The sequence below is a fragment of the Gymnogyps californianus genome, chromosome 1 (genome assembly GCF_018139145.2).
Source record: "Gymnogyps californianus isolate 813 chromosome 1, ASM1813914v2, whole genome shotgun sequence".
NCBI lineage: Eukaryota > Metazoa > Chordata > Aves > Accipitriformes > Cathartidae > Gymnogyps > Gymnogyps californianus.
Window position 1 is genome coordinate 130,086,793 of NC_059471.1, and position 71,585 is coordinate 130,158,377.

Sequence of the window (71,585 nt, forward strand, 5' to 3'; positions counted from 1 at the left end):
TGCTGTAGTGGGTGGGAATGAAAAGGTCACCTTCTGTTGGACTTGTTTCATTTGTTTTACAAGTCTCTATGGATTCACAGATGCAACCCCTGATGTGAACCCAGAGACAGCTGCATAAGAGCAGACACTGTACCAGTATAGTTATTTCAATATAATTTTGCCCACTCTATAAAAGTTGTGCTGTTTCAGCTGGATCAGGATAGTTTGTGGGAGGGTTTATGTAAGCGTAAGAGTAAGGTCATCTGGATTTTGCTCGTCTCCTGCAGTGCTTTAAGCCTGTGCTCTCCCAAAGTCGTGTCCTGTGAACTGGTTCAGTTTTTTTCAGGAACTGAGTCTTATGACAGATTAGTTTGTTCCCATCTTCAGAATTAAAGTTAACAAATACCTTACAAGTGCAGTTCAGGGTCTTGATCAACCACTTAAATAGCATATTTCTCAGTCTGAAGCTTAACAGTGCTGGAGAATTGTGAAGTGACTAAGTACATGTAGTTACACAGTGCAGCAACTCGTCAATACTCAGACGTGCTTAACTCCGTGAACAGACAGGTCAGAGTTTTTGCCAAGCCTCTGCTAGAGGTGGGCAACAGCCTTCCTGCTCTTCCTCTCTCCCACCCCAAAATCATTTCGCCTCAGTAAGTATGCATGATGCGCAAGGCAAAGTATTTATAGTGCCATCTAGCTAAATTCGTGGCTGACACTTCCTTTCATTCCTTCTTAAAATCCTGGGAAATTCTAGCAGTAGAAGTTAAAGTAAGAAAGCAGACCCACTTTACAGTTGAGCAGTGAATGGGCAGGGAATGCCACAGTTAAGACTGCTTACGCAGCAGCTGGTGCATGCTAAAGAGGCCATTTGGTGTGAAAAATGACACGTAAGAGGCAATGTTAATTTTTTTTAAACGGCTTTGGAAGGAGCATACCAAGTGAAACAAAGTAACGCAGCCTTCTCTTCTGTTGGACTGTCATTTGCACAGAAGAGCTCACAGTAGCAGAAGTCACTAAGTCCATTACAGTTATGGGGGAGATGAATGGTAAGACATTATCCTCCTGTTATATGACACCGTTAAAGGCCATTTCATCCTTCAGTTCAGCAAAGGTGACATTAGCCATTCAGCCCTGTCTTCATAAGGTCATATCAGAAGCAGAAAGGACCTCAGGAGGGTCACCAGCCTGTTCTCCCATCTTAGGGTAGGATCAGCTGTACTTGGTCTGTTCTTAAAATCCATACAGGGAGGAAGTCTGTGAAGTATCAAGGAAGCATCTTCCAGTTCTTTGCTCACCTTGACATTCAAAAGTGTTCCCTGATGTCTCATCTAGATCTGCCTTGACTGGTGCAACTGAAGCTAGTGTCCCATCCACCACAGCGAGATGGGCATGTTCATCTTGGCAGCAGTCTCCACCTGACGACAAACATTGAGAGCTTTCCTTCTTAACTATGCCTAAGGCTTCTGATCTGTCCTTGTAAGTCACGTTTTCAAGGCCTTTAGTTATTATTTTTACTTGCCCCTGGGTTCTTTCTACCTGATCCACCTGTTTCGTGAAAGGCACTGCCCAAACCAGAAGGTACTCAGCTGAGGCTCCCTCGATGCCACACGGGACAGAGCGACTGCCCCGTACTTCACTGCCTGTGTCCCTCTGGATTCTTCCCATTCTACAATGGTTTGCTTCTCTATCGGCAGCATGACCCTAACTCACGTTCATCTTGTGATCACATCACACATGGAGAGCGGCTAGGTTTTTCTTTCCCGGTGGCACAGGTGGAACACGTGCTGGGGGAAGCAAACGGGGAATACTGAAGGGATTGTGGAGCAATCTCATCATTAAGAGTGCGTGGCTGGGAGGCAGGAGTCGTGGCTGCCGCCTGCATCTCTGCCGCTGGCTCACCACACGATCGCAACTTTCCACTTCTCTCTGCTGTACCTCAGTCTCCCCAGCTATAGAACAGAGACAGTCGCGTCTCACATTTGTCAAGCGCGTTGAGATCTGTGTATAAATGTGCAAAAAGACAGCTAATTTTTTTTTTTTTTGGAAGAGGAAAACAAGGAATGCGGCTTGTGAGAAGTAAAACAAAACGTGTTATTTTTTAAAATTTTGTTTCATTTATTTGGCAGTAATATCCAAACCCCCCTGCTTCAAAAAAATTACAAAAATCAAGTAAAATAAGTGCACTAAGGAAACCTACAGAATACTGATAAATTTCACACACGTACAGGAGGGAATATAGAGGGAGGAGTGGGACTTTTTTGTTTGTTGCTTAAATTTGGCTTTTTGGAAAAAAAAAATGCCTTCCCTGCCCCTTGCAGTCTGTACAGCAATTGCCCCAGAGGGCAATGGCTGGAATTCAGCACTTCCTTCCCCAGCAGCCAAGTCACCCTGCAGAAGTTAGCGACCAGCCAGCCTGCTGCGGGGTACAGTCTGGGCATCGCTCACCGAATGGTTGCCCTTCCCCTCGGTGTGGGGAGGCGAGATGTTTCGGTCCCCTTTAGGTACCGTAGCCCTTAGAACCAGCATCGCTCTCCACAGTTGTGTTTCCTTTGAGGGCCCAAGGAGGAAAAGGCTCCACCTGCGGCAGCCCTTTCTGTGGAGGCATGTTCACTGGACTCCTACCCTGCTGCCCCAGGCTATCCTAGGATACGCTGTATGGCTTGTCAGAGAGCTCAGCTTGCCTTGCCTGAGATAGCAGCCCATCCCTCTGCCTTCAGTGCAAGCGCAAGCTCTGTAAACCTCAACTGCCAGCACCGACCTCTCCAGCTGTCCCCAGCAGCCACCCTCATGGACCGCAGCTCCGCAGGAGACAGGAAGGGGACCAGAGAACACATCGCATAATGCAGCCTACAGAAGCCCTTCAGCCATGGATTAGCCTCCCCTTCCTGCACATGCTCTGCTTCTCCCAGTTGGAGATTTTCCTAACTGGACAATAAGATGTTATCTCCATCCAGGGAAAGCCTTTAAGGCAAGCTGTTGTGTTTTCTCTAAGGCACTTTAATGATCCAAGCTGGAAGGAATTGAGCTGGGAGGCACGAACTACCTTTCAGAGCAGGGTCAGAATAAAGCAGAACATTTATTAACAATGTTCCTGTGACTCCAGATCCAGCACATGAAGCTGTTTCGCTCATACTGTTGGGCAGGAGCCAAGGGTATGTCTAATGGGTGCTCCTAATTCCACCAACCACTTCATCCAGTGCCACCAGAACACAAACAATGACTCCGTCCCAGTGTAGCACTGTCCACATTACCCTCAGCTCCTATGGACTCATTCCCCTCACCTTCACAGGTGACAGCTTCTCAAATCCAGACCCTTATGGGAGAAGAACCAGCCTCCTTCTGTATGTATTATGCCAAAACCTCCAAGCATGGCAAGGTAGAGTATGATTCTCACTGGAAATGTGGCACTGTGCCAAAGTCAATGGAAGTCCTCTGGGTTCACATCAGGAAAACAGCTCAAAGACCAGACAGCCTTTAACAAATCTGGCTCATGGGTGCGACCACAGGAGGGACCAAGCTTTCTTCTTTTCCTACACTTGCTAGGTATCAGCTCATTCTTCCTCTCCAAGGAAAGCACTGCGCAAAAGGGGGAAGGTCGGGACAAAAGTCCTGCTGATCTTCACTCAAGCAGAACATTCTTTTGCAGATGCATGTGGAGTTTCGCTTGAGTAAGCACTAGGGACTGCAAGACACCTGGCAACAACTGCTGACGTTGCTCACAAAGAGGAAGATGGAAGTCACAAGCAGTCATCTCAGGGTACGTGCAACTGCTTGGGATGCGCAGCAGGGGCAGGAAGGGAACATGGAAACTGGATCTTCAGATGTGTGAGTATATGAAGTACATTTGACAACTGCAGGAGGAAAATCAGCTGGGCTTGAGGCTACAGAGGTGATTGTCAACAAAACAACATTTCATTTATATCTAGGACCAATGCTCTGAGAAACGGGTCAAAGACGAAAATGACCCATGAAGGGGTGTGAGGGTGGTCAAAGATGGTCTATCTGATCAAAGACATTGTGAAATGCGTCAGTAATGAGGCTTCCAGCCCTGACTCTAAACTCAGACCTGGAATCAAAGAATAATGCTGCTGCCTCACCCCAGAGGGAGATGGAAAGCCCAAGATCATGGCTAACAGCCCAGACTCCAACTAAACAGTTTTCTATGTAGTTAAGCCTTTTAAGATACCCTACTAATGGGATTGCCTGGTCCCTCTGTCTCTAGACTACTTGGCACTTCCCCCTGGGCAACTCAGAAAGGCATGAGCATGGACTTTGAGCACATGGTCAATGCTAGCTAAGGGAGCAAGAGCTAGAGAGCTGCAGTGCCAATCTGTGCCTGGTCAAACTAATTACATCCAGCCCTGTCTCTTCTTCCCATGAGGGACATTGCTATCCCCAGTTGAGAAATACCCTGTAGTGCAGGGCTCACAAGTTGCTTGTGGTGTTTGCGGTGGCTGAGTGCAGTGCGATACAAACTGTGCATGGGCATTACAGCACTGTCAATAACAAAAACCCACAGGCTGGGTTTTCTTGAAAGATCTAGAGCTACGAAACATACAAAAGCTGAATTACTACCATAGGAAATAAAGTAATAAAAAAACCAAAACAAAAGGGGGAGTCAGCATGTGAATGTGATAGGAAAAAAATATGATAGCACCTCTAAGGAGGGGGCAAGGAGAGTAAGAGTGAGATGAGGTCAAAAGGAACCATGTTGTGTTGGAGCCCACAATGTACTGGAGGAGCTGCTGGGGACAGTCTGGTGGAAAGCAAGGAGGAACGTGCTGGACTCATGCCAGCAGCATGGCACCACGACTTCCAGGTGTCACACCAGGCTGACCAGCTTTGAGGAGCTCAAACCAAAGGGGAGGGTAAGCAGGGCAAGGTCCTTGGCTAATGATGCCCTGCAGCACATGTGCTCAGCCACAAAACTGCCGGGCCTGTATTTCTGCAGCCAAGGCTGGTGCTGACAATTGTGTCGATTGAAGACCCCCTTTTCGATCCAGCACTGACCTCCGTCCTTTCCCCAAATCCAGGGGAACAAGAAATCCCTGTTAGCTCTTGGAGGGAGCAGCTGTCTGCTCTGGGAAAGGGTCCCAGAGGCTGCTGTAAGTCCCTCCCAGCCTTCCAAGGCCCCAGCAATGAAGCTCCCTGAACAGGTGGGCTCTGCTCCCCTTTCCTGGCCCCATTCTCTGTGTATTACAAAACAAATAACCCATCGCTATACAATGTAAATATCTGTGACTGGGCAACTGTAGCAGACACTTGTGCATACTGAGATCAGCACTGGAGGACAGGGCGGCAGGTTGGGCCCATCCTCCTGGCCTCCTCCGGTGTGGAGGCCCCTTACATCTCCTTGGTGCTCATTCTCTTGGTCTTCTCGGCCGTCTCCTAGAGAAAGAGAGCACAAAAGTGAGGCTCTGCACTGACACAGGAACTGGCAGTGCCCTGAAGCCTTTGGTCCATCCACAAGCAGCGCCAACACTGGCTTATACTCAAAGCCCCACACCTGTATTTGTCCCCATGGGCAACAGGGATTCCCCTTTACTGTGCTCCCCCTTCTACCAGAAGTCTCCAAGTGACAGAAGCAGAAGGAACTCCTCTAGCAAGGAGAGGCTTAGCGCAAGCAGACCTTCCCAGCCTCATGCTAACCTGATGCTTCTGCAGTTCCTGAACGTATCTAGCCAGCTCCTCCTCAGTCAAGTCTTGATTAGGTCGCTGTCTGTGAGCAGGCACCTTCTCATTCTTCCCTGCAAACAGAAATGGAGTTCAGCATTATCACAAATAGGGAATGCAAATTTCAGAGGCTGAACCACATAGAACAAAAAGAGGCAGGTCGGCCACAGCATACCTCAAGCTTAGGAAGGCTTTGCTGGAGGAAGGTATGGGTTGGCTTCTTAGAAAGAGAATGGGCCTTGTGGCTGCCTGGGACTTCAGAACCTGGGTATCCAGTCTGTCCCTGTCTCTCCCTCCCATGTGATAAATAATAAAACCACAAGGAAGAGGCTGCATATTATTTAAAAGAAGCACCTACGATTAGTTCAAACATCTTGGCCTCTTGTAGGGAATAAATGGAAGCTCAGTGCTATCCAAGTACAATAACCGATGCCTAATGAAGAGGTAATTTAGCTCAGTGGAGATGCAACTTGCTGATGTATCTGATCTGATTCTTTGGTTTCATTATCCCTCTAACAATAGCCTCTAACCCCTCTGCTGCTCTGACATGGGCAGAAAGTCAAGGAATTGTTCTCCCATTGCATGCTTCTGCCATGGACGCAGGGAACAAAGTAGGCAGCAAGACCGGGTGTTGCATAGCAACTTTCAAGGTTGTTTCTGGGGAGGCAACAAAAAGAGCCTCTCATTCGGTTGCTTAACCTCTGAGACCTACCCACAGCTCCTCTGGCAGCTCTATTAGTATTACAGTTATCTTTTCTGAGGTGAGTTCCTGCTGCCATAGCCAAGTCTGGGCTGAGGTGATCCCAAAGCCTCTGCTGCAGAAGGCCAGATGAACATCAAAGAAACTCTGTACATACTTGTTGCTGTTCCCCTCTCTCCTACTCTGCCCAAGCTACTGGCTATAGATCTGAACTACTGTACTGCTGACAGCTCCTGCACAGCACTGAAAACAAAGCTCACGCAAAGGCCTGTTTTCTAGGGAAGAAGGCCAGAAAAACGCAGCGCAGTGCTGGGAAGGTGGATGCGGCTCCTTGAAAAGGACCCATACATTTCCCAAGGCAGGGGAAAGCTGGCTTTCCACTGGCCCTGGACCATCTGTGAGAAGGCAAAACAGAGCGCCGTTGTTCACAACCCCACCACGACTTCTCACAATTGTAACATGGCTGTGAAAGTTTAAGAAGGGCCTTCCAAAGGAAGAACAGACAGACTGACAACCCTGCCTTACTATGAACACCATCTCCCTTCATCTCCATCGCCATTATTTTCCTCTACAACTTTTACAGCAAGAAGCTAAAGTGCTTTCTTGGCATTACTGGATGAGGACTCCTGTCTCCCCTCTGGGGCAAGACAGGGCCCTAGCTCCTGCTTTACAGATACCGTAAACACAGATACAGTGAGAATACTGACACGTGTACAGGAAAGCTGACTCGCTCACACCTACGCGTATGGTTGCAGACAGTGACCTATTTGGTCTGTGCATGCCCCAAGCCAGCTGGATGCAGAGTAGCTCTGGTCTGGAAGATGTGGTGCTGAATTTTCATGACACCAAATCCAAACTACAAACCCCAGCAGCATTGCCCCCAACCCAGTTACATGCTTTCTGACCTCTAGAACAGAACCAGCTTCGGGTTGGCCAACATGGAGCATGGGAGGGTGATGCAGAAGCCACCCATAGAGAAGTTGAGGAAAAGCTGGAGAGAGAAGAAATCTGGATAGCTGGTGCCCTCAGAAAGACAGAAAGCAAAAATCCCTTTTGAACAAAACCAAATACAGTAATTGTCTGGAGAGCATACGGACCCTCGCATGTCATTGCAGTGCACACCCAGTTCCCACAGGCACAGACGCAGCGGTTGCACTCCACCTGGGTCTCTGCTCCGTCCTCATAGGTTTCATCTTCCAGGGCACACTCTAGAGAGACACAAAACAAGGGCACTGGTTGTGAGATAGCGAGCAGGCTAAAGAAAACATACTTTGGAGATGCCTTGAGAGAGAAGAGGTACACAGTTTTGGAGGAGGCCTTCCTTCCCCTAACCACCAGAAGTTTCATAATGACCAAAACATTCATGCTGAATTTGGTGTGTGACACCAGCCAAAAAATAATTTGGGAAAGTCAAGCACTTCATTTTGCTTCCTCAAAGGAACACATTTCAATTTCTCAATTCCAAATGAAAACTCAATATTGGATTTGATGGAATTTCCTAATCTGTTATACATAGAAGAGAACCCCCAAAGTGAAAGTTTTGGTTACTGTGAAACAATTCCTTTTCCAGGTGGGGAGAAGTTGGGGAAATGATTTGTGTATTCGCTGTTGCCCTGAGAAAGAAAGGAAAAAAAAAAAAAAAGGTTTCTTATTCCAGCTCACATTTCTTCTCACAGCTCCATTATACATTTAAGTCGAGGCCCCCAAAGCACTCAAGGGCCTGTATGGTGTTAAGTGAAAACCAGCTGATCATGTTTTCTGGGGGAGCTGCAGCATCCCTAGCTTCCCACTGAAACAGGCAACAGAGTTCAACTTAATATTCCCTAAGCAGCATAGCCTTTGTCTGCTCCTTGGTGCCACTGCAGAGGGATGTAAATCCGGCACCTTTGGACTGGCACCCCCTGAGGAGACAGATGAATGGCTAGGCATGCCTGGTCAGCAGAACACTAAGCTGCTTCCACATGAACTGTAGCACTAAGCAGGACGTGGAAGGATAGTGAACTTTGAGATGTTCATCAGGGAGGCTCTCTGTGTGAAAGGCAGAGCATAGCAGGACTTCAGTCTGGTCTGACTTTCCAAAGTTACCCAGACATGACCTCCTCACATGATTTATCTCCGCACTGTGAACTACATGCCTTGACCTTCCAAGCATACCATATCCATTTGACCTATGCCCTTGCTTCTAAAATCCAAACCTGTTTCATCACAAGAGCTGTGGGAGCTCTGAGACAGAAAAAGTAGTACTTCTGACAATGCAGGGACAAGGGGTGCTGTTAGATGGGAGGTAGGCCTATATCAACATTAACTCTGGGAGTGGAGCTACAGCATCTGATGTGTGGCCCAAAGCCGGTCTCTTTTCTTTCCTCCCTTCCCAGGACCCCTCTGGTTCCCCAATACAAGTGAGGAGTTCTTACTTTTCTCTGGTGGTTTGAAGGATGGGCTGAGGCACTTGAGAAATTCATTGAAGCTGAGCTTCCAGTCAGCATTTTCATCTGACAGCTCGATGAGGGCATCTATGCAGAGTCCCCTGAAAGGAAACACAGAGGCATGTTCTGCACAGGGCTGTACTAGGCTGGTCCCTGCTCTACTGGCTTCAGAGTACAGATAAGTAAAACCAGTAATGACTAGGAAGGCTCTGAGATGCCTGGCAGAAGTGGCTTCTGTAAGGAAACCTCACTGGATACAGACAAAAGAAAAATAGTCACAAAATACTCCCTGTCTGGCAAAGGCTGGGAAGTGGGGGGATATTCAGAACAGCAGGAACAGGACCCTGTTGACATCTACACGCTGTCACACAAGTAGAGATGCAAGCACAGCCTAACCACAAGCAGCCTCTTCTCCTCATTGTCTCACACACAGTGGCACACACACAGAAAAAGGGAAACCTCCTAAACTACATTTTCATGCAATGCTTGCACCAGTTCTAACTGCAGGCTGCCCGTGATCTGTGTTTTCCCACCATCTTCCTTGCACTGGATCTAGCTATCAGGCAAAAGGCAAGTAAGGTCCACTGGAAAGCTAATTTATTAGGAAATAAAAAAGACGACAAATGTTCTGTCATCCAACTCACCTTCTGGCTGCACATCTACTAGATTTAAGGCAAAAGAGGGTTGGAATACATGCCTAACGTGAAGGGTAGGGGTCGGACCGCTCCTTTTGGTGGTATTCACACCTAATTAAGTGAGAAGCCACTTCATACACAGTTATCTTTGTTAGTGCAAGCCCTAGCTGATATTTTCCATGAGTGGATTTTCACGCCCCCTTCTACCACATCTGGCCCCCTGGCCCTCCTTCTGGCATCCTGTCCACTGCCCACCTGAGCAGCTTGTTGGTCTCCTGGTCCATGTAGGTGGTGATGTTGACAGCAGTCTCATTCTGCTCCACAAACTTCAGGAATTCAGTAGAGTCCAAGCGAGAATCGCCATCGTCAAAGCTCTGTAGGGAAAGATGGGAGGATGTGAGAGGGTCTGATTTATCGGTTCAGGGTACCCCTTCCTTCTCCCTCTTCCATATATACTTAGCATTTTTGAAGCTTTAGTGAAACAGGTGGCATCATTCCTGTTTTGCACAAAGAACAGAGGCTCAGAGAAAAGCAGCAACATATCCATACTAGCATCAAAACTGGGAGACATGATCCTAGCCTTGTTCTCACAGACAAGCTACACTGCCTCTCATTCACCTCCTGCTGCTTGATTTATGGCTCTAACCCCATTTCTTCTTTGTTCCAGCCAGCTCTTAGCCTTCTTCTGTACCTCCTGCCTTAAAGCAGACCAGTTGCATTCAAGGAGGTGTCAGCTTTCCAGTACTGGAAATCCAAAGCTGTGCCTGGACTGTGACAGTGACAAAAGGGAAAATCACAGGAAGCAATTTTCTGCTGATCCCAAAGAAGGAACAATTTAATGCAACAGCACAACACATCGCTACCAGCTTCTTAAGGTCTTGACAGGACTCCTGGCACTGAAGAGCAGGATTTTTAGCCCCGAAATCCTGGCTGTACTCCCAAAGAAGTAATTGCATTTTGCCTTCCTGTTTGGAGTTGTCATATCACAGCACTGGGCACTCAGCAGGAACTGCTGGGCCCCCTCAGAGACAGCTGCATTGCAGTGAGGGGAAAATGAATTCTGCACACAGACTGCTGCCGGCTAATTTTTGCTGTGTGACTTGGGGCAGGTCACTGTGTCTCCTCGTTGCAGTGCTTCCAGGAATGCTGGAAGAGACACTGCCTGGTGTTACCTCTGTGTGGTTCAGGAGAAACCTGCAGGGCTCGGAAAGTTACTCTGCACGCTGTAGCCTGCATATAACTGCTCCACTAACATGTTTCAACTTCTACTAGACTTTGAAGCCTCTCATCCTGCTATTTCTTGTGAAAGTGGCCACAGTTCCCTTAATGACCCAGACTCAGTTCAGCTAGTTTTCTTGCCTTTCAATGCTATGGTCTGCATCTACGTGTTCCCCCAGAGACCCTCCAAAACAGAGCAGCTTGACACTACTGGCTTCACTCCTCTTGAAATAATATGTCCTTCGAGGTCATGGTCTGCCTGACATACAACCCACATCCCAGTGATCCATACAAGTCAGGCTTCCAGGAGGGAAACAGCTTAATGATACATCTACAAACCTCCCCATTAAGGAGAAAAGGGAAAAGCTTCATGTCATCTTTGTCTCCAGTGCTTATTACCTGCAGGGCAGGAATCAGGCCATTTGCAGGGCGGGCGGGCGAAGTCCTGGGGCTGGGCACGGCAGAATTCCTCCAGTGACAGTGGGCCCTCATTGGTGACACAAATTTGCGTGTGTTTGAACCCATTTAGTTTGCTTTGTTTGGATTTGTCCCAAGTTGTTCCAAGCTCTGAATTCTGCTTTAAAAGTATTTCAAAGCTTTAAGGGCTGTTGATGTGGTGGACTACCACCTGACAGAGAAGGAAACTCCCCCTTAGGTGCGAGAAAAGGTATGGCTTTGTCATGGAAGCTTTCACCCACTTGTGCCTGGGATCAGTACTCCAGAAAAAGGGGGACAGTAAAGAGAACATGAGGCTGTCTGCCTCTAAGCTGCAGCCACGGGATTTTACCAGTGCCCCAACAGGCGTGGGGCTGGCAGGGGTGACCGGGCTGTGCCACGGCGGTGGAGAAAGCCCATGGCTGGCTCATGTGTTTCAGCAAAGCCCATGGCCTGGGGAGGCTCGCTGTGAAGGTGGCTGGGGACAGCACGTTGGCAGGGGGAGGGACTGAGCAGCTCCGCTCCGCAGGATGCTGCAGCTTTTGGGTGCTGGCAGGTGCTGGTGGGGGTGCCTGAGGCAGTGGGCCACAACTGGGTCTCCACAGATGGAGCAGCATTAATGGCTACAAAGGCAAAGATGCTCTCTGGCGGGCGGGGACCAGCTCCTCTGTCTCACCACGGGGTGCCATTGCCATGGCAAATTTGCTTGCAGCGCTAACTCCTGTCAGGCACCATTAATCTCTCGCTGTCAACAGCTTATGATTTAAACACTCTCCCCCTTTCCCCACCTGCTCCTCCAGCTCCATCCTGAATGCTTTGAAGTCTTTATCAGGAGCTGGGCGTGAGGGGAAGGGACGCAGCAGCGCATGTGGCAGGAGCATGGAAGAAGCACGTGATCTGCTGGTTACAAAAGGGGGTGGGGATGGGCTGAGGGACAGACTGACAGGGAGGAGGAAGAGGATTATTGCAGGGCCTGAGGCGCACGGGCAGCTCCTCTCTCTCTGCAGAGCACTAGGGAACCGCCAGCTCTTGGCCACAACTGGGCCATATTCCTTGCAAGCAAATATTCTGCCTGAAGGCCCCAGGTTTCCCCTATCCCCACCTCAACATGGCCTTGGGACTGTCTGGAACAAAGGATCAGCAGCCCCTGCCCTGGCTTCCTGCTCCTTCTATCTGCATTTCCAGCGCTTTCACCATCTTTTCTCATCTGGCTATCTTTTGTCCCCTGAGATCAGTTCTTCTCTCCCCTGATACAGGCACACCTGGCCTGCCCTTCTCCTTTTCCGCAGGGCAGGTCAGATCCCCAAGGATGTTCCAGGTCTGGGCTGTCCTGTAGCCATATCAGTGGCTCCATCAGCAGCTGCTGCAGGCAGCCCGTAACACATCATGCTGTAGGACATACCAGACCTCTCTGGCCCCCAGCTTGACAGGCCCATCACACACTGGAGCTTCTTGGGTGGGGACATGGCAGCTGCTTTGCAGTGACAGGGCAAGAAATGTTCTCTGGCCTCTGAGGCAGGCACTGCTCTACTTGCCTTGAAATACTTATCCAGGACTTCGCTGTAGTTGCTGCCCTTGGAAAACCAGCCGTCTGGAATAATCTCAGCTTCCAGCCACTGGATGACGCGGCGACGAAGCTCGTCCCTGTCTGACTGGTAGCAGACGACTGTCACGGGAGAAGGTGTAGCGGAAGAAAAAGCAAGGATGAGAGAAATGAAGTTGGCAGGGAGACCACAGAGAGACGACTGGAAATAAAAACCAGCGAGCCAGCCCTGATGGCAGGTTGCAGGCCCCTCCATCCTTGGAGATGCGCCACGGCCAGATCAAAGCAGAGGTGCCATGTGCTGAACAGTGGATGGGCTGTGGGTGACACCATGTGGCAAGGCCAGAAAATGACACTCCTGCCAAACGCTTTCTGCCTTCCCGTCCTCAAAGCTTGTGGAATAGCAACCCGGGGCTGACTCATCTTGGTGTGAGGAGTCTCCAGGCTGAGGGAGGAAGGCGACTGACTGGCCCTGGACAGTGTCCCCAGGCTTCCCGATGGCGTGCAGAACAGGCACTCAGCTGTTAACCCTCAAGTACCAAAACCTCCATCCTCTGCAAGGGCGAAGACTAGACTGAGCAAGCTGCTGTCCCCAGGACTTGAATTTTAGAGCCTACTATCTCAGGAGATTTTGTTTCTTCGAAGCCCTGACTTGCCCACTCTGATTGGAAATGAGGGGGGTCAAGTTGGGCTTGTTCACAGTGCTCTCCACAGTCACAGGTTTCTCTAGGTGGATATCACTTTGTGTGCTAATACCAAACCATATACTTAGAAGCAAAACTGAAAGCCTAGATCTTCTGGCTTCTGTGAGTTGTCACACCCGCCCAGAGGTCAATGGAGCCAGAAGGGGAATCAGTGTGCATTTGTGTCGCTTACACACACTAAGGATCTCCTTCTGAATCCAGTGACTACAATCACAACCGGACGGACAGATGAAAGAAAAACCCACAAGGATTCTGCATGTTCAATGTCGAACTTCCTTGACACTGCTTTGAGATGGTGGCCATGCCCTGACATGGTCCTCTCCCTTAAGCCTGTACGAGGGTTTTCTCTTATCTGTCCTAGGAAGCTGAAGTTGACAATTATACAGCTCCAGCAGTTAGAGGCCATGGATGGGAAAAGGGTCCCCTGATGAAGCACAGGCCATGGCCCGCAAATCCGTAGTCTAAGTACACAAGGCAATGCATAAGGGGAGAAACCAGGCACAGGGAATCAAAGAGACTTGTTGGCTGATGGGAGAGGTGGTTCAGCTACACCTCCTGACTCCCCAGACAATGCCCACTCATTACATAGTGCTGCCTCTCTGCCCCTGCGCCCATCACTTAATCCCTCCTGAACCAAAGTCTCCTTTCAGAAGAGTGCTCTTGGAGTTGGGGACATAGCTCCACAGTTATTGTGTCTTAGATCCCCAATGAACTATGCAAAAGAGTGTCTCTTCCCTCAGTCTGTGTGATGAACACAGCTTGCGTCCCTAGGGGCAAACTGGGTTTCATTGTACCTTGTCCATGCTCAGAGTCCCTGAGAGATCACAGCACAGTGAAGAGCCCAGGAGATGTATGAGCTCTGAAAGGTTACCCAGGAGTAAAGAGCTGGGCAATCATATTTCAGCTGATTTATCAACTCAGACTCTGCTACAGCCAGTGCAGAGGTATGACTTTTACACAGAGCTGTGCAACTCCCCCAGCAGACCTTCCTCCCCATCTCTTTTCCCAAACGCATACAGAGGCCCCAGCCATGCAATGAGATGGCTTCTCACCTGGACTTGCAGCTGGATTCTCAGACTTCTTCTCTGTTAATGAAAGACAGAAGAGGACATTTCTGATGCAACATGAAGCAATACAAAACTCTTCCCACCCTGGGTGCCGCTTGGACAAGAGCAGAGGAACCTAGGAGTCTTTGGAAACACGAGGGCTGCATATATGGTTAAGGGACTGGAACATCTGTCACTTTGAGGGGAGACTGAGGACTCTTTAGCCTGAAGAAGAGAAGGCTCAGGGCCAATCTCATCAATGTTTATAAATCTGATGGGAGAGAATGAAGAAGACTGAGCCAGACTCTTCTCCATGGTGTCCAGTGACAGGGCAAGAGGCAGCAGGCACATATTTAAACACATGAAACTGTCTGAACATAAGGAAACACTTTTTCACTGTGCGGCTGCTCTGGAGGGGAGTTAAACAGCCCCATCGTTGAGGCAAAATCCTTGCTCCTAAAGTTCTTGAGGTTCCTCACAAACACGGATAGTAGTCTGGGCTTTGGGGGTTTATCCTGAGAGTCTGACCTTTCCTCAGCAGGTAGAGCGAGACACCTGCCTGGCTGAATCCACGAGCTCAGAGAGAGGCAGGCAGGAACAAGAAGTTGCCCTGCTCTCCTGAGTGTCCCCCTCCCAGCAACCCAGGGAGACAATAGCTCGAAGATCCCACCACAGCCAAGGTGTCAGGGTTCTGAGTGCACTAATGAGGACCTTAATGGCCCTGCCAACCTCACCTAGGGCCTCCATCCACACTCTCTACCCATGAGCCCAGGGGCTCCATTTCAGCTGATGTCCCAGTCCCTAGTCCTTGCCTGGGATTATGTTGTAGGTATGCCTGTCTCTAGCTCTGTTGCGACCATTCCCGTACCTGCCATAGACCCTGTTGATCTAGGCCCTGACCTGGTGACTGTCTTCCCACCTTGATCTCAGACCTGCTATAGACTGCATCACTATGGACCTGTCTGGCAATTACTGGCCTGTGCCTGATGCTGGTTACCATCACCAGGCCTGATTTCATGGCTTGACTTCAGGCCTACTTCATCACCACAAACCTGCCTGGTGATCCGGACTCTTGGTTGAACGTGGCTATCGTTCCCAGGCTTGCCCTGTTTACCCCGCTCAGCAACTGTGGGACAAGGTCCTGGCTGATGAGGCCTCTGCCTTGCCTTGTTATCATGCTTGGCTTCCGGCTCTCCCTCCCTTAGAGCATAGCCAGCCCTCATTGCCAGGGTTACCTTTACAGTGGCCATCATAATCCACCTGGATCTTGGAGCCAGTGAGGCAGGCATCACGGTGCAACTCACAGTGGTTCAGGTATGTCTTGCCATTGCTACCGCACACAGGCCTCTTGTGAGGTTTGCATTGCTGTGAGAGAGCCAGAGAAGACAGCATTTTACCTGCCTCTTCAGGACAGCTAGAGGGAGGCAGGTGAGTCCCAGCATCAGCCCAACTCAACAGAAGCCCTGGGCAGAGCCCCCTTGGCCCAAAAGGTGTTTGGAACAGGCTGAACCCACCCATCATCACCCCAGAAAAACCTGCACAGGGAAGTCTGTGGGTGTGGGTTCAAAGGTTTCACTTTATCCCAGCCTTTGTCACCACCACCACGACAGAAGCCTTCCTGAAAGCAGAACCCAGCAGAGAAATCAGTGCCCAGCATGAATACTGAGCATAATCCTGCAACTGCTGCTCTGTGTGCCATGGACATGCCTGCCCTGAGGTGTTTCTGTAAATCTGTTCTGTGCACCTCCGCTTGCTCAGCTCTGTTGCATCTCTTTGTAGACTCTGCTCCACCTTTCTGCAACTGAATGCAGAATAAGCCATCAGCCACGAGCAAAAAGCACAGCCTACAGCAGAGGGAGAGTTCACCAGTGCCGCTGTTCAGGCTGTGGGGTTCTTTCTCCCATCCCTTTCAGTCTGGCCAAGCCTACCCAGAGTGACAGACACTCTTCCTGCTAACAGGGCATTTCACTCTCCAGTGCCCAGGCTGGCTGCGTCAGAGCTGCAGGCTCTGAGGGAAGTAGGAACAAAGACCCACATGCCCATTCCCAGGGAGCCAGGCAGGAATGGTCTGAAAACATGGGGCAGAGTAGAGTAGGGAGACACTGTGTCTCTACAGCTGGGAAAGACTCTTCTAATCATCTCTGGCTCCCTGCTGGATGAAGCTATTCATCCTCACAGCACTCTACCACAATTATTTCCATTTTACAAAAGCTGATTTTTAGTAGGGTGCTTGTAACCTCCTCAAACAAGACGCCAGTGAGGACAGGCTGTCTTGGAGCTTGCAGACCACTCCCTAGAGTGCCCTCGAAAGCCAGCTGCATATCAATACCCTACTGCGCTTTCCCAGCAAAAGACCTCCAGCCAAGTCTCCCGTGCGTGTAAAGACCCTAGGCAGTTGTGCGAGCAGCACAGCTGCAAGCCCCAGACAACATCTACCCTACAGGGCTCTTCCCCCACACCACACTGGGAAAGGCCCTGCTGTTTGAAGAGCCACTGTGAATTTGCAGCTGCTCCAAACCAGCCGTAGCCTCCACCCATCATGGGTTCCTTCCAGCGACCAAAACCCAGCCGGGGGGTGACGGTGGTGACACCTGTCCCAGACGCAGAACCTGTGCTGCCCCCGTACCTCAATACAGAGGCAGGTTGGCTCTCCCTTCTCAGTCACTGCACACTCCCGCCCAGCTCCGCAGAAAACATTGGCACAGATCTTGGATTTGCTCCTCGGCTCTTCCTGCAAGATACAAAGTAAGAGACACAAAACACATGAAGTTACCCAGAAGAGCAGCAACACAGCTTTAAAAAAATAACAGATTTAACTTGTAGACTGGACCAAAGAGCACCAAGGTGGTAAGGCACAGATTACAGAACAAGAGAGACATGACTGCAATGGATGGACAGCTCAGACAATAACCAGGAGCAGACACAAGAGCTAGGGCTACAGCCCCAGCAATAGAGGGCTTCCTTGAGGTCATTCCCAGACAGTCACCTAGGAGAACTTTAGCAAACATGAGCAAGAGAAAGTCCAGCACGAATGGCAAGAATAATTTGCTCATGTCAAGGACTGGTGTCTTCAAAATTTTTTTCATGGAGGGTAGGGAGCAGAAATGTCTTTGCTTGAGACATTTAAGAAGGTGAACATAACCCTGGAGAAAGGTGTGATACCAAACAGGCGGAAGAAATCACCATCAGGCACCAGATAATGCCCCTGTCACAAAAAAACGTCACAAAACTACATGACCCATTATCTTGCCTCCACTGGTCAAGATTAAACACTTCAAAGGAAGAAACACTGTCATAGATAATTATACAGTAACCTTCTCACAGAGAAAATTTCTTCCTGGTCCCTGATAGCCCGCAGTTGACTTATGCCCTGCAGCACAATTTATACGCTTTACAGTTTTCTCCTAGCCAAAGTCATCACAAGTATTCTTGTTGTTCATGTAACTGTCAAATCCTTTTTTTTCAGTCCCACTGCATTCCCAAACTGGTGACACCTAGCAGGGAAGATTTCCACAGGTTAATCATGTTTTCAATAACACCACCGTTTACTTTTATCAGTTTAATGCTTTTTTTTTCTTAGACTTTTAACAGAGAAGACGGTTCCAGGGGTTCAGACTTTGGAGACCCTGGTTTAATTCTTTGCTTTGTCATTAATTTCCTTTGTGACTCTCATTTCATCTAACATTTTCCACCTGAATGTTAAGTATCTGGTTCAGGCTAGACAACTGGTTTCCTCAACAGTTTTGTATCAGAGATAGAAGATTGAGGAATGTAAAATAATCAGTGGGATAGGTCAATCACATCTGCTGTGACTCTTCTCTCTAATACACAAAGATTTTTTCACCTTCTCATCTGAGTATTATTCTTAACATCTGCTCATTTGTATCTCCATCAAATACTTCTGAAAGTAGGTGATCAAAAAGGAGCAGAACTTGCCTGAGGAGCAAGCATTATTGATACATATAATGACAAATGCTGAGCCCATTTTTTCTCCTGTTGCTTCTTTATCCTTATTTTCTTTTTTTTGTTTTGCTTTTAAACCACAATTTCACAGTGAGTTGCTGTCTTTACTGAACAGCCCACAGTGACAGCCAGATCATTTTCTGAATGACCTCGCCCTGGTCTTCAGAACATTTTGTCTGCTGGCCTACTGCACAGTCATCAAGCCCAAGAAGGTCTTTCCAAGCACTGCAGGATTCCCTCCAGGTTCACATAGTGACAAACACCCTTCCTACTCTCTGCAAATGTTCCTATCTTGCTGCTTACCCTGTAAAATAAAAATATAGTATTCAGACACACCAGTCTTAGCTCAGAAACGTACACCGTGTCCCAGGCCTGCTCACCCCATGAAGACAGTCTTGTTATCCTCCCTCTGCCCCTTCGTCCTCCTTTCACATGTCATTTCTGAGCTATGAAAGACACTCTGCCCCTTCTGCTGCATCCACCTCTCTTTAGTTGCCTTCTGGTGGAGGACTGGGGTAAATGATCTAGGCGCTTCTGGGGTGGGATGGAGCAACGAGTGCTTCACTGCACAAAGCAACCTCACACAACTTAGGGCAGGAAAGGAAGAATAACTCATTTTGCAAAAAGCACAAAGAAAAAACAAATTCTCCCAGGCTGGAGTCTGACTACGGCACTCACACACCTAAAACGCACTGTAGACACCTAAGTGCTGATCCATTTAAAGGGTTTCGAACAATCCCTTCACGGAGCCAAAGACCAGAAAAAAAAGAGCTAGACATGGCTTTGAATGGCCACCCACCAAGGTCTGTAATCCAGGTGCCTGGCAATAGATGGCAGTACTCTGCCTGTCCTTACCCTTGGCCAGGCAGGACTGCCAGCAGCAAGCGCCCAGCTGTGCCCACTGATGCCAAACCTGGCTCTTGCCTCCTGGCCTGAGACTTACGGCACTGCTACAACCGCAGCTGGCCTCGGCAGGCATCCGCAGGGACCGAGCTCGGGTTGCAAGACTCCTCTCCCCTTGACAGCTTGCTGGAAACCAGGCCTGCGACACGGCCATCCTGGCCACAGCTCTCTCCCTGTACCGCTGGAGCCCAGGAGCCGTCCCGCAGCTCTCCCGCTGGGACCCGGGGTGGGGATGCTGGCAGGGTGACACCGCCAGAACAGTCTCCTGCTAGGCTAGAGGCCCATGTTACTCTGATTTTTGTTATTAATCAAAACAATACTGTTTGCCAGTTGCTTCTTTTTGTTGTTTTAAGCTGTCCTAGGCTGGCAGTGGGTTGGAGCTGGTTGCCACGTCCCGGCACAGCTGTCTCCACCCCAGGGGTTTGCCAGAGAAAGAAAGGAAGCAAGCTGCTCTGCCTGCCTGCCCTCTCACTCTGATGCAGAGTTGCTCAGACTTAGCTTGCTCATCCTCCCTCCTGGCAGCAGCAGCCGTGGCAGGAGTTACCAGGCTGGCTGCTGGCTCCACCTTTAGTGAAAGCAGCTCTCAGCTTCCACCCCAGTTCCCAGAGCAGTAACTCAGCCCCCTGTGCCCCCCATCCTTGCAATGCCCACCCCACAAACCATACTTTCTCCACTACAACCTACAAACCATAGCCCCTTCTACTCGTATGCCCCCCTCCCAAAATCCCCAAGACCCTCACCTCCTTCCTTCACCAGACATCACCTCTGCTACCCTACATCTACCCCACCCTGCACCTGCAACCTGACCCATTGCGGCTGCTTTGCAGGTCGACGTGTGCTCCTCTGCCAGGCACTAGCAGCCGCTGCTGCAGGTCCTGCCTTCACCTCCTGCAACAGACAGAAACATTTTCCTCCGCCAGCCTGCACACAGATGAAGTTAGCAGTTGCCACCGCTACCACCTGGTACAGCCACACAGCTCTAAGGTGCTTCATGGCATACCACAGGGTGGGAACTCTTTCTAGCAGCTCCTGGCCGCCTTCCCAGCAAATGCCCGCATCTCCTGTGCGTAATTGGGAGTGTAACGGAGATGGCAGTGGATGAATGGATGAGTATGGTGGGGGTCTGTGAATGAGGCTTTATCATCTTCACTCCTGATTCTTTGGTGACCTCCCAGATGCTACCAGCCAAACTAGTTTCTTGTGACAGATATTCTGATCTTACCTTGGACCTTGCCATGGTTGCTCTTTATAAAGCTCCATCTGCTGGAGTCATGTGAGTAAGCAGGGATGGCAGCTGCCACTTCAATATTAAATAGCTCGTCCTCACATGTACCACGTAAAAGCTTGAAAGTATGAACGGCAAAGGTTTAAATGCAAGGTCATACACACAAAAAGACTCCACAGTGTTTCAGTGTCATTGCCCTTAAATTAATTTCAGGATTTGGGGGCTGCAATTGCGGTTTTCACACTGCTTCCTCTCTGCAAGCTGCCATTGCCTTTTCTGTCACCATGGGCTTGGGAAGTGTCACTTGTCCCTGTGCACAGTGCGCTCAGGCAGGCGGAAGGGAAAGGGCAGAGAGTTGTTATTAATCACTGTGTGGTGGCATTTACACCGCAAGCCATGACAAGGCAGTTCCTCTCTTCTGCCTTGGGTGAGATGCCCAAGCTCTCTCTGGGCAATGGTTTTAATTACTCCTCTGTTGCCCAGAGAGCAAGTGGGAAGGTGTAAAAGCAGTGAGCACGAAGCCAGGGCAGGAGCGCCTGGACTCCGGAGCATCTGCCACAGCACAGGGGCACTCCTGACTCTTCACCCCGTGGCCTCCACAGGGACACAACTCCCCTGACATCTTCTCAGGCAAAGACCGTGAAGAAAGCTGTTTGTCACAGCTCACGGGCCAGAAACTCAGTGCAGCTGGGCAGCGGCAGCGTCACGTATGCATAGCCCACACTGTCTGCCGAATGGGGATGGGAACGCGCACCGCTTTCAGGGGGCTGGGAAGTGTAACTCCATGGATGAAGGGTTCTTGCACGCAAACGGGCAAGCGCCAAGCACAAGACCTGAACTGACAGTGCAGTGAGCCGCATGCACTGCTTCTGCCTCAGCTGTTGCTTCCCAGGGAGCAAGGAGGAAAAAGAGACATTTCCAAGGCACCCGCAGGCGAGAAAGCGGGCAGTGAGGGATCACCATGGCAACCAGCAATGCGGGGCCTCAAGGTGGAAAGCTAAAATTAGGCAGCGGGAAGGGCTGTTTCTCATATCTAGCAGCAACTGGCACTGAGGAGTCAGACCCCCAACACAGTGTAAGCACAGATGTTGGGAGCATTACTCAGTCCCTGCCTGTGCCTGGATGTCCGGGACCGAGCATGGCTTGACGCGCCGACACACGGTGCCACGTGCGGGTCTGCATGGGGTCCCAAGGTCCTGCGAGCTGCCGTGCCTGCTCCACGCTGGTGGGACTGCATGAAAACAGTGTGGTGCCTGCAGCAAGATATATGAGTGACTGCATGCATGAAGGAAAAGGGGCATCGTGGCCCCTTGGCTTTGCAAGGGAGCTGCTCACTGCAGCTCTCCCTTGGCCGCTCCCTCCCCTGGTCCCTGCTGAGCCACAGCCGCCTGGTCTCACTTGGTGGAAATGGGGACTTTCCCAACCAGCCTGTGAAAGCTGAAACCATTAACAGTTCACCAACAAAACACCTCTGTAAGGAAGAACAAGCTTCCACCTGCAGAGAAGGGCTGTGCAAGCAGCTGCTTGTCCACGGTGCCCCACTGCCCGAAGGGAGCAGCAGGGATTTCTGCCATTATGCGTGCTCTGGGAAACGAGCAGAGAGACCGCCCTGCTATGAGGTGGGGAGTTAACATGCTTGAAAACAACCCCTCAGATTGCTTTTTGCTTTCTGCACATCGTTCCATATAAAATCTCCTCTTGGAGATCTCAAAAGTTTTTTTCTCAGCAGCCCACGCTGCACTGGAGAAATACTACCTGCCCTCCTCCTTCTACTGACATGAGTAAAAAGCTTTTCTGCTATCAGCAGCAACTGTAGGTCTTTTTCCTCTTTTGGTATCAGTTTGTGGAAATGACTTGACCCCTCACATAATGCTCTGTGCTGTTTGCTGTAAAATCAAGGCTTTGCATTTTTGTCCCGCCTGATGTGCAAGGGTATCAAAGTGCTCTAGAGCTGCAGCACTGAAAGATGCTCTGGGAGGCAATCCCAGGTATTATACAAACTTGAGTACTACACAGATAAGGCAAAACTAAAGGGCACCAAAATGATGTCCGGGGTTGCAAGACTTGCACAGATTCTCATGCCTCTGGGAAGGCGGCAGCAAAAGCTGGGAGGAAGTTTTCAGATGTAACCAGTACAGACTCCCTCCACCCAGACAGGGAGAAACAAGCTTTGCAGCTACGTATTTCAGCCAGTCCTCCCTTCATCTTCCCGTCCACATCCCTTTTGCCTATTCCCTGCCATGACTGACACAGGAGTAGGGATATAAGGGGTCTCCGAACGCACCGAGGTGCCACCTGTAAACAGCGCTGCCTGCACAATTTCTAAACCAACTCAACATCCAGCCACGAAACCTAGCGCTTCATTCAGCTGTTGTCTTGGCAATGTTTCCTCCTCAACGCAGAAAGATTTGGAGACACAAGGTGCTAGGTCAATGATGCAGAAAGCTAAGATGAGAAGCCACGTCTCCTGACTCCGAAATCTCCCTTCTCCCATCATGGGGCTGGGAGGGAGAAGTGCTGCGTTGTGCTGTGATATCCAAAAAGAGGGCTGGGCAGCAGAGCAGCTCAGGGGGATCAGGAAAACTTAGCAACTCCTGTGCAGCGATTACACTGAGAAAGCATTTAGCTTGTGCATTTCATCCCATTACCCAAGCTTGCCTCCGGGCAAAACAGCTCTTTCGGCAGCATGCCCTCCTCCGGAGGTCCAGGGAGAACAGATCCCACGTTCACTGGAGGGCACGCACAGGCAGGGAGCCTGTCACCTCCGGCCATTTGTGCCGCCGGCTCTGGCAGCACGTTTGTCCCGTTGTTCTGGTTTGTGACTAACAAGCAAAGCGCTTGTCTGTCCCCGCAAACCTGACCTAATTCCTGTGGCAGCTCCCTGGATCCTCTCACATGCTGGTGTGACGGGGCGGAAATTTGGCAGTAGCATAAACTGAGCAGATTAGCATGAAACAAGCAGGCACCCCTGACGCTGGGTTTGCCATAAATAGATACGTAAGGCGAACACTGCAATTTCTGTTCCTTAGGGCTGTTGCCTCAGGACATCTGCAGACTCTGGAAGAAACCCCACACAAATTACCTTTAAGTCTGACGCGGAAGGTTTGATTTTCAGTTGTCAAAGATAAGATGGAGATAAGCCCAGCATGTGGGGATTGAACCACATCTGATTCCCAGTTCAGCTCTCCGACAAAAACTACCTCCCAGGACATTATCGTTATTAGGATGGCACAGTGGGCTGGGAAGTGATCCATATGCTCTACTCTGGAAGGAAACCTGCCATCAGAGGCTGCTGAACCCATGGTGCAGGGTCACATCAGGATCCAGCTGCACCCTTCCTCAGGTTTGGTGTTATCCAGTCCCAAAGTGGCACCCTCTGGAGCCATCCCCCCCCCCCAAGAGCTCCCCCTCCCCTTGCCTCTGAGAGGCACATAGTACATGTCCTGCAGCTCAGAGCAGCAAAGGTGTCCATGGGCAGCTCAGAAGGCCCGAAAACAGGCTGCCCCCAAGCTAGTTAAAAAGGAAAAGATGTTTGTCAGGCAAAGTTTGGACCAGTGCTGGATTCCCCAGGGCACTGTGACCAGACACATTTGACAATGTCCCCAATGCTAACAATATCCTATTTGAAGGGTGTCAGCATGAGGTCTACACTGGATGCAAAGGGGTCCAGCGCCATTAAAACTTCAGGATTCCTCCTCCCCCAAATCCTAAAGCTGTCCTGCAAGCAGAACTAATGAAGCCCAGTTTCCAACAGCTCTCTCTCTACGGCCTGTCTGTCAGCTAGTTACAGGGCAGCGTATGGACTCCTTCCTCGAGGGGGGGGTGTCTTTGCAGGCCCCTCTCATTAAGCCAGTCACCTAGAGTCACAAAACCAGCTGGATCCCATTATCTCGGAGGCCTCCACCACTTTATCAGCTGTGGCAGAAACACGCTGATAGATTCAAGACTCACTGGAGGCGAGAGACAGACAGGCAGGCAGGCACACACAGACAGCCTGCTGACATAGCTTTGCTTCCTTAGGGAACCAGGCTGCAATTCCTTTGCAGAGCCCCATGAAACATCCCTCTAGCTCAACCTGTTGTCTCAGCAGACTCAGCACCACTGCTGCTCACAGCCCTGGGGGCATGTCCTCACCCCAGCCCCCCTGCTGCGACTCCAGCCCCCCTCCAGTCTCCCCCACACTGACCCTTATGCTCCCTCCCCAATGTTTTCCTTGCATTAGAGGACAGATCCCATCTCTCTTCTGCTTTCATCCATCCCTTGGAGCTTCCACTGCTGAGGTATTTCAGCCAGCTGCAATCCAGGGCTGCGAACAGCCATCCAGACACAGTGCTGGGAGCTGCTGCACTCCCTGCAGGATGCCTGCCACAGCAGAGCACATGCCCCAATCCAGTCCCCAGTCACCATCCCCCTTCCCAAATCTTTCCCTGTATCTCTTCTTGTTCTCAGCAGACATCCAGGACTGGCTCACTAAATACATCACACAACAAAATGCAACCCCTTAAAGGCTTTTGAATACTTAATAGATGAATATTTAATGGCAGCTGACTTTTGCTGATGGGAAAGAAGCCAGAGCATACATCTCTGCCCATGCTAGGAATCAGGGTGTGTTCCCAGAAAACCTGGATGCAGAGAGAAGCAAGCAAGAGAGGAAGGGACCTGCAACTCCAGGAGGTCAGAGGAGGTTCCCTCTCTGCAAAACCCATACCTCACCCGTTTGTGTGTGACCCTTCCTGCCTTGCTGGCTGCTCAGTCCGTGATCCATGAACCGGCCATGTCCATCATATCAGAGCATTGAGCAGGAGAGTGGTGAGGCTCTAACTGACCTCTGTGATGAGAGGGGCCCATCAGGTCGGTGACCTCTGCATGAGGCCGTGGAAAAACAACATTGCCCATGGCAGCCTGCTTGTGGGTATTTGTCCGTGGCTCTGTCAGGGAGATGAAGACGTCTGATGCTACTACTGCTACAAAAAAAGACTGCCTTGGCAGTACTGCCTTGCAGAGATTGGTGGGGTGGATACAGAGAGCTCTGTCTCCCCACTGACCCCAGTGGGTATATGGTCTGGCCCCCTGACAGGGACTGCAGCCCTAACACCAGCCATGGCTTTCTTGTGTCCCACAGCAAGCAGGCAGGAGCTGGTGCCTGCAAGGAAAAGGAAGCAGGAACTGGGAGGAAGGAGGCTTTTCTCCCCACAACCTAATCAAGAGGAGAAAGGCATCTGCCAAACAGCTGATTTCTCTTACAGCACGATACTGCTAACAGTTATGGAGCCAGGCACACCTCTCTCGGGGTCTCCACTGTGCGAGGACTCTGTTTTCCCTTTTAAGCTGGAAGGAATGTCTGTGCTCTGGCCCCCACAACCTCATAGTTTCCACCACAAGGCAATGACCGGTGAGGCCCCATAAGGGGAACAATGACACAAGAGTCTGGGGAAGAGGAAATCTCTACTGCAAACAAGTCTGGAAAATGGCTGCTAGAAGGAAGGGAGCTTGCGTCTGGCAGCGCTCTCCCTGCTGCAGCCTCACTCTGCTGCTCATCCTAAAACCCTCCTCGCACTCACAGTCTGAAAAATGTAATGGCCCAAAACTGCACTGTCTCTTAGCACTCTTCCCTCCACCCATCCCTGCAGTGCTTCTGGAAGAAGGGGCTGGATTCCCTCCTGCTGCATCATGTGGTGAAAATGCCAGCTCCTCCACAGCCACCAGGAACTTTCTTGCTAGCACTGGCTCCTGGCAAGGCACAGAGGCAGGAGTTCAGAGACTGATTTGCACATGCCAAGCCAGCTGGAGAGGCTTCAGCTGTGAGCCGGGCAGAGTCAATCCCACGGGAGGAGAGGAGGTGGTGCTGCTGCTCATCACAGTTCTCAGGGGGAGGAATCCAGTTAATCACTTTGTATTTGGCTAAGAAAATAACCCTCGCACACAGGGAAGGATCTCAGTGCGCATGAAAGGTCCTAAATGATGTTAGTCCCACAGGACCTGCGGGATGAGATTGGCATCATCCTCCTCATGTGACACATTGAAAAAGAAAGGCCCAAGGGAGGGGATTTGCTCAAGAACTACCAGAAGACAGCAGCTCAGCTCCCTTTGCTTCCTGGTCTGGAGCCAGGACCACTTTGCAGTCTGATACACAAGTCATACTCTTTGTTGGGGCATGACTCTCCTTCCCAGACCCCAAGTGCCCTGGGCCAGGCTCTTGTTTTGCCATGGCTGGGCTTCTGGGAACCGCAATTCTCCATCCTGTTTTGTTTAAAACATAAAAATAAAAACAAGACCGGCATTGACTCCTGAATTTCAACAGGAGGGGGCCATTCTGTATGCGGGTAGCACGTGAGACAAGTCACAGCACCTTAGGAGTGGTCAGAGGAAGCCCTTGCCAACAGGATGGTGTGAAGGAAGAGGATGAGGAGGAGTTCCTCCTCAGGGCAGGCAGGCAGAGGTGGAGCACCGTCCCTGGCCTCCAGACCGGAGCAGACCTGTGGAGCAGACTCCTCCCAGCAACTAAAACACAGACGCCATCACCTCTCTCCTCCAAGGACACCCAGGCTCAGTGGTAAAAGGAACGTTTCTCTGCCAGCCGCCATTTTCCCAAAGGCATGCTCCTTGCCCTGCAGGACACAAGAAGTCCAAGTCCACAGAGCCCCACGCCAGAGCCCTGAGATCATCTGACCCATTTTGGGGTGCACTCACTCAGCAGGCCCCCCTTATTTCCCAATCTGAGGTGGTTTGTGCCACATACAACCTCAAATGTTCCCTTTCAACCCCTAAATCTGTGGTGACACAGCTCTTTCTGTGTCATGGCAGTCCCTCTTTTTCCATCCTTCGTCCCCCTAATTTCCCACACTCAGAAGTCCTGCAGATTTTACTGGTCCTGCCAGTAAGTTTTGTTGCCTTTTTTTCCGGCCAGCTGGGATGATTTATTTCTGAATGGGATCCAAATCTGGCACATTTCTTAGCCATCACCTGGCTCCAACGGAGCGAAGGGAAGAGCAAGCTGAGCAGTTGGAGGCAAGTTAGGATTTACAACCCTATGGCATCACCTCACCTCTTCCGGTAACTGGATACACAAGAGGAACATAGAATGCAGGAAATGCTGAGGTTTACCAGCAGCCTCCAGCTTCTTGCGCAAGAGACCTCAGTAGTTTTGTTCCCATCACTAATGCAATAGATTTGATGATCCCTCTTCCCAGCTCTGCACCTTGGTCCTTCTTTACCCGCCTTCTACCACAGCACATCGCAAAAAAGCAATGGAAATCGCTATGCGATTGGAGGGAAGCACTGAGTCAGCCTCAGTGTAGGAGGGAGAGTGAGAACAGAATTGGACATAAGCCAGTTTTGCACTTCCCATCTTCTAGCCTTGGTCAAGGACTTGATCAGCTCCTCGTTAATGCCGAGCAGCTTCAGGGCTGCTCCACCCAATGGCTCTGCTGGAGATGGCTCTGCAAGAGCAAATCCCCAGGGGACAGTGCTCTCTTGTCACAGTCATTCCTCTCCTTTGAAGCTTCTTCACTACATGAAAAGTCATGAGAACCCCTTTACACAGTGGGAACAGTGAAGAAGGGTCAGAATAAACCCCATCATTAGGCATTATTTTGTCTAGACAACTTTTCTTGGCCCACAGTATTGACAGAGCATCCCCTTCCTGAAACCATATAGTCAGAAATGGTTATCAGACTAATGGGAAAATCTGAAAGTAGAAGTGAGGTAAAACAAACTTGCAAGAGGGGAGATGTTTGGGAAGGCTGAGGAACTAACCTGGAGTCTGCTTATCAGTGGTACATCTGCCAAAAAGGCACAGCTCCATCAAAGGTTAAACTGTGTCCCCATAGCCAGAGGGAGCTGAAGCCAAGTCTGCCAAAGCTCTGTCATACTACAACCTTCAAAATGCAAACTAGGATTTCAGGAGGTGGGCACATGCAAAGAAAGCTCTCTAGGTTCTTGTAACCTCAGCTTTTACTACTGAAGACCTGACAACTGGCAGAAGGGTGTGTGCGCCTACTCATTTGTATTGGAAAGAGGAGAGGAAAAACACTGCTGTAAAAACTAAGTGAAAATGCTTGCTGCGAGAGAACATGGGGAGGGCTGCACAAGCCTACAAACTACAAGGAGAGATGTACATCTGTTTTTCTCTGCTCTCAGGAACATCACATCAGCAACAAGCAAATCCCATTAAACTGCAAGGGCAGTCACCCCGCAGCCCCACACCGGGACCAGAGAGTAGCAGTGTTGGGCCATCCAGGACCCAGCACAAGGGGAACCGTGACCCCTCAGTTATGACCAGCTACTTCTTTTCCACTCCTGCTGCCCCTATTATCCCCCAGAAAGCCTCCAGCCCAGGCACCAGCACCTGAAACCGTCCCTGTGCAGAGCTAACACCATTTCACACCTATCCTGAAGAGGCTTCCCTCTGTGACAGGGAAAGCGCTGTAAGTCTCTCTGACTTTTGCTTAATGGCTGACCTCTCTACTGAGACAGCAAAGAGGAAGCTCTGATAAGGTGAGAAGGCCACGAGAAAATTGGTAGCAGAACTATGAAATACGCTATAAAATCCAGTCACTATGGTAACTGCCACAGCTGGGAGGAAAGAAAAAAACTTCCGAAGTTCGAGGGTTTCCAGCCTTCCCATGGATGCCCCAAGGATGAGTATTGCCCTGGGCTATCAGCACCACAGCCACCCGCAGCCCCTTTGCCCCTGCACTGCTCCCTGCAGCTCATGCTGAACCCGCTCTCGCTCAAGATGCTTGGCCAAACACCGAGGCTTTTTCTTAGGCAAGCTGCTTGTGCTTACACTGCTGTGTCCTTGTGGGTCCCCTGTCTCGTTCCTGATTTAACCCAGCATAAACAGAAGGGGAACAGGAGATAAAACTATGCTGTGTGGGCTATCAGTGAGGAAGATGGATGGTATTTCCTCAACACCCCCCCGACCTGTTAGCTTACAATCTGTTGCTCTCACGATATACCTGTTACAACTATGTTCCCTCTCACAGCAGCGGAGCAGTATATAAAATGAAGGGTAAACGTAACTGAGTAGCAAATAACCTCTGCTGCGCTCATTAGAAGTGGCATGCCCCATACCCACACGTGTGGTCTCAGGGAAGCAGACTCAGTCAGCCCCACTTCTCCCAGAGCAGAGCTCCCCTTATCACCCTATGGACTCTGTGCCAGGCTGACAGCACAGACTCGCCAGCATTTGCAGCCCAAAGGCAATTCTGTGATTAAGAAACAAGAGAAGTGATTATTGATTTCCTATAATTCCTAAATAAGGCTGGGTAACATTTTTCAGACAGAGAGCTAATTCACTAGAAAATGCAATTTGAGGTTGACCAAAACTATTTGGAAATTTGTGCCTAGTTCAGGGAACAGCTTTGATTCCAAAATTATTTCTAAGATGAAGTGAACTATTTTCCCTTTTTTATTTTGAAATACATTTCATGAAGTGTTGTATGTAAACTTAAAGGCCAAAGAGAACAAAATAAAAACATGTTTTGATAAGCTTAGCAACTTTTTGTTTGGTCAGTCTTTTTTTCTGTTGAGAGTAAAAAATGAATTTCAGCTGATCTGAAATGAAATTTTTGGTTTGACTCTCTGATTCAGCTAGGGAATTAAAAAAAAAAGTATTCCCATGGCTTTATTCCTAAAACATCGTTATATGGTGTCTAAAGCAACCTATTCTTCTCATTCTTTCATCTCCTTCCATCTGGCTCTTCGTGACCATGTCTGGAAATAACAAAGAACTGTTGCAGACATCTCTCTCCTCCTCTCTCTGCAATCATGGAATTTTTTCCTGTCTAGTTGGGAAGACTGTTGACGCTGACTCCCATGGCTTGACTTTAAAAAACAAAGAAACAGAAAAATAAAAGCTGCAGCTCCATTTGGTGGTTATGATAACCCAGATAGCTGTTGCTTCAGGGAAAGCATCCTCTCCTCTGAGTCACTCCGGCAAAGCAAACAACACTGATTTAACAAGGCAGCTCCCAGTCCAAATCGTACTGGGGCTGCAAACACCCTTCACCATCCCTGCTCTGCTCTGGTCCTCTCTCAAGCGCTCAGTCCCGTCCCATCGCTTCCCATCCCTCAGACCCCGAGGAGCCTGCGCCCGCCTCCTGGCTGAGACACCCAGGGAGTGTTGCAGTTCTCAGCAGAGGAGAGTATCATTCCCCCTGCTAGCACCAGACAAACCCAGCTGGCAAGCTAATGGGCGTCAGGAGGTTTGCATGCAGAAGCTCAAATGGGAGGCTGATACCCACGCTACGGAGCAGTACAGAGATACTCAGGCTCGCCTTAAGAAGCAGAGAGTGCCCAGCACTCATGCTGAGACAACATGGCACTGCCTGCGGCTGGGGAGCGGGTGCCTGGGTTCTCTTCCCAGCTCTCATTCCCTGATGGGAGATTTCAAGAGACTAGCTGTCATTGCCTATACGTGCACCCAAAGGTGACTCAACTTGCAGAGATGTAAAGGACCTGAGTGCATCACTGCAGTCACTTAAAAATGGGGCTTTTGAACTTCAGTAGCCTATCTGGCCCCAAACCAGTAAGGGCAGGCAACCGGTGCCAGCGAGGTGCAATGACAATGACCCAAGCGCTTGCCTGTCTCTCTTTCCTCACTGCTCTGGAGACAGCGACCAGGCATTAGGGACTTGCTATGAACTTCGGTACTGCCCTGGGCTAGAAGGAGAGGGCTCCGAGCCCTGCTAGTGACCCTGAGGCTCTCCACGCCTCCTGCAGCCTGCATTCCTAGAAGAAAGATCACTGCTTGAATCACCTCCAAAAGCACGAACTATTCTCTAATACTTCTTGAGCTCTTCCCAGGATGTTTTGCTTTCTGCCCTGTGGCCTGGCTGGGCCACGTTTCGGAGATGAAAGGCCGTGAGCGCGCGCGCACAGACGCCGGCATCCTTACGCATTCCTGGCTTGCAGGCTTTCCTCGAAGCAGCTGCGGGCGCACTGCCGGGGAGGAGGAGCTGCCTCCCAGCCCAGAGAGAGGGCTGCCACTCTGCTGGCTGGCAAACCCGTGCTTGCCAGGTATGCTGCAAGGTCCCTGCACAAACCCCTCTGCTTTGGGGCCAGCAGCGACCTGCCGGGGGCCCCAACCAGCCCAGCAGAAAGCAAGGCAGCTCCCCTGCTTCCCCTAAGGGCTACGACGGCCTGAAGGAGACACGGTGCAAAATGTAGAGGGCATGATATTATCAGCACGCAAACCTGCTTAATAACAACATGTGTTTCTCATCTCTTTTGTCCCCACGGCTCCCAGAGCACGTCACAGACCGAGCACAGGAAACATCACTGCCCACCGCTGGGAAACGTGTGCTATAGGGAGGAAACCCAAAGAGCACTTGAGGTCTTGGGCAGAAACTTCAGGATTTGCGCAACACCGGAGCGGCCAGCAGGAGCTTGGGGGGCTGCAATGCAGACATCTGCATGCACCCCATCTCCCCTGCCCAGCTCTGGCACAAGCCAAACCAAATTCCCAACCCCAAACACTGGAGGGAAGCTTGCTTGCAGTCTCAGCATGCAGCTCAGCCCCATCGCAGTGTTTAAGGGAGAGTCTGTCAGTGGTCTGGCAGGATTTCAGCCCAACATACTGTCCCGACCAGTGGTTCCCACTTAAATTCTGGCACTGGTGCAGGACCTCAGCCTTAACCCTCACAACCAGCAAGAGAATGGGCCTCCCTGTGCCTCTCCAAACCCACCCCTTCCCTCTGGCAGGGCAAAGCTGGCACAGCTCAGGAGGGCCGAAGGCAGCTCACAAGGATCACACCGGCCTGCGGCACAGGCTGCTGGCAGAGATAAGCTCAGAGCCTGGCTGGCGGCTGCAGCCCTCACTTCCTCACACACCAAGACAAGGAATTATAAACACTTCCCCATTAAAAAAAAAAACCAATCACCAGAGAGCGTGGAAGAGAAACCACCAAACCAGCTAGATCCAAAGAGAAAAATCTCGGCCTTATTGAAATGAGAGGTGAAACTCCCCGTCTTGGGGGAATCTTGATGCCCTCATTGCTTCGTGCCAGCAAACCAGAGACACATCAACAGACTCCAGGCAGGAACCGCTTAGAAAACCGTGGGACTCCCTTAGCTGGCCACTATGCCTGTTTCTTTGTGCAAGGGAGCCCCTGTTGCTGGGGCTGGCCTGTTCCTGTTGTGAATGCTCTGAAAAGCAATGTCCTTTGTGTGTATCATACCGTTTGAGGCAAGTTCTCCCCTATTTCCCTGCACTGTCATGACTCAGAGGTGGGCTGAATTAATTGCATGTGCTTTCCCTGTAAGTATATAAACTGCACCACTGCCACATGCACACAAGACAGACTATAGCCAGTAAAAGAAGACAGGGTAAAGAAGTGGCTCTTTCTGGGTGTCCTCTTTAGACGGGTCCTTTTTCCCCATACCTCCCCAAGACAATTATCATTCTTGTTTCACACCACACGAGCAGTCAAACGGCCCCTTTCCACACCACCTCACAGAAATCGCAGTGCAAGAAAAGGTGGCTTTGGGTCACCTGCCTGATCACCAACACAACTCATGGCTGCTGCTGGAGCTGTGGCTGGCACAGCTCTGTCCCTGCATCCCAGCGCTGCTGAGCCTCGGGTCCCCCTGGCACCGTCCTTCCCACCCACAGCCTTGCCCTGGACGAGGGAGTCCCAAGCAAGAGCAAAGACACCAGCCCAGAGGGGAAATTTGTTGCGTTCCCTTCACACCACCACTGCGGCATGGATTTTGCAGCAAAGATGCTCCTGGTAATAAACTGTCCTCTGGGGTGTCTCTCTCTGCTACACAACCTTTCCTGCTGTCTGCTGGCTGTTTAATTTCTCTCGAGTGCCAGACCTTCTGTTCGTTAGCACTGAAGTTCCTCCAGCTGCCGGCAGTTCTCATTGCTCTGTGTTGTCAAACTGCAGACTGTTTTTTCCCCCCTTGATTGATTTTTACTCCTGTAACTTTGTACTGGTAGAGCCTTCAGTTTTCTCAAGGTGTTTGGGCAGTCACAGTCTTTGAATCCTTTCTAATGCTTTGGAGTAAGAATTTGGGTTTTGGCTCTTTTGGTCAAAAGGAAACTTAAACTGGATCTCCTTTTTTTTTTTAGTAACGATCACTTGGACATCATGCCCGCATTCTCTCAAAGAGGTCAGAAATAAAAGCTTTAATCTTGTTTGTTGTTCAGGAGTTGTTGTTCACTGAGAAAAGATCTTTACAAGACCTGAGTGGCAGGACTCACTGGTGAAACACAAGCCACAGAGACAGGTCTGATCGTGTCCTGCCTCGCTGCCAAGCTCTGGCTCCCCGCTCCCTGCCTGCCCAGGTGACTTTCCTTGCCCACTTTCCCAACACACTGGTCCTACTGCCCTCCAGCAACACTCTCCATCACCAACACTTGCCTTTGAGTGACACTGCAAAGCTCCCAATGGGATCACACACACGTAGGAAGCACACAGGGCTGGGAGGCACCTCCTGAGTCACCAAGTCCATCTCCATGCTACCAGTGCCCCCTCTGCATACAACTCCATTTACATGATACTGATTAAAGGATGTTATTTTTTGCCTGTCTCACACCCATTGAAAGCCCAGACTCAAAACCCTCTTACAGTTATGAGCCTTCCCCTAATGTCAAGGCTGACTGTATTCATGGCCAATTCATACCTATTTATTCATACTGGCATATGAATAAATTCTATGCTTTAACTTAACTTAAAGCATATGAATTCTATATTTTAACTTAAACACCACATTTCCCTCCCTGACATTCACTCCCTCGTCCTGCCCAGCATACGGGACGAAAACAGATAGCAATAACAGATGTCTGTCTTAATAAGTAATGCTCCTTTATAAAAGTAATCTCTGTTTTGATTATTATCAACAACACTTTTAAAGAAGCATGGCATCCAAAAATCTTACATTGCAGTGGAAATCTGGGGGACAGGCCAAATCAGGGGTGAAAATATGCAGTTTAACACCATTTTATGGCCAGAAGAGGGCAAAGAAAAGTTTCAAAACTGAATTTAATGTTTTTGCTACAGTGTAAGCGTAGCCAAGATTATAATCAGGACAATAAGTCATGACCGCCAAATTCCTGTTCCTTCCAGGAAAAAAGAATCCTCTGTACAACAAGACGTGACATGCAAGATTAGGGATGGAGACAGAAAGTAGAAGGGATTTGCTCTTGATTGCATTAGCCTAGGAACGAACAGAACAACAGCTCCTAACGTGAGGCAGCTTTAGTTGTGTTTCAGAGAGGGAGTAGCCCCCTCCAGAATTAAGTCCCCTACTGTTTTGGAGCTGATATCCATTATTAGCCATGCTGTTACTTCAATGGGCAGCTGAAAGACAAAAGGCAGCATTTTCCCCACACTGTAAACCCTCTCCAATAAACCAGGGCTACGTATCCTGCAATTAAAAACGCCATGCTACAGGCAACATTTTCCGCGGAGGCTTGGGATCTCTTCATGTATCTAAGTGCCCATGCCCCCACAGATGAAGCATGTGGAGGGCTCAGGAACAATTCCTGGGAGAGAGGGAGGAGGAGGAGGTCAGGGACGCTGCCACAGACCAGCTCACATCTGGCTCTCCCACTCTGTTCCTCTAGCTTTAACTCCCATGGAAAGAAACAATTCTTTTTGTGCAGCCTTTTGCAAAATCTCTTCAGTGGGACCACACGTTCATCCCCCTCCTCGTTTCTCAAACAGCCCTTGTGATCCCCCTTCCCAGAAGGCTGGTTAAGCGCAGACGGGTTCAGAAACCCACGCCAGCCCTTTGCCTCCCGCAGTCCGGGGAGGCATCCCGCGCTCCTCCCCAGCACGGGGATCTGACCCTGAGGAGCTGGAGGCCTCCAGCAAATCCTCTGCCTCTGCTGGCATCTCCGACAGAAGACCACACAGACTTAGTTGTCCTCTCCCCGATGAAGAATGATCCCTTCAGGACAAACTTGAAGCTCATTTTGGGAATGCAGGAGGGATGCAGAGGATGGAGGAGAGAGAAAGGGAGGGAGGCAGGCTGCATTGTTGTCTCTCCACTCTTGGCTGCTCTTTGGGTAAATAATGGACTTCTGTCTCCAGGGCTGCTAATCAGCTCTAAATGCCCTCAAAGAAAGCAAACAACAGCACAATAGGAAAGCCCAGAAATAAATCCATTTCATTATAAATTCATTTTGTTTTCATTCCATTTTTCTTGCTAGTAAAAAATATAGGTTAAGCTAAGCACTTTCTTTTCCCAGCAATCTCTGCTGGCTGTCAGCTAATGCAACAGAAAGTTAAGCTTTTGACAGTATAATGGCTTTGTTACGAAAAAAATACAATTACATTATTTCCCAAGACAAATTCTACAGTATTAAATGTCTGAGCAATGCAGCATTGTCCTTGAAGCTGTTGGTGAAGGAATTTTACACAGAGAGGTAGGAAGACAAGAGCAGCTTTCACGGGAGATGTATTTTACTGCATAGATCTCCATTGCTCAGAAACACAGAAAAGATTTTGTAGCAGTGATGCAACCCGTACGCCGAATAACTGAGTTACGCAAGCTTTTGCCTCTATGCTACTTGCAGTTGTCTCACCCATAACTAGAAATCGTAACCATCTCAAGACTCTTCCGTGGCATGCATCAAACTATGTCAATTCATCAGCGTCAGTTCATCTCCATGCTACTAATCCAGGAGTAAGGAGAAAGAGTTGAGAGTACTAAATGGAGTGAATTCATAACAGCTATCTCAGATACTTCAGTAATCCTCCACATCTAGGCTAATCCCAGCAAAGCTGCCTGAAGTTCAGCCGTTGACAGGAATACCCCCAGGCAGCAGCAGAAGCCATGAATGGCTGACTGAGAGCAACCCCCTCCTGAACACCACGCAGAAAGGGAAAATCGAGGGAACTGGGTGGTTCTGGGATGGGCACAGAGCGCCGAGGCTCAGAGCCTACACTTACCCTGGGAAATTCAAGACGGCCAGGCACTAGCAGGAAAATCCGAGGCACCCAAGCACAAAAGTCTGTGCTGTCAAAGCGGGAGCAGGGCCACTGGTGTGGTCTGCAAGTTCTCAGACACAGTTTAAGGGTTAGCACAGACCACCAGTAACCAAGAAGTAATTCACACGCAGCCACCCTAATTAGGAGATAAGACAGTTTAACAGCGTAGACATGGGACATTCTGTCTCACGTGGCCTCACGGTCAGCAAACAACCCTGTGTGTGTTTGATTTCTTAATGCAGACATTGCCAAAGCCATGGCAGAATCTCAGCCACAACCCACGAGGAGTCAAGCACCATGATGGGAAATCTAGTAACGGCCAAGACAAAGGCATCGTTTTCCATGCATCTGGTATTTGCAAGACATCCTTGTGGCTGGAAAAGACCAAGGCACACCGAGCTGTGTATCTGAAACAGCAGCTCTGATCCACCTTCAGCTTCGCTTGGGTTTGTACTTCACGGCCTGACCTCCTCTGAAGGTCCTCAGAGGAATGGAGAGCAGTCGAGCCGGCTGATTCACAGAAGTCAAGGTGTCACCCCATGTTATGGGTGGAACAGGTAGCACCCCAATGCTTAAAAGCAGCCTGACACTTCCCCTTATGAAACCATCTTTTCTGTTGCTGAGAACTTTGCCAGCACTGAACTGCTCAGGTTGAAATTTTCCACACCAGGTGTTTGCCTCAGGCTGACTTTTCCTTTTTAAAGTGTCAACAGAAAAAGGTCAGTGGTTTCTGAGAACAAGATTAAGTAAGTTGTTTTGTCTGTGTTCAAGGAATTGTTAAAGTTGTTGTGCTCAGAACGCAGAACAGTCCTCAGTACCTCTGCAAGAACCTGAATTCGGTGGGAGAGTCACCCTGGTGCCTCTTGCTTGTAGGGAGCTATCCACATCTCTCAAAGACTGTAGCAAGTATGTGTGAATGTGTGTTTGTGGAAATCACCAGGTTACATACAGTCAGTGACCTTTCTAGTATCTGATTACTTCTAAAACTTCAGTCCCTGCTAAGAACAATCCTTCCCCTTACGGCTCACAGATCCTGATTACGTTGCCCAAACACTAGCTGAACATGATGACCAAACAAGTTCTCTTCTGGGATTGCAGGACTTCACAAGCAGCTGCTGCTTGGGGTACAGCACAGAGCAACGAAATGAAAGGCAGGGGACTACCTCTCCCTTGCAGGTCACCAGTCATTACAGCCAGCAGGCCTGACGCCAGAAGAAAACAGTAATTTAAGACAAATAGTACAAGGGTGGAGAACTGAATCAGAGATGTTTTGCATAGAAGAGGCAGGCTCAGGACATGACTGAGACTAGAGAGAAGAGGACAGGGCAGGGAGGACATGACCATCCCCTGGAGCTAGAGCCCAATGTGGGACCTGGATCCTGTGGCAGCAGGTCCCAGTGTGTGTTTTACGTTCCCTCATCAAGGCAGCCACATGGTGGCATCCAGCTCAGAGCCTGAATGAGTACCAGCACCAGTCTGAATGCGCAGGTACTACAAACCCTTTACCTGTGAAGGTGGCTCAGCTACTACTGCTCCACTGATGAAACCGCTATCCCTCTCAGTCACTCAGTAAGCAGTGCTGTGGATCCAAGAGACAAACACACGGGCGGCTTACACCTCATCTCTGACCTTCAACTGTTTTCTTCTTTATATTTTCTTGAAAGAGAAGCATAGCCCTGTGCTCTTAGCGGTATGGAGTCAACGGTTGCCACCACATCTCTAGACAGAGCATGAAGACCACCTGAGGTGATGGCTTCATTTGCTTGTTTTTGTCTGCAGCAAGAGAGATGTAGTAACAGCCTACCTTACAGAGGTTTGATGGCAGCTTAAGTAATTAACCAGCAAATGCTCTAATGGGCTGAGATAGATGATGCAGCAGATGGCAAAATATAATTACAAATGCTCTGTACCACAGAGGCAAACAATGTTGAGGAATGCCAAACCAACTGCAGCCAGAGCTCAGCACTATGGGTCCCAGGTCTCTTCCTCCCTGTCCTGGTTTCGGCTGGCATAGAGTTAACGTTCTTCCTAGCAGCTGGTATAGTGTTGTGTTTTGGATTTAGTAGGAAAATAATGTTGATAACACACTGATGTTTTTAGTTGTTGCTAAGTAGTGTTTATACTAAGTCAAGGATTTTTCAGCTTCTCATGCCCAGCCAGCAAGAAGGCTGGAGGGGCACAAGAAGCTGGGAGGAGACACAGCCAGGACAGCTGACCCAAACTGGCCAAAGGAATATTCCATACCATATGACATCATGCCCAGTATATGAACTGGGGGGAGTTGGCCGGGAGGGGCAGATTGCTGCTTGTGAACTAACTGGGCATTGGTCAGCGAGTGGTAAGCAATTGCATTGTGCCTTACTTGTTCTGTATATTCTAATTCTTTTAGTATTATTATTGTCATTTTATTATCATTATTTTCCTTCCTTTCTGTCCTATTAAACTGTCTTTATCTCAACCCATGAGTTTGGGTTATTTTCTCAATTCTGTCCCCCATCCCACTGGGTGGGGGGAGTGAGTGAGCGGCTGCATGGCGCTTAGTTGCTGGCTGGGGTTAAATGACGACAACCCCCACAGCAGAGCAGCACCCCCCTACAGTACTCACTCCTAGAAGGGCCAGGGTCCTTCTGGGCAGCCAGGTCTCGCCAACACAAGGCAGTACCTCCAAGTGCCATTTGCCCTGATCACACAAGCAGCAGCCACCCAAGCAGCACATATCTCCCAACAGAAATGAACTTTTCATGGCAGCTGGAGCTGCAGCTCAGCAGATTTACGCGCTGGAGCTCAGGAACACGGGATGGGGGGCATCCAAGGCAAAACAAAGGTGGTGGAGCAAGATAAATGACAAGGCAGTGGCTCATGCAGAAGTAAATGGTACCTGCACAGCAGCCATTCCTCCCTGAGCAGTGAAGGTGATTGTGCCAGACCTTGGGAAACGTCCCAGAAACCTGAGAGTTTATAGCGGCAGTAGAAGCCAAGATCTCTGCACAGACAACAGATCTCCAATTACCAAAGCCAGCTCAGTTGGCTTAGGGACAGGTTATTTCCACGGGGTTTTTTTGCTTGCTCATTTAATGATTACATTTTTTGTGTGTATCTGTTTTCCCATATAACAGCAAGAAGCCAGACATCAGGAATTTTTGCTAGGCCTCCCTAATCAGAGGGAATATCTGTGATGCAACTTGCAAACACAACCCTACCAATGCTTTCAACCACTGGGGTTCCCATCTGCCACTCCTTGAATCAGAGGTGACCCCGCTGATCATCTGAGGTTGGCCTTCCTGTCCTCCTGGGAACCATGCTACAGAAGACTGACATTCTCCTGTTTACCTTTGGTATCCACCCCGGCATGCCTCCCTCTAACCTCCCTCCCTTGAAGAGAGAATCATCCAATCTGCTTTAGTTCTTCTGCCAGGGCAGAATGTTCCCCCAAACAGCCTGATGTTCATGGATGCTGGAAAAGCTTAGTGATACGGAAGGGAAACAAAAGCCTTCAGCCTCGCTGGAAAGCCAGCCCACAGCACCAGCCTAACACTGCCTGAAAATATCCTCTCTGATCTGAGGTGCTCAGCTCTGCAAAGTGAGGGCAGTGGCCATGCTCTCCCTTTGCTAGCAACGACGTAGAAATGGCTGAGTTAATGTTTCTCTACAAATCCCCTTGTTTGTGGAACTGTATAGATGCCACAGAGACATCTGCGGCAGGCTGAAACTTGGTGTTTTACATGCTTTATGTCAAAATCAAATCAAAGACAGGGGGAGCACATTGAGTTTGGACATATTTTAAGTTAAACAAGCGTAGAATACTTGGCAAATTTCCCTTGCTTAATGCAGTATAAACAATTTTGGTATTTGATGGAGAAAATTTCCCAGTTAATGAATGTGGCAAGTAACTGAAAAGAAGGTCACGCTATTTTTGCAGTTTCAATTAAGCACAGGACAGCCCCAGCTTCTGCTGCACCATTAGCAAAGTCCACGTGCGAAGTTAAGCTGCTCTTTTGCAGCCGGGGCTGCACCGGGGAGGTGAGAGGAGATACTCTTGTGGGATGGTAGGTTCTCCTGCAGCATGCAGTGAAAACAAGAAGGTTTTTGCCATTACTTTCGGAGGGGAAAAAATGAACTCCAATAGACATAAAACTGAGGCAGACTAAGGGTTTCAGAAGGCAGCCTCTGGCAAATCCAACCGCAGCAGTTTAAGACATTAGCTTGCACAGCTGTCTGCCAGCCTTGGCTGTCCACCTTGTCGGCCAGCCAGAATTTATTGCTCCTCTAATAAAGTCAGCAGAAAGAAACACATGCTTGTGCCTCAGCCACTACAGTTTGCAGCCCAGAGTATTAGACTGAACTGCTGACGATCATTGGTTTTCAGTAAGATCGCAGACTCGTGGCTGTATATCCAAGGAGGGGAAGAGCAGACAAGAGGAGGACAAAATGTCTTCCTCTCTGTGAAAAGCTTAGAAAAGACTTGAAAGAAAATGGGCAAATAAAGGAGCTGAAGAACTTATGAAAGATGTTTATTCTACAGAAATTGCTGCAGCACCTCTCTTCTGCGTCCTTTGCTGTTGGAAAGGCTGGTTTGGCTATCTACTGCTTGCCCCGGGGGAAGGGAGCTGTAGGCGCAAAAGATAAAGCCAGGTCAGCAGGAGTTATCACCACTGCTCATGCCCCTGCTAGCCCAGAGCTCACTGGAAGAGTAGGAGCATCCTCCATCGCCTCTAGCTAGAACCAGATATAAGGAAGCTGAGAGCTCTCCTGACCCTAAGGCCTGCACTTCTGACACCACCCTCCCCTCTCCAGGGCTTGGCTCCAGGAATGACGTGGCCTGAATGTATAAGCAGTCTATTTTTACAATTCCTAATGTAACCAGGACCTCTTCTCCTATGCAGAGAGAGATTTCAGTGGTAAAAAGGCATGTGTCAAAAGAAATTAAGATAGGAAACTCAGAAGGGACAATAGGTTTTCTATTTCAACAAAGATTTAAGAAAACCCAGGAAATTCACACACCCAAAGCGTTTATTAAAATGTGTTCCTAGAGCTGGCTTTGACTTAAGCACACCAGGAAATCAGTGGTAGCCTTTTGAATACTGAGAACAAATTGCTTAAGTAGGTATCTTTGTGTATGTGTAGACATGTACTGGATGTCACGCTTGCCTTGCTGAACAAAGCTATACTAGAAGCATCTAGTACAAATGTGGAGGCTGTAGGAAATAAATATAACATGATCTGTTTCACCCCACATGATTTTAGAAGTAGCATTTGATATTATAACAACGTATTGAGCTACAATAAACAGATGCAGGGTGCTGCAGGCCACCTTGAGGTTTTGCAATTATTCGAAGTCTAATATTGTGCAATGAAAGGTTCGGTAACACAACACTGAACTTCAGTTTTTGAGTAAAACCTCTTGGTTTGTTTTTCAAAGAAAACAAACCTTACTTTTCAGCTCCTCAATAATTTGGGTTAGCTCAGTTTGAAATAAATTTAAAAAAAAACCAAAACAAAAACAAACCTCACTACCCAACGCCCCAAAAGCTCCTTGATCCCTCCTAGGATAAAGCTTGCAAAGCTCACCCCAGTCCTTCCCTGCCAAACACCCAGGCGCTGTGAGGGTGTAGACACTTCAGATCAGACGCACATGTAAGATACCAGCTCTAGAAAGTTATCTCACTGAGCTGAAGGAATGGTGTGCGTGTGCTCCTTTAGCCTATGGCAAAAGCAAGACAAGGTAAATAATCTTAGCCTGCAATGAAAGTTTTACTGGAATCACAACATCTAACATCTTTATCACAGCCTATGCAAATCCAGCTGCTGGCTGTATGTCCCTCCTTGCATTGTAAGTGCTCTAGCACTCATAAGACCTGAGTCACTTCAGTGTGCTAATTCTTCAGAAAACAGCCCTGACCAAAGAGAGACTAAGTATCTTACAGTGAATATGAGTGTCTACCACATCTGTGCTGATCTGTAAGAGCTTGTCACTCACGGGGCCTTGACACCAATTCTCACTTACCATGTGAACCACAAAACCCTTACCCATGCAAGTATTACTTGTTCTTGCGCTTGGTACCCTTGACTCTGTGAAACCTGTACATAAACATAGCCTAGTCCCAGCAGTAATCATTTATACAAGAAGCCTTTAATGTTGCAGTCAGCAACATCAAGTCCAGGGCGCAGATGAAAATCAAGTGTCTACAAGGGACACTGCTTGTGGCTGCTTCCTTCTCCCCTCTAGGAATGAACACTCGCTCTACAGCAAAGATATCCAAACTGGTTGTGAAGCAGCTTCTGACGTGTTGCAGCTTACTGCTTCATCCACCATAGTAAAGCTGACCCAAGTTCAGCTGTCAATGCACGCTGTGCCATAAGCACTTTGGGACACACTTTGTGACCTGTCCAGTCATCCCTGCTGCGTGATGGCAATTTCAGGCAAAAGGTGGGCAGATGTCCACGGTCACGAAGCACTTCAGCTGCCCAAGTTTAATCCTCCAAGTTATAGCAAAACGCAATTGACTTCCATGAGCCTCATATCCTCCAAAACACCAGGATGTCAGCACAGCCCTGCCATTGGGACCCTGTTCCTTCAGTCACATCAATGCCCCACTAAATACTGTCGTTTCTTGCCCTTCTCATATGTCATCAAACACACTAAGCAACAGTCCATGAGACACATGCTTTACTTCTGCATGCTCCATTCATGGACTTCACTGTGTTTCTTCATCTTACCTGAGTTTTGTATCTTCATCTGAGCCAAGACATTGTAATTTCCCACCTCCCCCCTTCCCTGTCAGAAACCATGCAACTGCAGAGAGATCAGACTACACTAACACTGGGACAGCAGCCAGCAGTACGCAGTGTGCCTGGCTTTTAACAACTAAATCCTGTAAAAAATAATGATGCAAATATGGGCACTCCTCCCCAAGACATCCTAATGCTTTCAACAACCTCTTAGGAACACATAATGCTGCTGGATGGGACAGAGGCTGAAAGGAACAAATTCGGGAGTCCTGGTACTTACTGTGTGAACACCTGCTGGCTAAACAAACAACCCTAGGTCTGAAAGCCGAGATAGTTGTATGCATGTTCTCCACTGCTGTATGAGATAGCTGCTTTCTGACGGCAGGCATGAACTGCACCGCATTATCACCTAAATGCGGTCACAGGGTGGAAAGCTTTCCTATAGGAATCTCGTGCACTGATGTAGGACCAGGAGAATCCTTGGGTTCCACCAAAACACCCACCTTGAAGTACTTGGGCCCAGACCCCTATCACCATTTAGGAGACTAACTCCCCTGTTCTCCATGACCTTAGATATATTATCTGTCTTCAGTGCCCTGGGTTTCAGCAGCTTATCCAGTACCACATAGGAAGACTGCAGGAAGCAAAACTGGGCCTTGCAAGTCCTGCCAGGTAAGCGCATCTCCAACAACTGCAGTCAGTCCGTGACACTACCCTGCCCACGCACTGCATGAGTATAAGCAAGGACACAAAGCCCCCCTCACGCAGAATTAAGCTGATGGACGCAAAAGCATCCATCGTTTAGTTGTGGTACCCTGGGTCCTAGAGTACATCACCTAGTGCCCTCTGGAGTCCATCTCTGCAATAAATGAGTGCTTGACAACTCCCCTGTCCCAGCAGGGGAAGCACCCCATGGGTGGACGCCCCTCGGGGAGGTGGAAATCACCCCCCGTTGCTGTACGCTGCTGGAGGCTGTGAAGGACAGGCCTCGCCAGGCCCCGCCGCAGCCCCAGCTCTGGCAGCCTCTCGCTCTGCTGACCGCGGGGAAGCGCAGCAGGGACGGGCGAGCGATCCCTGGGCCGCGTCCAGCACAAGCTGCGGCACGGCTCCAGGCCACGCTGGCTGCACTCCTCGCCTCCCCTGCCGGATCCCAGCACCTGCCAGCCAGGCCCTGTCCTCAGAGCTGCCAAAGCTGCCGAAACCTTCCCAAGCCCACTCCCCTGAGCCCACCGCGCTCCCCCTGGCAGGGCGGGCGCTGGTGGAGAAGCCCGCCTGGCCACGCTCCTCCGTCCCGGTGACACACGTTGACTCCCGCAGGTTTTGTACGAGAGGAACGATGGGGACAGACCACAGCTTCTCTTGAGAAAGCATTAATGCTCTCCTGCGTCCAAAAAACAGAGCAGCCAACAAAGGGGCCTCTCTCATGGGGGCTGTGGTCAGCAGCAGGGGATGGGACAGGGCAGAGAGGGAGGGGACCTCCTTTCCCCTCCCCGCGCTGTGCTTTCCCATGTTTTCTCTCACGTCTCTGCAAAGACAAAAAATGAAAAGCTATGTACCCCCTCCTCCCCATCAACTGGAGCTTTTTGGGGCACAGCTCAGTTTTCAGCTACACAGGGGCAGAGGAGGAGGAAGAGGGAGCAGGCAGGGAAAGCGGCAGGGGAGGTGTTCACCTTTCTCCATGGTAGCTCACGGGCAGAGCAGCTCGCACCTGCTGTGACACCGCTCCTTTAGATGTAGGTTGCAAGGAAGTTTGGCTCCAAGTTCGAAAAAATCACAGCCCTGAGGAACACAGGGCTTTGTTGCCTCTTGCCAGACTTTTATTAAAAAATGGATTTTGAGCTCGCGGAAGAACACAGGGTGAAAACATCACCTCAGGACAGGGAACCACCTCCTCTCACCTCTCATCAGTGACCAAAAAAAAGCACTTCCAACTAGCTTGCCCACAGAAAAAGTGCACAAGCTTTCTTTATTTGAATGCCTCTGCTACCCAGTTAAGGCTGCCTTACAGGAAGATGCCTTAAAGCTATGAAAGCACAGACCTTCAGCCTAGCCCACTCGGTCTTCCAGATGGAAGGGAACTGGAAGGGACCTGAGAACAAGAAATGCAGAGAGCTTTCTTCTTTCTCTGACAGGAGGGAAAACCCCCAGATACCCATATTTAAAGACAAAGTTGGAAATGGAAAGAGAAACAAAAAAGGGGTATTTTAATAACCCCTGCATCCTTATTATGCATTTTTAGTACAGAAGCTTCCCAGGGTCTAAGTCAAGATCCAGCCCAGTCTGTGCCAAGCTCTGTACAAATACATCTCAGAAGAGAGTCCATGCCCCTGGGACAGCAAGCAAGCAAGATTTGCTCTTGGAAGAAATTCCTGTATTGTTACTTGGTTAGAAATGGATCATCTGAGAAGGGTGGAGTGAACAGCAAGAAATCTGGCTCTGCCTGCACCTCTAGCTGTATCCAATGTGGGTCAGACTCATGGGTGATGGCTTGAGTTGTCTAGAGAGGGGGCAGCCTGCGTGCTCTTCGTGCTCCCATCAGCCTCAGGACTGACGCCTGCGTGTAAAACAAACCAAGTCACACCTAGAGATAGACCCAGCCTCCAACATCAGAGAGAGCTCTCCCTCCCATCAAAGCCTAGTTCATCCACCAGTCCCTGCCATGAGAAAAGGAATACAAATCAGAGCAACAGCAGGATGTGCTAGTGTTCACATGGGACCTCACAGTGCACGGAGACATGCTCACCGATGTTAGTAGTGCAGCCTTTAACAGCTCTCAGGCCCCAGTTCTGCAAACCATCACTACTCGGTTTAGATACTTTAAGTGTAGGTATGCAAGAGACCACGCATTTCCTCGCTACCGTGCCTAACGCATTAGCAGACTACGTTAGCTGCTCTCCCCAGCCTGGAAGCCTGTGCGCTCAAACTGGCCCACGAGCCTGGCAGCTGACTGGTCTGGTGAAAAGGGCCCTGCGACAGCAGGGACACAGTGCTCAGGGCACTGGTCAGGGAGCGTACAAGCTCTAGCAGGGCTCAACTGAAGCTGCCTGCCAGAGGACAGGCTCCAGCTGGCCACAGTGCTGTGACACGGCCCTTTGCCTATTACAGGGCATGAGCTGCCCTGAGCACGCATCCCCCTGGCCCCCAGCCCAGTTAAATCTCACCTGTGGGGTCAAAAGGGTCAAGAAGCCTCTAAATATTGAGCTTGAACTTGAGCGTGTATTATAGGAAACTCAAAGCCAAAGCTTTAGTCGCTAACGACAGCAGCACATTTGCGTACTGTGGGAAGACTCCTATTATGAAAACCTCGCCAGCTATGCTTCCTGATGCTGTGTGGGTTAATGTATATAGCTCCCTAATACTAAATTAGGGCTCATACTGCTTTTGTCTTTCTTCTTTTTACAACTTATATTGCCCAAGGCTGTACGAGTTCCCAGTAACGGCGCATGGAGATGCCCTGTCATCACGTGGTGAGGGAGCACTAACAGACTGGAAAAGGGGATGCAATGCATGGAGACCCAGTACTGAGCAGGGGATTAGGAGACATACCTTACCAGGGGACGGCTTGAGGAGCTCAGACTGTTTAGTTTGCCAAAGGCAAGACTGCGATCGGTCCTTGTCGCAGACCACAGTTACAATGGTGGGGAATAGATGCACAGTACTAAAGGCCTCTTCTGTTTAGCAGATTAAACTCAAGATTCAGCATCCGGAGATCAAAACCAGACAAATGCAAGCCAGAAATGAGGTGTAACAGCATGTGGGTAATTAACCACTGCAGCAACATTCCAAACAGTGGTATTTTCCATTTGTGGTAATTACTTAATCAAGACTAGATGTTTTTTAAGACACGCTTTAGAGTCCAGAGCAAACGGAATTAATCAAAGAGCTGGATATATGGGCTGTATTAAGCAAGAGGGCAGAAGAAGTAAAGCACAATAGCTCCTTCTGGCCTCACCATCTACTAATCCATGGGGAAAATTGCCCCTTTTAGTGTCAGTGGAGTTGGTACACAGCCATATTTTTAGTGACAAGACATGCTGATGTTTACATGGAATAGTAATAATAATACGTTGTGTTTTACCCACACTTCTAATCTGAAATTCTCCAAGCTCTTCACCGTCACTATGTCAGTAAGCCCGACAACTCACTGGCTGATGAAATGGCATTATCATCCCCCTTTCATCCGGCTTGAACTTTCTCAGAGTAGCTAATCATCTGCTTACCATTTACATGGGAAATAGGCTACCTGTGATCTTGGACACCTACTTTTAGGCCTCTTGGTGAGAGAACATTCACATGGGCGCCTTGCAGAAGATCTCGAGGTGGGAAGTGGCTCAGCACACAGAACTGCTCAGCAGCTGCCTACTCCAGATGCTCATCCCCAGTATATACTTTATAGCACTCAAAAACTCTGTATAACCTCCCTAGAAAAATTCTGGTAACAATGTACTTTTTAAGACCGGAAGTCAGCAGTTAAAATGTTTGTGTGTGAGAGTGAGAGAGAGCGAGAATGTTTCCTAGTTGTTTTAACAAACATCTTCATATATGACAGACAGACCAAAAAAAAAGTAATTTCCATTAGTTACCATGACAACCAATGGAAATCGCTAACCCATCTTCTCTCCCTTATCAACCTTTGGCAGACCTGTCAGGGAAAGCAAGCAACTATGCCCCGTGTAAGATTCTCTACTTAACTACAACATATAGCTCACAGGGAAATCTACATTGCCACAATGTCAAGTGCTCCCCTTACAGCACATCTCCAGTTTGTCTCCTCTGAGCTACAAATGGCTGGAGAGACGCTTGCTGCTCCCCTCCAAGAGCAAACACACTCCAGAAATGCAGTCCCTGCAGTGAGACACTCCAGCTCTCCCACCTTATGCCGATCCTCTCTCTCTTTGGCTCCATAAAAAACATTCAGCCATCTCTTCCTTCCCATCTCTGGGCCATCAGCTCACATCTTAAATGTGGCCTGTACAAGCCCTTTTTGTACATCTTTACTGCCTGGCAAGAAATTGCTGTATAATTCCGGTCCACATTTTATCTCCGTTCTCCTCACTATTGTTATTGTTGTTGATAAGGATAATGACCCTCTGCAGTGCCGGCTGCACCTTCTACATGACAGCTTTTAAACTTTTCTTAACAGGAATGCATTCTTCATAAACTCTCCTGAGAGGCAGAGCACCATCATTATCCTTATTTTACAGATGTGAACACCGCAGCTCAGAGGAATTAGGTGCCTTGCCCAAAGCCTACATACAAATCACGGCATGATGCTAAGAGTGAGAACAAATAGGTCTGGAGAGAAGAGTCTGTTTGCGTTTTCTTGATGTCTACAGGCTCTGAAGTTATTTGAACCACATATGCTCAGAGTCCCCTTTAGTCCCTCCACCCTGCCAAAACCCCACAGCAAATAAATATAAATCCGGAAAAAAAAAAAACCAAAAACCCAACAGTTGTGTCTGTTTAATGCCGGTTTACTGTTGACCTTGTATGTGCAGCCAGGACGGCCTAACTCACCCCAGCGTCTGGATGTGTGCTGCTGCACTGCAGAAGAGCTTGGCAGTGATTTGTGAGGAGGTATTAACACCCAGCTGTTCTCCTGTCTCTTTCGGTTTTCACGTGCACAAAGTTAGGAGTGGCCCAGGCACTGCACTGACACCGTGCGGTTTCAGGCTATTCATGTACCACAGCAAGATTCAACACTCATCCAGGAGGATCCGAAATCCCCAAATAATCCACATCGATTGCAAATTTTGCTGCATTCTCCTCCACTCCCCCATCCCAGGTCTGGGTTGCAGGAGTTACCAGCAAGTTACTCTGTAACAGGGCTGAGTAAGGTGGCTCTGTGTGCACGCGTGTACGTGCACACAGGGTGTAACAAACCATGTTTTGTGCCCCATGATTAACCATGCTTTGGCTCAGTTTCCTCCACGACGTCCTCCTGGGGGACTGCACACAGCTCTGAGCGCCAAAGAGGGGAGGACAAGCCATAAAGTGCAAAGCCGAGCAACAACAAGCTGTTCTACAAGCTGCTTCCCTGAGATTCCTGTCTTGAGGCTGACTGCATTTGGTGGCTACAAAGGTAGGAACTACGATCAAACACTTCTCTGGTCTGTAGTAACAGCTGATCTCACGCTGCAGCTTTTCGCTCAGGTAGGGCAGTAACTACTGCACCACAGTGCCTATTTTTACAAAACTTAGAGGAACATAGTATCTTGTAAGAAATTAATATACTTCACTAAACATGGCTGAAACTGGCTGTTGGGTTTAAAAGTTATTTGAGGAGGTTCAAAGGTACCAACAAACAGAGAATAAGATCACATAAAGCTCCATTTCTTTAGGCAGCCAGGGAAAAATGTTCTGCTTTGACAGAAGAAAGGGAGCTACAAGGAGATTAAAAGAGGTGGGCTAAGCATGGAGCTGAGGGGCTGCATAAACCGGCTACATGTACAAGGTGGAGATAACTGCATGGAGTAGGCACTGATTATCATTGAACACGGGGGCATAATTAGGACCGTTGGGACAGAATAAAAAGATTAATGGTCTACTTGCTCATAGAAGAGGACCATGAAGATAAACTTATTGACTTTGAGATACTCCAGAGCATGGTATCATTTTTCACGGAACACGAAGGGGGCACCACTTATCGGGGATATGTAAAACTGGATTTGACAAGACACTAATGGCTATGGTTTGTACAAGCAGCTACTAATCCCAGGGCATGCAGCAATACCTTGTAGAAGAAACAGTCTGTTTTTCTAAAGGGGGATGCTTTGAATGACCTCGAAAAGCATTATCACGTTTGTCGCTAGCCCCTCTGAAAAGCTTGGCGAAACACATGGGCTGCGGGGAATCATCCTGCAAGCGTGCACACGTCTTCCCACGTACACTTCTCAGGTGAACAAAGACCTGAGGACATGCCTCTCACCCTCCTGAAAGTGCTCCTTTCAGCTAGGCAGGGCTGGTCACACTGCCCCATCCATAGCTCAGCAGCTGATGCAACCAAGGAGGCACCGTGAGTAGCCACCGATGTGTGCCACTGGCCACACTGCGGCCCCAACCCTGCAGCAGGTCAAACATGGGAATGCTCCTTGCCATGGACAGCACAGGCCACCTGCCCAGCCCTGGTCATGAGAAGGGCAATGTGCTGCTTGCTGAGCAAAGCTCAGCACATGAGCAAGCCGAGGCACTGAGGCTCGCTCTTTAACTGCGGAGTGGGTATAAATCAGGCAGTTAAAATAAAAAAATAAAAAAAGTACTCCCTCCTTACCCTACTCCTCCTGATTCTTACACATCATCCGCTACCAATGGGTCCAAGCCCCAGTCCTGGGGACATGAGAAACAGCGCTCCATGAGAAATGGAACCTCTGTTGCAGCCTGACTTCTCTGTTGTCTGTCTGCAGGGCAAATGGAGAAGGGGAGCACCGCCTGAAGATTAGGCTGATACTACTCATGTGGCATTCATTGCCTTGGGGCTGGAATACCCCAGAGCTTGCATCACACGGAGCAAACACGCTGTCCTCAGACAAGAATACCGCAGCTTTTCTGCCAAGTTGAAGGCGATGCCTTCGACATGAATGCTTGGTCCCCTGCCACCTTAATCTTCCAGAGCCCTGGGTTTGAATGCGCGAGCTGCAAACCAGAGCTGGGTCACAACCTTTTTGGTTGTCCCTGAGGAATTTTACTCACCCAGACAACAAAACGATCCAGACATAGCAAAAATTCCCCGAGGAAATCACTTCCTCCTACATATAGGAAACGAGACAACAATTCCAATCCCTCATACTTAAGCTTCCTCAAACATAAACATGAAAAAGTGGCCAAAACTCAGGAGGGGAAAGAAAGTCCCAGAGCAGCAAGGAGTACATATGCAAAGAGTTACGTCATGCAGAAGGAAAGCTCTTGGCTTTGGGCTACAATTACCAGTGCTTAAATGGCAGGGGCCGCTCTAGCATGGAGGGGGCCCCCCCTCCAGGCACCGTCCTCCAGATCGATTCACTGTCGGGAAAACGGCAACAGACTCTGCTGTCAAAACCATCCGCGGACAGCGTGGCGCTGGAGGCCAATCTGGCAACTGGCCAGCGCCTGCTGAACGCTCCCTCTTCCGTCCATCCAGGAACTCCTTGTTCTGCCCCTCGGACACTCAAGTCCCGAAATGCCTCGCCCTGGCAGCGGGGTGACCAGGAAAGAGCGGCCAAGGGCAGCGTTTCTGATGGCAGGAGGCACGCCCAGCCGACAGGCTCCTGCGTTAGGACAAAGTTCACCAGTACATCTCTCCATCAGAGGCAGGTACCTCTGCCAGCCCACCCCTGCTTGCTTCCCTCTTAGCCAAGATTTTAACATCCTCTTCTCCCCTCCCCTGACTTGGAAGACTTGAGAAGACTGTTTCAGGCTTGAGTCTTACTCCTGCCACAGGCACCTCTGCAGCAAGTCCTTCCACTACCTCCCTAGGTCTCCTCACAGATAGAGAAACAAAGAAGTTGTTTCTGGCTACAGACAATCTTTGAAGCTATCACTATTTCTTGAAAACTTCCATTGTGGGGAAAAAGTTGATTAAGCATGGAAAGCTCTACCAGCATCCATATTCCCAAGGCCTTTTGATCCTGTCCAAGGACTCTGAGCAAGGAGCAGGGATGGGATCAGGAGGAACATGTACTGGCTAGGGACAACCAGCAGTGGGTGACAAATAGCTGTCCAACCGGTCCTTCTATGCTTGGAGTATAAGGTGTGCAAATCCTCGCCTCCTACCAATGAAACCCAGCTGCTTTGCCTTGGTGTTTTTATCTGTTTCTCTCCATTGTTCCTTCAAGCTGGTTTGTTGCTCTTTGCACTGCAAGGCCCTCTATAGAGATACAATCAAGAGGAAAAAACCCAAATTCATATGCTTATGGCTTTACTGCTGTGTAACAGAGCTGCAGAATGAAATGAGGGAAGGATAAAGGAGAAGGAACAAGAAGAAAAGCTGGTTACTATGGGGTCCATTACATTGCATTACAGTATTTAGAGAAAGTAGTTAGAGGCCCATCTCTGGGACAGCAGTTGACAGAGTACAGCCAAGGGAAACGCTGTACAGAGAGCCATCCTGTAATGCCCATACAGAGATGAATGAGATGGGTTCTAACAAGTCTTTCCTCTCAACCTCCTGGTCTTCCTGGTACACTGGGTATTCTCCTCAGAAGCACAGGAGAACTGGCACCCTCTCCCCAGTGAGACAAAAAACAGATTCCAGTCTTCAAGCAGTGTTTAGTTTCTTCTGCCAAAATATTTGCTTAGTTGTCAAACAGTGGAAATGTGGGATCCACCTACAGCTGAGCTAATGAGATACCAAATCCCTCCCCAATCATCCACCCCAAACCCCTTGTTCTTTCCAAATGTGTTGGTCCAAGAGGAACCTCCAAATTGTTTCCAGGTTATGGACCCACTGATGCACTCCAAACAAGGTGTGGGTGTCTCAAGAAATTCCACATATGCAGACTGGACCATGAGCTTGCTTTTCTTCATCATCTCTCACAGGCAGCCTACATCTAATCCACTGCCCCAAGCAACCACAGGCTCAATGTCAAAACCAAGAGGTACAGTGTAATCAGCGAGAGAGCTAAGGCATAGAGCAGGTAGTAAGATTTCACAGGAACTTAAAAGAACTTCACTTCTGGGTAGCTGGTTTGCACAGCAGAGAACGGACACAGTAACTCATTACTGCTGGCTGGTGTCTTCAGCCCAGATCAGAACTGGAGCACACTTGAGAGCAAGTAGTCAGAAAATGCCATGCAGCTGCTGCTTGTGCTACAGTTATCTGTGCTTTAATACAGCACCGAAGCCTCCAGGCCTGCTTATCTGCCATTTGTTTATTTACTGATGCAACGCCTAGGAATTGCAATCAGAGCCCCGTACTCGAGAGCAAATAAGCCCCTGATCTAACCAGCTCACATCTAACTTATTACACTTGCTGCGGCAAAATCTACAACCTCTGGGAAAGTCGAGATGTATATAACGCCATGCCTGCTACCCAGACACAGCTCTGGAAGGAAGTATGCTTCACAGCATAACAGCAGCCTGCTCTTATCTTTTGCTAAACTCAGACAGACAACACTGTGAGGGATAGACCTCTCCAAAGAAATGCTGGTTATTCACAGATTAGCTTAGACATTGTAGTACAGCAGAAGCCGACCCCCCTGCAAAGACAGATGCAACCCAGCTAAATAAGGCATTTCTGGGAACCAATCTCATCTAGCTCACAGGATATGTCGCAAAAACACAGCCTGGTTAATAGGAGTCTCATGAGCCCGGAAAGACACATCTGGCTGAGATTTGTGACAAACTCTCTTCTGTACAAAGAGAAACATTCCCTAGTTCATGTAACACCACACAAGAAAGATCAAAGGTGCCCCGGTGCCTCCTGATGGGTAAGCAGCTGTACCAATAACAGCAGCTGGAAAATGCAACAGGAGACTCTCAGCCAGTCCTTTCCTCCTGTGCTGGGAGCAGAGCTGCCTCCCAGGCAGCCCCCAGCAGCAGCCCCCTGTTAATTACCGGCAAGGAATTTGCACTCTGGCAGATAAAGTCATTCACTCAGCTACAGCGCAATTGCACAAAGCAGGTCGGATCTGACAGCAGCTCCATCTGAGAAGCAGCATCAGGATGCCACGCACACGTATGTGCTACGTGACATCACTTCTGCTTCAGAGCTTGTGCCACGCACGCTGCTGCTTGGAGGTTATGGTCCCTTCAAAACAGCCGGGGAGGTTGTTTAAACACTCATACATGGGGCATTTGGCCAGCGACTTCAGCACAACACGAGGTGCCTCAGACAGAACTGCTTGGTTCGTCTCCCAGACTCTGATCCCTGGGACCATCCACAGCACAGCAGCTGCCTGACGGCACAGCATGCGCCTTAAAAAACAGGCTTTGCATAGATGAACCTTTGCTGTGTGCCCAGGGTAGAATCACTTCTTCTCTGCCTCCCCATTTAAAATACGCTTATTGCCTTAAGGCGCAACTCCAGCAACGCCTGGTCTGGCACTCAAGCCCAGGATTTCAAGGAGGAAGATGCCTATCACTCCAAAACCAGCTCAAGGAGAAAAATGGATGCAATTTTTCCTTCCACTGAAGATGTGCCTGCTAGACTAGACCTGGGAAGCTAGTTTTATTACATTAGTGGGTTACATGAGACTGCTGGGTTTTATTGCACAAAGCCAGTGCATATTAAAAACAGCCCGAGTTACCCACATGATTGGCACCACAGTGCCTTTTCTTTCCACTGCCATGGACAAAATATCAGTGAGACGAGGACTGAACTAGCCACAAAGTCTCTATCACTAAATTTCAAAGGCAAATGGACCCTTCTTAAAATGATGGCCTCAGGGCCAAATACAGCTATGCAATTACATCAGGATCTCAACTTTAATTTATTCAGTTTCATTTATTAAGACAGCAGTTTTTAGTTTCACCATTGCAAAAATGTGGGGAAAAAATCTAACCAAAGCAAGCTAATGATGCTGGCCAGACTGTGTGAACAGCCCAATGGGAGAAAGTACACCAGGCTTTACGAAGACCAGTTGAACTCCCAGCTCCATCTCTGTCTCCCCTGGGACACACGAGCACTCTGCTGGCAGAAGGGGCACAGGTCTTGGAAGGGGTTGAGTGTTGCCCTCCCTACATGCAAAAGCAGTCAAGTTGCATCGAGAGAAAGCGCTCAGGTGAGTTAAGCAAACAGGATTTAGCCGAAACCTTTGTCTTTTCTCTCCCCCGTAACATCCCTTTTCGGCTTTGCACATGGAAAAGTGACACTGAGGGAAAAGGAGGTAGAGTGAAAAAAATTAATCCCAGGGTTACAACAGATGTAGACACTGCAAACACTGTGCTATTAGAAAAGGTTATAAATCTGCCTCCAGATGCTTGTCACTGCTGTGTTGCCCGGTGGTTATAGCCCCCTCAGATCTGTCAGAAGATCTCCTCGCAAGAGGAGAGCCTCTAGCCCTCCTCCTCTAGCCCTTTTTAGCCAAAATGAGACAAGTTAGGTTAAACTGTTTACATGACTCTTTCCAAAGGCTGGCTCATTTGGCCAGAAATGGGTTAAGGATAGTTCAGGAGAACAGCTACAGGTCCCAGAGATTAATCTGAATGGCCAGAAAACTGGCAAGGACCAGGGGGCGGGCCAGGGCAGAGACCTCTCCTCTTGGCAAGGCTGGATTCAGGAAAGGACTTCTGTCCACAGCCCGCACCAATATACTCATCCTGGCATAAGCCTCTTTGCTAACATCTAAAATTCATGGTGAAAATAACTTTCTTGATGATTCTGAATCAGGTTTAAGCCAAAAAATGAAAAAAGAAAAACCCTCACTCTTATTTTGAAATAAGTATCCTGGTGGGACATATAACAATGCTGGTATAATTACAGTGGTACCACCAGTGGAAGGGTTCCCGCACACCACCCTTCAGGCCTGACGGACACAGTCAAACAGTGACTGGACTCCTCTCCAGTGTTAACTAGGTAACTTGCTCCAGCAGGATATGAACAACTGCTTAACTTTTAATACATTCATCAGACATTTCAAGCCTCTCCCTTTTCCTCTATCGCGACAGATGCTTCCCAAAAATCACTCCGTCTGCTTCGGAAAGCCCCAGCTAAGAACACAAGCAACTTCACCTCTGTAGCATCCCTGTTAATACGAGTGAACGGCTGCCTCGTTGAGAGTCTGACCCAGGAAGAAAGAGAGAAAAAGGGCTGTCTGAAGCTGGTGGCCGGCTTCCATCCGAGGAGTACAGTTCACCGTCTATTGCTCTTGTGACTATTACTGATCTGGGCCAAGAAAAGCTCCCAAGTTTTGGCACGTCTCAGATTTTCCAGTCTGCACAAAGTCATGCCAGGAACATTTACTGAAGCAATTTCTTTCTTTCTTTAAAGACTCTAATTATGCACCTAACAATGTTGTAGAAGTGAGTGTTGTACAAAAACTGCAGTACAGTTCAAATATAGTTTTGCCGACAAAAGGATTAGAAGCTTAAGGTTCGGTGTTAATATTCCAAACATACTGAAAGGCACAAAGTGCAAACTGCAGCAGAAACAGAGGAAATAGAGAGGTTATCACTTCCAAAATCTGGAACAGGGAAAACCACACAGGAAAACGCCATAGTAACCTTACTAAATGCCAGTGATGCAGGAGAGTGGTAATAAGAAACATTTAGAAGGGGGCACCATCAAAGCTGTCTCTGAAATGCAAGCAGCTCACCTTCAAGCACAGCCCACTCCCTAAAAACCAAGAAGGTCTAGATATCCCAGAAGGTGGGATACTACCTGTAAGTGGACTGATGGTCACCACTCGGCAGCTACCAGCAACAATGCATCAAACTGAACCCCAAAACAAAAGTCGTCTGAGGTGTCAATTTTCCCTGAAACCAGACCCAAACCTCTGTCATCACTCTCAAGTTTTGCTGAACTTAGACTGGAATCGAACCAAAATGTTCACTGGTTTGACACCTGGACCATTACTCCTGAAAACAGTCAAATCATTCATTTATCCACTCAAGCATGAACTGGCCTTTAAAATCAAGTTTTGTACGTTTTTCTTACTTTCAGTTTGCAGATGAGGCACAGAGACATGACAGTACTTAGACCTTGGAAGCCATCCAGGCACTCCAAATTAGAGTACATTAGGCAAAAAGCAGGATTTAGCACTTTGATCATTAACATAATGTTAGCGGCACCGGTGAAATCAGAAATCAACGGCCAAACACATCTTGACTATGTTTCTCTGGGTTACTGACTCCAAGAGGCTTTACTCAGACCAGTGCCATCACTATTTAGCTGTTATCATCATTTGTCTTATGGATGCACAGCTGTGCACTTCCTTCCTACAGAGGTCTTGCTGTATATTGACCAGAACTGGTTAAGGTTTATTTAGGGTTCCTAAGAAAATGAATAAAACTGATCTGGCTTTTTCAGGACAGTGCTGGAGAGGATGCGTGGAAATGCTGACTACGTAAGTATGTCATGCCTTGGGAAGAAAGTATATTACAATATTATCATGTACAGGCAGATGTGAAGCACTAGCTCACACTACAGCTCAGTCCCGCTCTCCTTGATTTTCACGATAGCCACGATTAGAGCTATAGCTTGACAGTGTTGGCTCGCAACCGCCCTGTCTCACCTCCGCTCCTCACGTGCCCCAGCGTTTGCATTGTTCATCCCTTCAGCGAGCAGCTGGCAGTTGCGGGGAGTTCGCCGAAGAGCTTTGCTTACGGGGACAGAGCAACAGCAGCAGGCTTCACCCTAAACCCCCCTCTTTCCCATAACCCGGGCAGTGCAGTCCACGGGTGGGAGGCAGAAAAAGAGGGAACCGTACGCAGGAAATCAGACGTGTTTATGCATTTTTTTGTGCAGAGCCAAATTGTGATGCTCTAGGGTGGGTCTCGCCATCTGGGAGAAATATGTAGGGAGAAAAAATGCAGGCGGGGAGGACGAGCCACCCCCCGCCCCCCGAGCGGGACCGCTTCCCTCCGAAAGCAGGCTCGGCCTCCCTCCCCAGCCCAGCTTGAGTTCATTTTCCTCAAATCACTTCCACATTTCCTCTGCCGTAATTATCAAATATTTTGTTTCTGACCTCACTTTTACGGAGGCCGCCGCAACCGGGAATTCAGGCACCGTTTATTTTCTGTCAACAGAGCTGGGGGGTTGCGAGTTGGGGGCTTTCAATGGTTTTCAATGTCATTGCAGTAAAAAAAGGGAAGAAAGAGAGAGAGAGAGAAAGCAAGAGCGGGAGAGGAAGGGGGCTGCCCAGGGGAGCCCAGCCCGGTGGCAGGCTGGGGGGAGCGGGGGCCGGCCCGACCCGGCCCGGGCGGGGACGCAGCCCCCTCGCTCCCACGGAGGGGTCCGGCGGCCCCGCAACTTCCCTCCCGCCCCGGCTGCTACTTTCCCCCGTCCCGGCTGCTCCCCCTCCCCGCTCCGGGGTGCCGTCCGCAGCCCGGCGGCGCCGGGGATGGGGACGCGATGGAAAACGCCAGAAAGGGACCCCCGCTCCCCCCCCCCCCGCCCGCCCCTCTCCATCCCGGCCCGCCCCGCCGCCGGGGCCCCGCGCCTACCTCGGCTCGCAGGCGGGCGACGGCCAGCAGGGCGCAGAGCAGCGGGAGAGTTTTCCAGATCTGCAAGAGAGGGAGCGGGGAGGGGGGGTGGGTGGAGGGGGGTGGCGGTGAGCGCGGGCCGGGCCGGGGCTAGCGGGGCCGGGGCCGCCGCCGCCAAACTTCCCGCCGGGCGACCCCGCTCACCATGCTGTGGGCGGCTGGCGGCACCGGCAGGGCAGGAGGAGTTGCGGAGGCGCCTTCCCCGGCTCCGGCTGGCTCGGGAAGGGGAGGGCTCCCCCTCACCCCGACCCACCAGCCCGCGGCTCCACCCCCGGCCCGACCCCCGCCGCCTACCCCCGCCCCGGGGCCGGCTCCTCCCCGGCCCGCCGTGAGGGAGCGGCCCCCGCCCGGACCCCGGCGCCCCTCGGCGGTGCCCCCGGCCCTCCCGCCGCCGGGCCCCTGGGCAGCCCCACGGGGGACCTCGGCGGCCTTTGAAGGCCGCTGAAGGCTGAGGGGCGTCCAGGGGACTCGGTGCGCCTGTGGCCGGGGGGCTCGGTTCCCCTGGCCCAGCGAGTGCCCGAGGAGGGGGTTGCCGCCCCACACCGCCCGGCCTCACACCCCCGGCCGGGCAGAAGATGGGTCCAAGGAGGCCCCCTGAGCCCTGCACTGGTGGGGGTCCAGGAAGAGCGGGGGCAGCCATGCCAGGGCGCAGCTGCCCGCTAGCCTGGCCGAGAGCACCCTTCCGAGGTGGTCGCAGCCGCCCCCCACATTGTCGCAAAAAGGGGAAACTGAGGCACGAGGTGGCTTCTCTGCAGGCGAGGCGCTGTAGAAACTCACTGCCACCATGCTCCAGCCCGGAGGCCATGCTAAAATCCTGGCCACGGCTACAGGTGCCATTCGTGTCAGGATGCAGGGAGGTTTAAAAATAAGGGTTTAAGCCTGTACGCGTTAGGATCCAAATGGCATTGGCTGAGCAGAACAGGCAGCTGGGGTGTCGTGCCAGGCACAGGGGGCCAAAATCCCACCTGAAATGCCTGGTGGTGCTCATCTGTGTATAAATACTTGTGATCCTCTTGTTTAATCTCTTCATCTCTGAATTTCAGAAGCCTCTGGCAGCTAGAAGGCAGGATCCGACAACGCAAAGAGACTGGTTGTCCTGGGCACATACAGAAATCTCTGTTACAGCAAGCAACACCATGACACCAGTTGTCGAGGGCTTTTCCTCAAGTCTTGAGGTTGGTTGTAACCGAAAATGACACCACTGGCTTTGAAATACCATCTCACTCCATAACCAAGCATGCCCATAAGCCATCTATCTTCTTGCCCTGCTTTATTCTGTGCCCTCAATGCAGGCAGGTGCCATGGGAGATGCTGGCGTGTGTCCCCTCATCATTCACCAAGACCAAAGGTTATTCCAGCATCCTGCTGGAAGGAGAAATCTCTGGGGAAGACTTATTCTAGATCAGCCCACATCTGGTCTGTTCACAGCAGCTGTGCCATTTCTTTGTGATTCCTCAGGCTCTGCTTCCTCACTCTGTTTTGTTTTTAGGACTACTGTTACTAATTTTGCATTTATAAAGCATCCTCCCCAGCAAGTTCTGCTTCTGTCTGTGAGTGGTACTAGCCTATAAATCTATCCTGAAGAGATGTCTAATTATTTCACTGCTGATGCTGAGCAATGTGGTTTTCATTGTCTTTTTTTTTTTTTTTTTTAAACTCACCTTTCACAATGTACCTCTTTGTTTTGGAGTCATTGATTGCCTTCCCTCATGACACAGCACAGGCAGAGTTATGGCTGAACTCAGCTGGCCTCTAGTTTGCAGAAGCATCATAGGATCAGGCTCACCCTGAGTCACCCTGATGCGAGTGCCACGACAAGAAAAAAAACAAGTGGCAAATGATAAATAAGTTTTAAAAGATTCATCGATTTCTGGCCTCTTGACGCCCGGCTCTGCGCAAGCGGTGCTAGACGAGGAGGCTCTCTATTTCCAGAGGGTAACAGTGACTCATACCACTCTTGGGAACAGAGCACTAGCAGGGGTCTCCCAGCTCCCGCATTCCCTCCCTGTTACCATGGGCAGTCACCTCAAGTGATTAGCCACTGTGCTGGATTATGTAGGTCACCATGAGCATGGGATTTTTTCTGTGTAATCAAAGGACTGAATACAAAACACAAGGTAAAGGGTTAAATCCTCCATTCTGCGTTGGCATTCAGGTACACGAAAGTGTATTTCTTGAAGTTAGTTTTTATCATGTAGAAATGGGTAGAGGTGAAAACCAAAATGCATCTCTCATGCAAGCATCAGAGAGCATTACCACAGGAGGACAGGCACCCACGAGGGGAGAGAGGCATTTGTACAGCTACCCCCTTAAATTAGATAAAACTTGTGTGTGCAGATGAGGCCTGAGTATCTCTGGTAGACCGGGGAGAAACAGTCCTTAGCCCTTTGCTGGAAAGACGATGACAGTGATAGAGCTGGAGTTGTCCGTGGAAGCATGGATGTCTGCCGTGTCAGGAAACTTATCGAGGCAGGGAAAAGGTGTGTTATCTCTTCTGTCACAGGCAGCACAAAACTATCTCAGCACAGACACCACAGCCTTAACGCTGTGTACAAAGGCACACATTTTATAACCAAATACACAGTATCTGACAAACTGTTCACTTTTATTCCAAACTTTCACCATTTAAAACTGTAAACTGCAAAGGAGCAGTTTGTACTACCTGAGTGCACAAGAAATAAATCTGCCGGGAATCTTTGCTCTTTCATGATGGACCCATAACAGGGAGCTTCAATCAGAAGCACTAGAATAAGGGGAAAGCAAATGCATTTACAGTTGTGGTTTCAAGCTGTGGCCATAATGGATATGGTAATTCATCATTGCTGGCTACACAACCAAAGTAGTATCATAAAAACACTTTCAGCTAAAAGCTTCATTATAAGGGTGAATGATGCTTGCCTGAAATTTTGAAGGTTGCAACGCTCTGGTGGGCCAAAGAAATTGGGAATCATTGCTCTACAGGGAAGATGTTACTCTGTTACATACATCAGTATTTCATTTCTGCTGACACTTACTTTCCAATCACTGCTACTTTTAAAACAAACATTTTGTTATACATACGGGATCGCAAATTTTGAGATACACACACACATGTGCCCAAGTGGCCACGCAACCGAAATGCAGTAACAAGCCGTTGCCCGAGAAGCAGAGCAAATGAAGCCTGGACTCATGCAAGCGTACATCTCATGAGTGGATACATTCTCCTGTGTTTAATAAAGTGCAGGCTCCAACTACAGCTTTCTCCGTTCTTGGGTCACTGTCAACATCACTCCCCTGGACTCTCTGGTGTCTCATGAGGGTTACTCTGAAGCTGCAGCCTCTCCCTTATGACAGCATGTGCACACATATACACCCAAAGTTATTGTGTAAGCCTCATTTCCTAGGGAAACGAGGCTAAATGCATGCCAATAAATTACTTCTTAAGCCCTCACCCAGCCCTTGTGGCTATACCATGATATCACCCTCTCCACATTACCTCACTCCCATCCACCACCCACATCCTTCACGTCTCCTCCTTTCCCCCCTGCCATACGAAACATCAGCCCTAAGGGATGGAGTCGTGCTTGCAGCGTTGTGCTGAAGTCAGTGACTGCCCTGCCTGCACTGCATTTTAGATGACAGTTCAAGAAACCAAGTTGTTTGACAAGTGGCCTTCGTGACGGGGCAATAATCTATCCCGCTGAAGAGTAAGAAATTTGCAGCAACATTATTTGGTGGAATTAGGAGGCAGGGTATTATTTTTGAATAGCAAATGCATTAAGGTTGTAGCTGAGAAGGCTCAGCTCGCGTGGGACCGGAGGCATCCACATCGTCTTGAGCCACGTGAGAAGTGACTCCTCATGGGCCAGACTACAGGTCTGCACCGGTGCCTGAGGAGGGGCCAAGGAACACCTGGGCTTTCCCAGCAGAAACAGGCCAGGACTGCAAGACGTGAGGGGGAAGCCTAGAGCAGGGTTACACCCACGAAGGTGTGGGCGTCAGACCCGAATGAACACTAGGATGACTGCAAAGTTGGTGCGAGGGTCCCCAGGGCTGTCACGCCTGGATCACAGGGACACCTCACCACCTTGGGTGAGAACTCAGGCCTGCAGCAACCTTCTCCAGGTGTCCCCCTGACGTGGCAGTGCTGACTTCACATCACCCCCAGAGCGTTCCGTGTCCTGACTCCCCCGAGGAGCTTTACAAGGACCTTGCTCTCAGCCTGTGAGCAGGGAGTAGCGGGTTGGTAGGAGTGAATGGTGCATACGTGAGGAGGCAGCTTCCTACCCTGAATTTTGGGAGGATGCTGGATGACTCTCATTATCCCAGCTTCCAAAGTGCAACGCACCATCCAAACTTTTAAGTTGAAATAGGATGGGCCTCTAGCATACGTACCCAGCTGGGTGAACTAACTCAGGTCTAAGGCTTCTCTGGGTCAGGGAGAGTAACTCGGGGAGATACTTTTCCAACCAAAATTCAAACTCAGGTAAGAGATGTGTGGTTAACCATGATGTGAGGATACACACATGACACACAGATAAGTTAAATCTCCTTTTTTTACAGCACAGTTATTTCTCACATCCATATCACTTTCCTGTAGTTTGGTCACCTTCCAGCCTGCACTTTGTTAAATACAGCGAGTTTTTTTCTATTCTTCTAGCTTTGCTTTTTGCTTCATTTCTTTGCTCTTGTAATTTTCTTTCTCACTGTGGTTTCCCCATTCCTTGCTCCTGCTCCAGCTGCAGCATTTGTACTAATCATGATTGCTTAAAGACCTATTTCAGACCTGATGTAGTAAACTGCTGTACCTTCCCCCTTTTCCCGCCCTAGCAGATGTCTTTATTTTGCAGGTTTTACTGGGGACATTGCTAACCAAAAGGCACACAAGTCTGGCACTAGCAGGCTATGTGGTTTGTATAAAATGCATTCTCTAATGGTTAATGCATTTGATGGGCTTTTGGATATTCCATTAGCTAGAGCAGTAAAATGCCTAAATACCTTTGATAACCTGGCCCTTAAACTTTACTAATACTAACAATAATAATAATAATAAAAAATATAATAATAATAATAGTAATGAAAAGGAATATAACAAAAAAAAAAGAAAAAAAAAGAAATAAAACCCAAGGAAAAAAAACGGTGATGCACAATGCAATTGTTCACCACCTGCTGACCGATGCCCGAGCAGTGATCTGCTCCTCCCGGCCATCTCCCCCCCATTTATATACTGAGCATGACATTCCATGGTATGGAATATCCCTTTGGGTAGTTCGGGTCAGCTGTCCTGGCTATGCTCCCTCCCAGCTTCTTGTACACCTGCTTGCTGGCAGAGCATGGGAAACTGAAAAGAAAGACCTTAACTTAGGATAAGCACTACTTAGCAACAACTAAAACATCAATGTGTTATCAACATTTTTCTCAACTAAATCCAAAACACACTGTACCAGCTACTAAGAAGAAAATTAACTCTGTCCCAGCCAAAACTAGGACAGTGCTACTGCCACAACTTGTTGGATTTGAGTCTGACCCCAGAAAGCCCCTTAGAGCGAGGTCTGATAATGCAACAGGCAACTGCAGGAGTCTGGCAAAACAAGCCTCGAGACTGGCATCAAGGTCAGGTGAGTTGTCCACCATCCAGGCAGCTGAATGGGCCCATACAATTCATAGGATGGATTTCCTAGTGTGTAATGCTACATCACAAACCAGCATGCAGGTACATACTGCCATGGAGATACACTTCAAGGCAGAGTCCTGACTTGCCTCCACACCTGCTAATGTCACATGCACTTCACAGCGCATACTGTTAAATATGACATTATTCTCCATAAGTGAGGAAACAATCATCACTGCTTTCCACTTCCTTCCCCATTATCTCCCTCATTTTGCAGACACATTCACTGACAAGTTGCTAAGGTCGCTTCTGGTGGAGCACAGAGTCAAACCCAGGACTCTTCTGTGGCAGGATGAAATTTCAGCTACTTTGTCTTTCTGCATCATTGAGCTACAAAGATGTACTTGGCTCTGCCATGTTCCATGCAACGAGCCCAGGCACCCCATCCCCAACACGCTATTGCTGTGGAGCGAGCGGTTGTCGGCCACCGGCAAATCCCGATTCACACAATTAAAAGCACTTTCTCCATTAGCTGAAACAGTAGGGGGTTTGTGCTCATGAATGTAGCAGGAAATCAACCCAGGATGTCTTGAGCTCAGGCACAGGCCATTATAATCTATCAATTATATCACAACAAAACACAAGTGTTCCACATGCCACTCACTTGTCTCACCTCTCAATCGCTGCTGTCACACAGGGGCAAGCTTAACATTTGAATGAAATATCCAGCAAAATTTCCTGGAGGCACGCTAACGCCTGCCATCCTGCTGTAAAGAAGCAGGCGCTCTCTCTTCACCAACCAAAGGTCATCACTTGTGGCTTGGCTGTGGGACCCACAGCTCTTGACTACCAAGTCAGAGAGCCAAGTGCCAGAAGACCCAGAGGGCATTTCAAGGCGATGTGTTGATTAGCCCCCTTCCCACGCTCTCTCAGCCGTGCCCTTCTCCCCTCCCTGTAGCATTTGAATCCCCCTCAAGCACTGCTTGCAGCTGAAGCTGAAGAGTTGTTCCAGCGCTGGGCAGAGGAAGTGCTGTGGAAGAGCCCCTGGAGGAGGACGCTTCAGAGCACATTGAAAAACTCTCTGCTGGTAGGAGCAGACTGGTCGGGGAAATCAGCTTCTTCAAACTAAGGAAGCTGGTGAGAAAGGTCTGTCAGATCTCCCACAGCTGAGGCAACAGGGCTGGGTTGCACCTGGATTAATATGAGCATCACAGGAGATGCTGGGGTATGTGGAGCCAATCCCTTTTTGGGAAGGGAGGGCATGGACACAGAGCTAGTGAGCCTGGTGAGATGTGGGGGGATTTCGTGTAGAGGCTTTTGTGTGCCTCAGCACCATGCAATCCGTCTGTGACAGACGGGAGCTCAGAGACCTCTGAGGTGACCCTCTGCAGAGCAGCTCTGGGTATGTCTCCTAACCTGCATAATCTGTCCACAGCTGTGTGATGATGGAAACTGAGTGCACCTCAAGATGCCACCTATCCATTCAAACAATTGCCACAGCAGATCCTGGCTCTCAAGACTGTTACAGGACTGTCAGAGTGCACCTCAAACTGACTTCCCCCAGCTACCTCCTCCTTACCCTTACATTATACAGGTACAAAAACCTCTCATGGACTGTGCGGGTCAGGTGTATGGTTCAGAGGACAGAAGTTCCTGGGTTCTCCCACCCACACTCTGAATAATTTTGCTAGATATTTCTCATCCTCCAAGGATGGGCAACCCACTAGCAGAGAACATGCTCAAACACACTTAGCTATTTGTCCCAGCCCTTGGCAGAGCCTGGGATGCTTGCTAGAAGGCGTTCAGGAATTTTGCTGGCCAAAATGTGTTTAAGTTGTGTGAGTCGTGCCTGGGTGAGTGGGGGCCGGGTGTGGAAAAGCAGCTCTGTGAGTCACCAGGGGTCTGTGAGACCAGGAGGAGAGGTCCACACAGCCTTATTTAACTGTAGACTGTTGCGATGTTCAGTACACAGATTCAGGATGGCTGTTCTGGTGGTCTATATGAGAAAGCTTGGGAGTTGGCAATGTAAGTTTGGACAGCTGATCTAGGACACAAACATTAGCTCAGGGACTCTTATAAAATGAGAAACTGTGCTGTTAAGCAAGAAAATGTGCAATGTGTTAGTAAACACAGCTCACCCTAGAGACTAGCTCTTGTCATTGCTTAGCAATGCTATGAAATCATATATTCCCCTCCCAGCCCTGGGCTAGGCCATGGAAACCAAGGGGTTTTAGTTTTCCTCCATACAGAGGTGCAATGCCTGTCTTCAACCAGAGCTATCATTCCCTAGGAGATTCTACGCACCCTCAGCTCCACCACAGAGGCTGGCAAGTGCATTTGCTGAGCACCTGCAAATCAGGCTGTTGCATTAGGTTGTAAGTATGGAGAAAGTGTCTGACCTTAGACATCCATATTTGAACATGTTGGCCTTTAATTGCTGCAGCCAAGCTGCCCCAGTGGGTCAGGATTTATGCCAGACCTTTTACGTGTGAGAAGAGGATAAACAGCTGCAAACAAAGCCAATCCAAAGGAAAAGGTCACTGCTTTCAACCTGTGTGAGAGAGAGCTTTTGGATTGGAAATGTTAGTGACAGGAGGCAAAGTGGATAAGGAGCTGTGATTGCAAACTGAATGAGTTGTCCCAGGAGAATGGAAACTGGAAGAGCGGGGCGGGCGAGCTCAGATGTCGTACTCGCTACTCTGGGCCAGTGCAGTGCTGCAGAGACCACTGAACTACTTTAGATGGCAAGGCGAAGGAGGTGAGAGACACCTTTCTGGCAGAACAACAGACTGGAAGAGATGAGCAAAGCAAGCCATGAGCAAAAGGAAAGGATGAAAGCACCATCAGAGGGCTTGGAAAGGGGGACAGGCAGGTTCCAGCTGAACGGCACAGATTCGGAGGGGTCTGCCCAGAACTGGGAGGCTGCGGGTGGGGACAGATTCGCAGTGGAAATGTGGCATCTCCTTCTCGAATCCCAGCTGGACAACCGACGCTCACAAGTTCATTGCCTTTAACACTAGAGCGCTCCCACTTTTAGAAATGGAGTCTGTTCACTGAATCTGAACCTTTGACACCATTTAAATGTCTGTCCATGAGTTCCCACAGCAAGAGGTGCAGCCATTTAGCAATAGCTCTGGTAGAGCCCAAAATGCTGAATAAAGTCTCTCCACTGAACCCAGACCTCCAGTATCTTTCACAAGCTTACATCTATCTCCATTTAGCAAGGTATAAGGTCATCTGCGCCAGACAAAACATCTGGCTTGGCAGTTTTGGCTCCTGTGGGTACATATCCCAGTTTGGTGGGAGAAGCTCGACAGACAGGTGACGCAGGCAGGTCTGGATGGAGCCACGCTTTGTAACTCTGTCCCCCTGCAAGGCTGTACATGATGTACACAAGATCTGGCCAGAAGCTCTGGGGCGGGGGTGTTAAAAGCCTCTCCCACCATCCCACTCCCCAGGAAATGCAAACCTGGCAATGGCCTGGCTCTGAGTTAGTGTCGAGCCTGGAAATGACAAATTAACATAAGCTGTGAATTTACATACTTTTCAGCCATTTATGGCCTTGTCTAAGCCTAAATAAAAGCCACGGTCCCTGGAAAATTTGGGCCCGTTTGTCAGCGAGGCATTCCAGAGAAAACATCACGTGTTCGTTTCATGAAGTGAAATAAGATCTTTGTTCTGCATGCTTTTCCCCCCCTCCTTTTTCTGAATGAGGCAGTTTCGTCCGGGGATTACAAGCCAATGTTCCAATCCCTCACAGACGTTTCCCATTATCAGAGCTGCCTCTTGTCCTCCAAATCATTTTCCACAGGACTCCTGTAACTTAGGCTGGGAAACGAAGCCAAGAGCTCAGAAGAAAGGACCCTATTCCAGGCTGCTGACAAGACTGAAAAATGCTGCTGGGGTGTTGCTGGGACCACCCAGCCTGAAGCATCCTCAGCAGGGGAGCAGCTGAAAAAGATGCTAGTGGTGGGAGGAGGCTCACTCTACTGTGCAGCCATTTAAACAGCTTGGTAAATTAACTTTGATGAGGTATAATCACACTGTGTGGAATTGGCTATAGAGACTGGTGGTAGACAACTGTGACTGATGATTAACTCTGCAGCGTACAGCACAAAGGGCCTTTGTGTTGCACCCTTGAGACCTACTCATATTTTGTGAGATCCCCCAGTCTGGGGATGAAATTGCCCCTGCTGTAGAAAACTACCAAAGTTGGTTGAAGGAAGGGAAGGAAAACTCAAGCGAGGCTTTCTGTTTGGATTCCTCTTTCCTCTCCTCAAAGCATCATCCTCTGCTGGGGGGAACCACATGTATGTATGGAGCTTGGAGCTGGACCACCTACTTACTGCACTGACCCAAGCAACTCCCGTCCTGGAAACAGAAACCAGCTACTGGAATGGCATCAGGCTCCGCTCTGTAGACTCCCCGTCCCGTCAAGCTCAGCTGCAGAGGAGGTCACCAAGCCGGGAGGGCCCATCTGAAGAACCCACGAAGCCCCTTTCTGCATCCTCACATAACTTTGCCATTCTGGTCCTTGGAGTCTTCTGCTGAAGTTTTCTCCAAATGTCATGATCTCATCTGCCTTGAGAAGGAAAGTCTGCAATGCCTTATTTCATGTTCGCAAGAAAGTTAAGGAGCCGCTAGATGAGAACCATCCAGAAATGAAATTAGGTTCCCTACAGCACATACTTAGGGCCCCTTCCAGTCAACTCAGCTCTAGGAATTGAAATAAAGCTACAGCAGAGATGTAAAACAGATAATCACAACCACATCCTATATTGCTGCAGGAAGATTTGCTAGGACTCCTCTGTCAGCACCCTACGCAGGAAGCAGTGGGGCTCTGTTGTTCCATGAGCAAGGGCTGCCCTAGGACAAGGGAGGTCTGGGCAGAGGTATGCTATTCCCAATGCTATATTTTGCATTTTATCAGGCTATTCTGGGAAGCAAAAGGCATAGGCAGGCCTGGTTTCCAGGATCAGAACTCATGACCCCTACCTTCTGGACCAGACCTCATTTCAACTGGCTTGATGAGTTTGACTTATTCTCACTTGCAAGCCCCATGATTTCAACAAAAGTGTTGGAAAATTCCTCATCTCTCCCTTTTTGCCACCCTAAGCCTAGCAGCATGTCTCACCAACTCCAGGTACATGCTCCAAGCACCTGGCTAGGTGGCGAAAGATGGAGCGCAACTACTTCCTTGGCAGCTGTTTGCAGAGCTGAACTGACTATCAAAGTGAAGGGGATGTGATCTGAGCACCTCTGCCAGGCTGGGCCTCCATGGCGATTTGGGCGGTCCTGCAGAATCACCGAAATGCTGGCTTGGAAGTGACCTCAGTGGTCGTGTAGTTCAGCCTCCTACCTGAAGCAGGGCTATCGCCAACACGCATTTGGTTGACCATGCCTCTGTCTGGCCAAATCATGAAAATCTCTGCAGATGGGGACTCCACGACCTCCCTGGGCACCTGTTCCAGTGCTGCAAGTGAAGCCTTTAGTGTTTTCCTGTCCTCCCTAAACTTACCCTCACGCCCTCCTATGTCCCCAGACATGGAGGTTCCTCAACATCTGTAGGGGTCTCCATATGTAGGAGATCAGTGATGTGAAATGGAGCTGTCGACTGACCTGAGAAACTTCCCAGACCTGGATGGATCTTGGCCACAGATGACCTGAGTCACTGCCGGAGACTCTGACACTACAGTCTACTCAACATCAGGAATTACCTTGAATTTAGGCTATGGCTCCAAATTAGGAGTTATGGTCATTATATAGTTTTGTATTCAGGCATTAATAGTGTAAACTTGCTACAAACCTAAAAATAACCTAAAGTGCTGACTGAAAATGCATAACTAACTACATTAATTCTTTTCTACAAATTCCTCCATTTGCATTTCTTTCATTAATAGTGGGTAAATAGGCATTCGACTGCGCAAAGCCACCTCCTGCTCCTGTTCTCCTGCTCTGATCATGCATAAGGTTGGTTAAAGGCCTCTTTTTTTTTTTGAGCACAGATACAGCAACAGTAGGAAAACCTGGCAAATTTAGCTAAGACTAATGGTGTACTGCTTCACCCAGCTGATTCTCCCTCCCCTTCGGGGGTCGTATCTTGTTCTTTGTTTTCTTGCAAACATTATACTGCAATGGTAAGGTAAACAAAATTAAAAACAACTTAGTTACATTGTTCGGTCAGAGCAAAGATCAGACATTTTCCCCAAAGCAATGGTGATTTTTCCTTGGCTGCCAAGAAACGCTGCCTGAGTGAAATCTGTTTTGAACAGATGAGACACTCTGGTAAGGAGGTGATAGATCATTTGTCAGTTCACACATGTTTAAGGAGAGATACGGGATGCCCAAGGAGAGATATCAGCTATTGCAACCAAGAAGCAAGAACAGGGAATAGGGAAAAAAGGGGAAAAACAAAAGGAAATACTGATGTTTCAAAAAAAAAATGACAGAACTGAGGCAGATAAATGGGGAGAATTCAGATCTGGAGGGATGCATTAGAGAGTGCAAAGACAGGAGAGGTGGTAAAAGCCATAGAAAGGAAAGAACTGAAAAAAGTTTTATCTGTCCTTCAGTGGGAGGGTGATACGTAGTGAAGTAAGAGGGTAGTTAACAGAACTAGATCACACGACCCACCTGCATGGGATCTTGTTCTTTTAAAAACATTGTGTTTCTTTACATGTCGATGTCTTAATCACTGGTCCGTGTACAAAAGTTCAGGGTTGGGGTCTTGCTGTCCTTTCAGGTTGCACAGTATGCACAGGTTGCGTATGCAGGAGAGCCACGCTGATATCCACTGAGCTCCGTAAGGCGTAGCCTGGAGGTACAGCCCGTGCAAAGCCGTTTGCAGAGCACCTTCCACGGCAGCTCCAAGCTGGGAACTGCCTCCCTCATTTCGGGAGGACACCTCTGACAACACATTGCTGAGGCGGTACAAGGGCAGGGGGGTCACGGATGCTTTTGCTTCTGGGCAAAGGCTCAGCTTCTGTAAATCTCAGAAACACCGGACTATGCAGATAGCAAGACAGCAGAGGGCACACTGCAATCACTGCAGGTATGGGTTGGCCACACAGTAAGCACACATAGATGTCTCCTGATGTACCACCGTTCAGGGAAGAAGAAGAGTCTGTCATCCAGAGGAGACAGACATCAGCCCACAAAAAAGGGGAGGGAAGAGAAAGGGAAGTGGGGAGCAGGGGTGTCCTAGCTGAGGTGACAGCACACGGGCTGGCAGGGGCCACGTACGGAGCTCCTGAAGAGCAACGGATGTGAGGGGGTCACTTGGGGTTTCACTGCAATGCAAGGGACAATCTGAAATATCCTTCCATGTCCTGATGGTTCAAAGCATTTCAACTTGGCAAGACTCTCATCTGTCCCATCCTCCAGAACAATAAAGTAAAAAAACCCAAAAAACAACAGCAACAACAACAAACCCCCATGCTGTGGTATCAGGTGGACACCCACCGAGAACAACAGTGGGGCCGCAGCCTTTACCAATGGGGAGTAAGTGACAGCCTCTGTAAATGGACCAGCAGGAGGAGAGGATGCTGCTCGTGCGGAGGAGTGGTGCTGTGGGGAACAGAGCCCAGCCATTCCTGGTGACAGTGTGACCCAGCCCTATCTTCGCAGTCTGATTCCTTCATTTCTACCTTGCCCCAGTCCTTCCTGTACCCAGGGCTGGTTCCTCATCCCAGTCCCCTTTTCTCTCCGATCACTGCCTCCACTCCTCAGAATTGCTCCCTGCTTGCTTTCTCC

The 71,585-nt window shown here is 49.3% G+C and overlaps 1 protein-coding gene across 1 annotated transcript; it reads right to left on the reverse strand.

The window, feature by feature from the left end:
* Positions 1-2,073: 2,073 nt before the first annotated feature.
* Positions 2,074-58,441, reverse strand: FSTL1 (follistatin like 1). Its single transcript, XM_050904825.1, has 11 exons — positions 58,388-58,441; positions 58,205-58,264; positions 16,989-17,093; positions 15,598-15,727; positions 14,369-14,401; positions 12,605-12,735; positions 9,672-9,790; positions 8,770-8,882; positions 7,453-7,563; positions 5,632-5,729; positions 2,074-5,370 (listed from the first exon to the last, which is right to left on the reverse strand). Exons 1-11 carry the CDS (start codon positions 58,388-58,390, stop codon positions 5,326-5,328), a joined length of 948 nt encoding a protein of 315 aa, XP_050760782.1. The 5' UTR covers positions 58,391-58,441; the 3' UTR covers positions 2,074-5,325.
* Between the last annotated feature and the right edge of the window lie 13,144 nt (positions 58,442-71,585).

What these genes read in the sequence shown, in the direction of transcription:
- FSTL1 (XM_050904825.1), bottom strand. An exon ending in TTATGATGGCCACTGTAAAG is followed by an intron (nt 14,402 to 15,597) that starts GTAACCCTGGCA and finishes TTTCATTAACAG; the next exon opens with AGAAGAAGTCTGAGAATCCA. An exon ending in CTTCAAACCACCAGAGAAAA is followed by an intron (nt 7,564 to 8,769) that starts GTAAGAACTCCT and finishes GTGTCTCTCTAG; the next exon opens with AGTGTGCCCTGGAAGATGAA.